Source organism: Macrotis lagotis, chromosome X, assembly GCF_037893015.1.
Source record: "Macrotis lagotis isolate mMagLag1 chromosome X, bilby.v1.9.chrom.fasta, whole genome shotgun sequence".
Taxonomy (NCBI): Eukaryota; Metazoa; Chordata; class Mammalia; order Peramelemorphia; family Peramelidae; genus Macrotis; species Macrotis lagotis.
The window spans coordinates 89609020-89681108 of record NC_133666.1 but is presented as its reverse complement, the minus strand read 5'-3'; the positions used below and the strand labels follow the sequence as shown (position 1 = coordinate 89681108).

Genomic DNA, 72089 nt, shown 5'->3' with positions numbered 1-72089 from the left:
GAGGGTAGATTCAAACTCCTGTTCTTCTGACTCCAAGGCCAGTACTCAATCCACTGTGCCTTGCACCCAGGGCCATCTCCTCTTGTCCTGATCTATATCTAGTCACTGGACCCAGAGGGCTCCATAAGAGAAAGTGATGCTGGTGACTTAGCACAGCACACCCTCACTCACATACAATTCATGAGCTTGTCACGGTATCATCTCTCATGGTCTTCTTAGCCATTTGATGCAAATGTTTAAATTGATTATCGATATTAGTATTGAAATTACTTTGTCTGGGGTAACTTTTAGGAGAATATAGTTTTGTGCCCCCATCCCCTTTTATTTCCTTATAGGGAAAGATAAATTTCTGTACATCACTAAATGTATAGGTTATTCTCTCTTTGACCCGAATTTAATGAGAATAAGTTTCAAGCAAGGTTCATCTACTTCCCTTCTTTCCCTCCACTGTCAAAGGTCTTTGGAATCTTTCAGTGTAATATAATTTATTCCATTTTTCCTCTCTCTTCCTTCTTCTCCCAGTGCAATTCTCCTTCTCAGTCCTTAATTTTTTATATCATTACCTCAACGTCAATTTTTACCCATACCCTCTGTGTATAGTCTTTCAAATTGCCCAAACAGAGATACATTTCTAATGAGTTACAAGGAAAACAGTTTAATCTTAGTGCACTTTTACTTTCTGGTTTACCTTTAACTGCTTCTCTTCTATTTTAAATTTGAAAATTGAATTTTCTGTTTAGCTATGGTCTTTTCAACAGCAACGTTTCAGTGTCCCTCACTTTTTTTTACTAAAAGATCATTCTTGCTTATATTTCAAATTCCTTTACCTCCCAGAATATCATACTCCAAGCCTTCTGATCCTTTAATGTAGAAGTTATCAAATTCTTATAATCCTGGCTGTGCCTCATTGATATCTGAACTTGTTCTTTCTTGATGAAAAAAAAATTATTTTCTCCTTGACCTGAGAGATCTGGAATTTGACTATAATATTGCTAAGAAATTTGATTTGGGTATTTCTTGGTATGTGATCAGAAGATTCTTTCACTATCTATTTTACTATCTGGTTTCTAAGGTATCAGTATAGTGTTTCTTGGTAATTTCTGGAAAGATGCTCTTCAGGCTCTTTTAATCATGTAGTCCAATAATTCTGAAATTATCTCCCCTGCTTCTATTTTACAGGTCAGTTGGGTTTTCCAGTGAAGCATTTTATTTACATATTGCATTTTTTCATTGTTTTGATTTTGCTTGATTAGTTTTTGTTGTCTCAGTGTGATTAAATTAGCTTTTCACATGCTCAATTCTAATTTTTAAGGAATTATTTTCTTAGTTTGCTTTTGTATTTTTACCATTTAACCAATTCTACTTTTTATGGAATTGCTTCCTTCAGGTGATTTTTATACTTCTTTTCATCTTTTTTTCTGCTTCCTTTACCAAGCTGGTGACTATCTCGAATATGATTTGTAATTTTTTTTATCTCTTCTAGGAGCTTTTTTTTAGGGTTTAAGGTATTTCTCTTTGAGGTTTTTGCATATAGTTCTGAGTTTGTGTTTTCATGTTTTCTGTTGCCACAGTAACTTCTCTAATATCAGGGCTTTCCTTTTTGCAGATTTTTCAGCCCATTTCGTGACTTTTAAAGTTGAACCCTGCTCTTGGAGTACAGAGAGCACTCTCCCAAGTTTCTTGCATAAAAGCTCAGGAGTCTGACCCTTGGCTTGTTGCTCTAGGGTCTCAGAGAAGTGGTCACTTGCCTGTTGTACCCAAACCTCCAGGCCTCCCAAGCACTGTTCCTACTTGTAACATGAGGTATCTCATAAAATCATTCCACACCTACAACCACCCCATAAAAACCCAAGATGTAAGGTGAAGCACACCAGAGTTGATCAATGTTGGTTGAATGTGTGTGTGTGTGTGTGTGTGTGTGTGTGTGTGTGTGTGCATCAAGGTTAGAGAAGATAGAAGATAAAACCTCTAGTTTAATAGGATCCTATGAAGGAATCTTACTGTCTCATTGGCTGAGTTGTAGTTCTGTGTCCATTGCTTAGAGTCAAGAAGACCTGAGCTTAAATCCTGCCTTTGATATAATTGGCATGACCCTGGGCAACTCCCTTAACCTCTCTGCACCTTTTTGGTTCGAGACTGGGCTAATGAAACTCAATTCTAAGAGGATTTTCCTGAGATTCTCCTGTCTCCATTTCAGAGGGAATAAATCTAAAAAGATGGAACCATCCAAGTGATGGCATTCACTATTATATACCATAATGGGAAGGTTTTTAATTTCAAGGAAAGAAGGAGACCATGTCAGTGTGGAATATATATGTTGATTTCTTAGGGTTACTGGGGCTAATTGTATGGTAGAAGGGAATTTACTCATGAATCAACAGGACAGGGTGAAAGATTCCCATACCTCTACTCCCTGAGGTCAGTTATTATTCAGAAAGAGAACAAAGAAGGTCAAAAGTGAGAGACTGAGCAGCAGTAAAGTGCAAGTTTTCCAATGGGATAGTTCAAATTTCTCTTTCTGTTTACATGAAAATTAATTTACATTCTCTATGGGATTATGGGCTCTGCTCCCAGACCTTTGCACTCACCATCCACAAAGATATTTGATGAGTTTTTTCCTCTGGTAGAACAACTAGAGATTTTCCTTGGAGTGCATGGTGAATTTATAAGTGCTGAGTGCTTGGAGAACTTCAGTGCACCGAGAATGAGCTCTTTTCCTACTCTTGCCTATCCTCAAGGCAGCTTCCTGAACAGTGTTTTGCCACAGTCTTCTGGGATCTCTGAATTTCTCCATCTAGGCGGCTCAGTAGTTTAGAGCCTGGGGCCTACAGTTAGGAAGATCTGAGTTCAAATCCAGCCTCAGGAATTTAACTACCTATGGACCTTGGGCCAGGTAAGACAGAGTATTTCTAGTCAAGCACTCTTTCACCATTCTGCCTCTTCAGTAAGACTAATAATCCATTACAATGTCTCTGTGATCTTTCATAGCTGTCTGGGGCACTAAGAGGCTAGGTGACTTGACTGTGGGCCTGCTGCTGGTGTGGTCCAAAACATGACTTTAACTCTGAGCCCTCCTGACTCTGAAGCTGGCCCTCTGTCCTTACATCTCAGACAACCCTTCTCTTCCAACTAGACAGTCCAAGCATCCCCTGTCCCATGAGCCTCTCCTGATCTCTACTACCAGTAGCCTCACTCCCATTCTGCCTTGTACTTTGCCTTTATTTGCATTTACACGTTCATGTACATTTTCACTCTTCTGTCTCATTAGAGCATAAGCTTCTAGTGGTAAGGAACTGTGTCCCTAATATTGTTTCCATCTGCAGAAACTTGCATAGGGCCTGTTTTGCAGGAGTTACTTAAGAAATGCTTTTAGATTGCTTCATTTAGCCACATGTGTCCTTCTATGTGCATACCATACAGGATGAAACTAATCAATAACTATTGATGAACAAATTAATGAGTTATATGACTATGCTAGAGTGATTATTAATTATTATTGTTATATCTCCTATTTATATCTCTATTGACCATTGTCATCAGCTATCACTTCATTATTTTATTTATCATATCTAATTTACATATCCATTTATACTTTAATTTGATATGTAGTATGAGGTGTTGCTCTCATATTCTATTTCTGTCAAACTACTTTCCAATGATGCCAATTGTTTTTTCAACTGTAGTTTGTGTTTTGCACAAGTGTACCAGTGAGCAAACCTCTAAGGAGAGTAATTTCAACCATAATTTGAGATTGCCCCTGGACATGTCTTCAAAGGAGGAAGGGAGGCAGGAATTGAATCATATATGCCTGTGAAGGGAGTGGGGCAAGGATGGTTCAAGGACACACTGGGGCCATGGATCAAGAAGAAAGGGACGGAGGAAAATTAGCTGGGTGTTGGGGTCTGCCACATGGTGGCCTGATCAGAGCTAAGAAGAAGATCATGTTGGGGATAGATATAGGCAAACCAAGGAAAGATATATGGTGTCCAAGCATGAATGGATCGACAAAAGACATGCAGATGTAGAAAGAATAGCCTAGGCAGAATAGCTTAAAGTGTCTCTCAGAACTAGAGGTCTCAACTCAAGTCCTGATCCTGAACCTGCAGACAAGGAAGGATTCAAAACTTCTTTCTCTCCTATTTCCCACCTCCATCAATACCCTTTAGATTCTTAACTAAATGTAAAACAGTTTGATGGATATTTCTTATTTCTTACATCATGGTATCCCATGTATCCCTCCCTCATCACCTTCTCCTCCCTGAGAGCCATGCCATGTGACAAATTGTAGTTTTTATTTTTTTAGGAAGGAGAAAAAGTCAACTCGACTACATAGTACACAGAGGAAAAGATATTTATGGTGGGAGATAGTCTTTTAGGTAACATTCTGGTTACTACCAGCTTACTCTCTGTGGGAGCACATATACTCTCTGAAAACTTAGAGGAAAAGACATTGTGGTAGAAGACACTCTCTGAGAATATTCCAGTGTAACAAAGAACCTAAGAAGCCTTCTGGGGAAAGAATTCCACCTTTGAGAGATAAGAAGGGGAGGCCTCCAGTCTGTCCAGTGCATTCTGAGACCACACCTTTGCTTCTCTCAATAAAGGTTGGTTTCTTGTCTAGAAAGGCTTCTCAGGTTCTTTCCAACACCACCTACCATAGGTTTGCTCCATGTGAAAACACATCTAGCCTCCCAACCCTCAGCAGACAAGATGTTTGTGGCTGGTACCACATGCTCAAAGAACATTCCAATTACTACAGTCTTACTCTCTACAGAAAGACATCTAGGGGGAAAAAAGGATATTCCATGAAATTGAGGCCTTTGAAGCATTCCTGATAAAAAGACAAGAGTAGAAAATATGACTTTCAAATACAAGATCAAAAAGAAGCATTAAAAGGTAACTATGAAAGAGAAATCCTAAGAAATTCAGTAAGATTGAACTGTATACTTTTCTATAAGGGAAGATGCTACACATATTTTTCAAGGATTTTTTCATTATTATTGCAGGTCAAAGGATTTTACATAGAAAGTGGATTTGCAATGAGCCAATTAGATTGGGATTACATAAAATAATTGCATAGGCAAAAAATATGGACTCCCTCAAAGGCAGCATAAGGGAGAAAAAATGGGGAGATGATCTCATGTAAAATAGAAATGCAAGTAAAAATTTGTATAGTGGAGCAGAAAATGGGGGGGAACAATGTTTGAACCTCATTCATACTTAAATTGGTTCATAAAGGGAATATATATGTATATGTATACACACACACAAATATATATATATATACATATATATACATATATGCTCAATTAGTCATAAATGTCTATCTTACCCTATAGGTAGGAGACATAGATAAGAGAAACTAAAAGTATTATAAAAGGGTACTGATAAAAGAAGCAGTGATCATATGTAAAACAACCATTAGTAGAGGGATAGCATAAAATGAGAGATACAAAAACAGAGAGAAAGAGAAGACGATAGGATGGAGGGAAAAGAATATTTACTAATCCTAACTGTGTTAATGTGATGAACTCATTCATAAAATGGAAGTACGTAGCAAATTGGATTAGAAACCAGACAGAATTCAACATAGTTTAGTTTAGTTTTTATTTTATGTTTAATAGAAATTCATCAAAGACAAAGAGAGAAACAGTTAAAGTAAGAGACTGGAGCAAAAGATGTTATACATCAGCTGAAATGAAAAAAAATGCAAGAGAAGCAATTAAGATCTCAGAAAAACAAATGCCCAAATAGCCCTGATTAAAAGGGTCAAATAGGGAAACTGTGTTTTGTTCAAAGGAACCATAAACAATGATTTAATTCCAACAGGTATGTTGGAAATGACCTAGAATTCAGAAATGTTAAATGAATTACATGAAGAAATAAACTGTAAAACAGTAGTAATGATGGACCTGAACTTTTCCCTTTGAGAGCTAGATAAATTGTACCCTCTAAGACATTCTCAGAGACTGGGTTCTCAGAGACGATGTGCTTTTCTCAAGAAAAGGACAGACTCACAATCTCTCACCTAGTGGTGAGAGTTCAAGAGCTGAACCCAAAGTACAATCAAGCAAGAATGTATAGAGAGTTCTCCCCCTTCTTGCCTTTAATCTATTGACTGGACTTTTGGGGCTAAATCTATTCACTGAAATTTATCACAGCAACAGACGAAAAAGATGAAATATTTTCATAATATTTTCCCCACCAGATGGTGAGGTAATTTAGGACTTTCATAATTATCTCAACTAAAATGAAGTAATGTCTATGGTCAGAATGTCCTCTGGGTTGATAAAAACATTTCTTTACCTTGAAAAAACTTCACCAGGGACTTTCCTACACATAACCATAAAATAAATAAGAAAGAATTCAGGAAAAAGTCTAAGAATAATTAGAAACTTTAGACATGAGAAACCTCTGAAGAAAACTGAATGGGAATAGAAAGGAAATCAGGGGGGCAGCTAGGTGGCATAGTGAATAGAGCACCAGTCCTGGAATCAGGAGGATATGAGTTCAAATTAAACCTCAGACACTTAATAATTACCTAGCTGTGTGGCCTTGGGCAAGTCACTTAACCCCATTGTCTTAAATAAATAAATTTTTTTTTAAAAAAGGAAATCAGACAGATCTTGTTCTCTGCAAAGTTACATTATGCAAATTGAAGTTTATATAAGCAATTCTGCAAGAAATCTGCATTCCAAAAAACACCATGTAACCTTAGCCATACAATACTAGGATCTCTTTTTTGCTCCTGCCTCTCAGACTTGATACTGAAGACACCTACCACCCAGTCACCAAGCCCATCCCAGCACCAGCAGAAACCTTTAAAAAATCCTCCAAGTAAAAGCAAATAAATAGACCTGCAGAGAGACACCTACCCCAACTGATGGATCAGGATTCTGCCAGAGATCTCCAGTGTTGAGAGAGACCATCTTGATTTGAGTCTGTCCACACACTGGAGAGTTATACCCCTGCATTCTCGTCTTGTGTGTCCCCCTTTGTGGTAAGATGTGTCTTTCTTGGGTCCCCTATATGTCACTTGTTCTCTGCTGAATGTTCTATGTCCAGCCACCAGCTTTGTGCATGCAGGAATGTTCTTTCTGTTCCAGTCAGACTGGATTGTCCCAGCAGGCATGTGTTTCTCCTCATGTTCTTGCTTCTCTGTGTCCAGCTCACATATGTCCTTGAACAATGTGCTGGCCTCCCCTCATGGGGACAAAGTTCCTTTCCTTCTCCCTCCTGTTCTTTCCCACATTCATGGACAAATTCACATTATGTAAAAAAATGTTATAACAGGTCAAATAGGAAGTCCAAAAGAACCTCACAGACAAAGATCTCTTAAGAGTATTTTGCTGTGGGGCAGCTAGGTGGTGCAGTGGATAGAGTACTGGCCCTTGAGTCAGGAGTACCTGAGTTCAAATCTGTCCTCAGACACTTAATAATTATCTATCTGTGTGGCCTTGGGCAAGCCACTTAACCCCATTGCTTTAAAAAAATATTTAAAAAAGAGTATTTTACTGTGCTTTGCTCCCACCAATGCCATCATTATTATCATTTTCTTAATTTTAAACAAAAAATATCCTTTTAAATAAGAGTCTGCAGAATGGTCCCCCTATGTAAAGTGGGAACTACTTGTATAACTTTTCTCAGTTGTATGTTTCAGCTGATTCACAATAACTGACCAAGAAGACTGTGCATACTAGATATACTTTAAATATGTATTCCAAAGATAACAAAGAAGAGAGAAAAGAACGTATTTGTACAAAAATATGCATGAATGCCTTTTTGTGGTGACAAATGTTTGGAAAATAAGTGATGTTTATCAATTGAAGAATGGCCAAAAAGTTGGCGTGTATGATGGGATGAAATAGGATAGAATAGGATAGAATAGGATAGAACAGGACAGAATAGGATAGAATAGGATAGAATAGAATAGAATAGAATAGAATAGAATAGAATAGAATAGAATAGAATAGAATAGAATAGAATAGAATAGAATAGAATAAGAATAGAATAGAATTTATATCATATCATATCATATCATATCATATCATATTATATTATATTTATTATATTATATTTATTATGTTATATTATATTATAATATAATATTATATTATATTACATTACATTGTGTCATATCATATCATATCATATCATGATATATGATATATGATATGATATAATATGGTATGATATGTTATAATATGATATAATAATATAATATAATAAACTGGATAGTTTCCCTAAAACCCTCAGAAGATTTATATTAATTCATGCAAAATCAAATGAACAGAACCAGGAGAACATTGTACACTGCAGCAGTAATATCTCAAGAAAAGACTTAGTTACTATGAGGCGAGACAGAGTGACCAAAGATAGTTCCAAAGCACCCATGGTGAAAAAGGTTATTCATATCCTGAGAGACAACTGATGAACTCTGATTGTATATTAAAGGATCAAAACTAAGAAGTAGATCAAATTAAAGTGTCACAAATTCTGTCTCAAATAGCAAAACTTGACTGGTCATATAAAAGGGTAAGATATAATTAGTTCAAGTTCATATAGTATTCATTAACATAAGCTTTTCATCTATTCATTAGAATTATTAGAGCTAAAATTCACCATATGTACATATGTCCTAAAATATATCTAAACAAATATGTGATAGGTTTTGAAACTCCCCTCCTTTGTCTGCTCTGGAGACAGGATAAAGAAGGGGAAGTACATCTGCCCACTTTATGTGGGATTCAGAATACAGCCTGCCCATAGGAGTTTTAAGTTCTGAAAAAAAAAATTTTAATCCATCTAGTCAAAGACAGCAACCACCTCAAGAATAATGCAGATGGAAGCTGGATGAAGGTTGGATAAGTTAAAAAGCAGAACAAATGCTACATTCTGGAGTTTTACATGAATAGTGTAAATATTAGTTTTCACCTAGTATATAGTTGGTTCAAAAACATATCTTTACTACCTACTAAATATTAACCAATAACAATTTAATGATTTTCTAAGTAATTTCGGATGAAACTTCATAAATGTCCTACTTTGGCTGGGATAATTTTCCGTTTCTTTAACTGCAGTACTTCAGAGTCTGACATTATGTTGTCAACAGGGCTGGCAAGGTTCTATAACAGGTCAAATAGGATGTCCGAAAGATCCTCACAGACTAAGATCTCTTAAGAGTATTTTGCTATGCTTTGCTCCCAACAATATCATCAATATTATTATTTTCTTAATTTAAAATAAAAATATCCCTTTAAATATCAACAGTTTTCAAATTTAACTATTCTATAATAAATACAATTTTGGCTTAACAGAGTTCAGATCAAAATGGGAACGAATCTATAAGGGGAATTTTACTGGAGAGGGGAGTATGCAAAGGGAAGATCCAGCTTGTGGAAGACTAATGATTGTATACAAGAATTCAGGGGGAAGCACTGAAGGTTTATGTAAGGGAGTAGGGGAGGGGCAGGGTCAGATCTGATTTAGGAATGATCAGTTTGGGATCTAAGTGGAAGATAGATGAGTCTGGAGAGAATTGAGATTGGGAGATCAATTAGGAGGCAAGCAAGTAGGAGTCAATCAATTAGGAGATCAATTACCATACCATGTATAAGACTTTTCTATGTATAAGACACACCTTAATTTGGGGGCCTGAACTTTGAAAAACAAATGTATTCCATAAAGTTATTGAACTCAAGTTTTATTCATCACGAAATTCAAGGACCTTCTGCTCCTAGCTTTCAGGCATCTTTTGGGCAAGTCTGGTGCATGGATGCATGCTTAGTCCATTCCATTTCATGAACCTGAAGCATCAATTGTGTCCTTGGAAATCAGTCCCTTCTTTTTCATCAGCAATTCTTCTTGCCTCCTGCTGAACCATCTTTGTTGATACAGGAATTCCAATGGCCCTTTGTTCTTCAATCCATCACTCCAATTCCATCTCTAACTCAGGCCATTTGGCTACTTTGTCTCTCATGGCCTTCTTCTGCCCTGGCTTCTTCAGTAGGATTTCTTCTTCCCTTAGCCAGTCCCTTAATGTTTCCTCAGGTGGAGGAGGACCAGACTGACATTCAGCAGCAGGATTTCCATTCATTTTTGCAAACTGGACCACTTTGAACTTGAATTTGGCACTGGACAGAATTTTTTTCTGAGCCATTTCTGGGCAGAATGTGGCAAAATGTCACCTAATATACTGGTAACAAATGAGAAACAATGAGTGCAAAGACAAGTGCAAAAAAGAGAGAAATACAAGTAAAAAATTCTACAACCATTGGATAAGACTATCCCAGTTTTTAGACCCCCAAATTTTTTGAAAAAAGGTGTGTCTTATACATGGGGAAATACAGTGTATTCTGGAGGTTTGGAGATTAATCATTAGAAAGCATTAATTTTCACTTAATAGAAGCTTAACATATGCTGAAATATTTTAGTGAGTTTTGGGGCACCACTATGTAGGATGTGTTTTAAGGAAATATAAGAATTAAATTCAACATTGCATCTATCCATCAGGTATTCCTGGGTCACAAACTTGGCTTATCCCAGGATTCCCTGAAGAGGCAAACACCTGGGGCAGTCTCATTAATGTCTTCTTTTGTGGCAGAGCCCTTTGGAGGTCTCAGGCTAGGGCAACCCCTGGACCATTCATATCCTCAATGCTAACCTCATAATAGGGTAAGGGACAGTTGTCCGTGATGAACTAATGGGTCAGGTCACAAATCAGATATATCAAGAACACCATTAAGAGAAAGAGCAGGAGGAAGATATTATTAATCAGTCAATTGAATTGATCACTTAACAAATGGATAATTAATTCATCTCCTTCTCTTCCACCCCAATTCTTTATCTGACTCTGATACTCAGGATCCAGTGTTATCCTGCCCCACTGATTCGATCATCTTCTTTCTTTCTTGCAATAGTTACTGTATATTATCTGACCAGAGACACTATATTCTCAGGAATCTAGATCTCACATACTGCATCTTTCCACCTTGTTGGTCCATTCACCTCTGAGGATAGATGAACTAAGACAGAGTGATTTCCTAACTAGTTCCTTGCTCCTTGTGGATTCACCTGGTTGCAGGTCTGGAACTTGCAGATAAATTAATGATTCTGGGTGAAAAAATACTATAGACAATATCCCCATATGAATGATTTTAATATAGTTACTGTGAGGGTTAAGGCATCTTAGTTGCTGTTGGTGCTCCTGTATTTGGGGAACGTACCATAAAGTATGTGAGAACTCCATTTCCCCATGTTCTAGTGGACATAAAGAGAGGTATAAGTGGGTAAGGATTTACAAACTGGAACCCCTGTGCTACTTAATCCAATCCCCAAAATCCTAGCAATAGCAATAAGACAAATGAAAGGCCAAAAGAAGAGATAAATATAAACAAAGAAACAAAATTATCCTTCTTTGTAGATGATGAGATAATTTACTTAGAAAATCCTTAAGGAGCAGCTAGGTGGCATAGTGGATTAAGCACCGGCCTTGGAGTCAGGAGTACCTGGGTTCAAATCCGGTCTCAGACACTTAATAATTACCTAGCTGTGTGGCCTTGGGCAAGCCACTTAACCCCATTTGCCTTGCAAAAAACCTAAAAAAAATCCTTGAGAGGGCAAGACCATTTGCCCTGCAAAAACCTAAAATAATCCTGAAGATCAATCAATCAATCAATAAATGCTGCTAAGTTAGAGAATATAAAATAAATTCCCATAAGCTTGCAATATTCCAGTATGTAAAACAAACAAGAAGAGTTAGAATAATAAATTCCATTCAAAATGGGTATAGAAGTTGTACAGAATTGGAAACGTGTCTACCAAAATAATGTGGGAACCAAATGAATCCAACTATGAAATATGTTTGCAGAAATATAAAACTAAACATTTGTAGAAATATTAAGTTCTCAGGAATAAGTTGGTATAAGAAAAATAAATATTACGTATATTAATCAATTCATTAAATGTCATCCCAAATTACCAAAGTAATATTTGTGGAACAAGAAAAATGTAATTTGAAATTCATATGAAGGAAATTATGTTCAAGTACCTGAAGGCTAATAATGAAAAATAATAACAAAGAATATTCGACAAGGAAAGGAAGGTCTATCAGTAAGAGATCCCATAGTGTACTACAAAGTCGGGATCATTCATTTGGTACTGGCAAAAAATAGAGAGGTCTAGAAGTGGAACAGATTAGGTACACAACACCTAGAAGCAAATAAACACAGTAACATAGTTTTCAAAACAATAAAAAGACTAGATATATAAGGAAAAGGCTATTCGATTAAAAGAAAAAAATTTGGAGAAATTGTAATGCAGTTTTGTCAGATATCGGATATGGAATAACAATTTGGAAGAGTAAGAAAGAAATGACCTTTCAAGTCTAAGGGTAGGTATAGAATTCATGATAGAGTAATACAATGATTATTCCAAAAGACAAAATGGGCAATTTCGATCACATAAAATTGAAAAGTTTTTGTACAGAGTAACCTAATGCAGTTAAAGTGAGAAGGAAAACAGGTAAGTGGTTAAAAAAATCTTTGTGGGGGCAGCTAGGTGGTGCAGTGCAGAGCACCTGCCCTGGAGTCAGGAGGACCTGAGTTCAAATCTAGGATTACGTAGAAAGGTGACTTTGGGCAAGTCACTTAACCCCATTGCTCTGCCAAAAAAAAAAAAAACCTAGAAAAAAAACTTTGGGCTAATTTTATCTGATCTCATATCCATATTATAAAAGGAATTGATTTCTCATCTCTAGGGAAAAACGTAGAAATTCTATTCCACCAGATGCCAGAGTCCTGTCTTTGAGCTAAGGAGAGAAACTGACATTCTATCAAGGACAACATCTTTCTTCCTAGGGAAGGGAAAGACTGTTCCATCAAGTCACCAGCCTGGTCTCCTGACTTTGAAGAAGAATAACCCCTTTCCTTCACTCTCAGAACTTGTCCCAGAACCTGAAATATTTAAAGTCCTGAGGAAATTGTACCCTGATAAACACCTCTAGGGGCAAGGAAAACTTATCTAAAATCATTCTTCAATGATTAACACACTTTGATCTCTGGTCATACCCTTCCCATTCCCCTGATTTTGCTCTGTGTTCCTGCCCCTTTCAATATTCCAATTCATTTCTGCATCATGCCTTTCCCTATAACATCCATCCCTCTACTGGATGTTCAAGGTCCCATTCTAAAAGTACCCACCCCTTCCACTGTGCCTTCTGGAATGCCAGCTCCATAAGTTACAAACTTGCTTTCACCTTAAACCTTTCCCTTTTGCACTCTTAGATCTACATCCCTTTCACTTGATGATACAGTCTCTTTGGACTCCTTTTCAAGCACTGTCTACACCTTCACTTATTCAACAATCTCACTAAGCTTGGAGAATGAGAATAGGTTTTGATTTCCTTTGTCACTTCCAGTCTCTCCTCCATCATCACTCAATAGCTTCTCATCTTAACAACCATTCAATCCATATCTACTACTCAATCAAAAATCTGGCAACTATTGTGTACAAGCCTCCAGGAGACTTGTCTTATTTCCTTAATGGGTTCAGACTCTGGCTCACAGTCTTTCTCTTCTCCCCAACTCCTGTCCTCAAAGAGGGCACTTCAACATACATGTTGATAGACTCTTTAACACCCTAACCTCAATGATTTTCTCAGTTTATTCATTTCATATAACCTGCTACTTTATCTCAGCCACACACAAAGAAGGTCATGCCCTTGATCTTGCCAGAACAATGAAAGGTCCTCATCTAATCAGAATGTGTCATCATTCTACCTCTCCCTCTGCCTTTCAACCCCAAATCCATTCAATCGCCAATCCCCCAACCACTGGATCTTTCTCAGACCATCACCCAAGCACTACCTACACTCTCCTCCCATTTGTTGAGAACTCCTTTTTCCCTCTATATCTAACATCACCTACATGCCTTCTGCCACTATCTTCTGCATCACTCCACTCTCAAATAATAAGTTGTCCTTTCTCCTCACCAAGGTAAATCCCTCTGTATGAACAAGAGATCCCATCTCATCTTATCATCCAGCAGACTCCCCCTTTTTTATTCATATATTCTCTAATCTTCAATGTCTCCTTGGTTACTGGCTGCTTCCCTATGAACTTACAGGCATGTCAATAGGTCCCCCATCCTCAAAGAACCTCATTTCATACTCCATCCCTTGGCTATCCTGTCTTTTGCAGTTAGACTCCCAGAGAAAGTCATCTGCAATATGTGCCTCCACTTTTCATCTCTCTCTGTCTCTCTTAACTCTTTACATTCTGGTTTCCTATTTCATCATGACACTGAAAGAGCTCCCCATAAAGTTACTAACCATTTTTAATTGTCAAATTTATTGGTTTTTTTCTCACTCCTCATGATTCTTGCTCTGTAGCCTTGCACACTGTTGATGGTCTTCATATCCAGGTAATTCCCTACTCTTCATGTTTATGAGATACTCTGGTTTGGTAGAGAAAGTGCTTCAGAACCTCACCCCCTTCTTACTTTTATCTTCTTATACCTTTTACCCCATTCCCCACATGTTTTGCAATCCAGTCAAATGGACCTCCATGCTGTTTCCTGATCAAGTCACTCCATTTCTAGATTCCAGACATGCTCACTAGCTGTCACCCATACTTACAATGTTCTCCTTCCCCATCTTCACCTTCTGGCACTCTTGGCTTCCTTCAAGACCTAGGCAAAATCCTGCCTTCTATATGAAAACTTTCTCAATCTACCTTAATTTTCTTTCACTCTCTCTGTTAATTATTTGCTTTTCACCCTGTATATAGCACAGGCACATAGTAGGTATTTCATAAATATTTATTTGCTGACTGATTCCAATTAATTACAATAGTCATTTCCCTATAAATGAATTGACAAATGATATGAAAACGCAATTTTCTTTTCATCAATTTATGCAAGTCTTTCCAGGCTTTTCTGAATTTCCATCCCTCATGGTCTCTTCAGGAACAAGAATGTTCCATCAGATCCATAAATCACAATTTGTTCAGGCATTCCCCAATTGATAGCCATCCCCCCAATTTCAAATTCATTGCCATGACAAAAAGAGCTGCTATATATATATATATATTTTTTTTTTCACTTGTGGGGTTTTTTAATTTATTTTTATTGAAGATATTATTTGAGTTTTACAATTTTCCCCAATCTTACTTCCCAACACCCCCACTGCAAGCAATCTGTCAGTCTTTACTTTGTTTCCACATTGTACATTGATCCAAATTGAGTGTGATGAGAGAGAAATCATATCCTTAAGGAAGAGACAAAAAGACAATAAGATTTCTGTTTTTTTCTAAATTAAAGGGAATAGTCCTTGAACTTTGTTCAAACTCCACGGCTCTTTATCTGGATACAGATGGCACTCTCCGTTGCAGACAGCCCAAAATTGTTCCCAATTGTTGCACTGATGGAATGAGAAAGTCCTTCAAGGTTGAACATCACCCCCATGTTACTGTTAAGGTATACAGTGTTTTTCTGGTTCTGCTCATCTCACTCAGCATCAGTTCATGCAAATCCCTCCAGGCTTCCCTGAAATCCCATCCCTCCTGGTTTCTAATAGAACAACAGTGTTCCATGATATATACCACAGTTTGCTAAGCCATTCCCCATTTGAAGGACATTTACTTGATTTCCAATTCTTTGCCACCACAAACAGGGCTGCTATAAATTTTTGTAAAAGTGATGTTTTTACCCTTTTCATCTCTTCAGCGTATAGACCCAGTAGTGGTATTGCTGGGTCAAAGGGTATGCTCATTTTTGTTGCCCTTTGGGCGTAGTTCCAATTTCTCTCCAGAAAGGTTGAATGAGTTCACAGCTCCACCAGCAGTGTAATAGTGTCCCAGATTTCCCACAACCCTTCCAACAATGATCATTATACTTTCTGGTCATATTGGCCAGTCTGAGAGATGTGAGGTGGTATCTCAGAGAAGCTTTAATTTGCATTTCTCTAATAATTAATGATTTAGAGCAATTTTTCATATGTCTATGGATTGCTTTGATCTCCTCATCTGTAAATTGCCTTTGCATATCCTTTGACCATTTGTCAATTGGGGAATGGCTTTTTCTTTTAAAAATATGACTCAGTTCTCTATATATTTTAGAAATGAGTCCTTTGTCAGAATCATTAGTTTTAAAGATTGTTTCCCAATTTACTACATTTCTTTTGATCTTGATTACACTGGTTTTATCTATGCAAAAACTTTTTAATTTAATGTAATTGAAATCATCTAATTGGTTTTTCGTGATGTTCTCCAACTCTTCCTTAGTCATAAACTGCTCCCCTTTCCATATATCTGCCATGTAAACTAGTCCTTGATCTTCTAATTTGCTTATGGTTTTGTTTTTGTCTAATCTAACTTCCAATTTTCCCAGCAGGTTTTATCAAAAAGAGAGTTTTTATTGCAATAGCTGGACTCTGGGTTTATCAAACAGGAGATTACTATAATTGTCTCCTGCTTTTGCATCTAGTCTATTGCACTGGTCCACCACTCTATATCTTAGCCAATACCAAACAGTTTTGATGACTGATGCTTTATAATATAATTTTAGATCAGGTAGGGCTAAGCCCCCTTGTTTTGCACTTTTTTCCAGTAAGTTTCTGGAAATTATTGACTTATTTTCTCCATATGAGTTTACTCACAATTTTTTTTAACTCATTGAAGTAATTTTTTTGGAATTTTGATTGGTAGGGCACTAAACAGATAGTTTAGTTTTGGTAGAATTGTCATTTTTATTATATTAGCTCTACCTATTCATGAGCAGTTGATATTTGCCCAGTTATTTGAATCTGATATAATTTGTGTGAGAAGTGTTTTATAATTGTTTTCAAAAAGTTTCTGAGTCTGTCTTGGCAAATAGACTCTCAGGTATTTATATTGTCTAAGGTTACTATGAACGGGATTTCTCTTTCTAGCTCTTCCTGCAATATCTTGCTAGGTATATATAGATCTTGCTAGACATATATAGTCTTGCTAGACATATATAGAATTCATTCATATAAGAATTTCCTAGTTATCCCTCCCAAAACCTTCCTCAACTGAACAAAAAGGAAAATTCTAAAGGAAAATATCCATTCTTCCAAAATAAATTCTCACATTAGCCACATCAATAAATAGGTCCTTTTCCATCCTTTACTTGTCTCTGTGAATGTTTCGTCTTCTGGACTCCAGGTTTATCAGATTTGGGGTTTGTATTAAAAACTAATTTCTAGTCTTTCAAGTGTGGAGGTACAAACTCAGAATAGCTTTACTTTGCATTTCTCTAAATACTAGGGATTTGGAAAATTTTTTCATATGGTTGTTGAACACTTAGATTTCTTCCCTAAAAACTGCTTGCTTCTATCCTTCAATCTTTGATCTCTTGAAAGAATGTCTCTTAGTCTTACAAAAATTTGGAAGTTTATATATATGTATATATATATATATATATATATATGTATGTGTGTATACATATATATGTATAATTATAATTACATATATGTGTGCATGTGCATGTGTGCGTGTGTCTGTCTGTGTCTGTGTGTATGCATATATGTGAAATATAATTCCAGTTATATATTGGAAATGAGACATCACAGAAGCTTGCTGCAAAGAATTTTTTTTCAGTTTCCCCTTTCCCTTCTAATTTTAACTGCATTAACTGTGCAAAACTTTGAAATTTTATGTAATCAAAATTGTCCATTTTATCTTCTACTATCCTCTCCTTTTTTATTTTAGTTTTTTGCAAGGGAGTTGGGTCAGGTGACTTGCCCAAGGTCACACAACTAGATAATTACTATGTGTCTGATCACATTTGAACTCAGATCCTCCTTACACCAGGGTCAGTGCTCTCTCCCCTGCACCACCTAGCTATCCCCTGACCTTTTTTAAATCACCACCATTTCCTCTTTCTATAGATCTGAAAAGTAATTTCTTTCTTGCTTCACTGATTTGCTTATGATGTAACTCTATGGTTAAGTCCTATATACTATATCTGGAATTCTTACTGGTATGCAATGAGAGATCTTGGTTTCTACCTAATTTCTGCTAAACTTCTTTCCAGTTTTCCTAGATATTTTTGTCAAATAATTCCTTAGACCAATAACTCAAGTCTCTGAGTTTATCAAGCAATATGCTATTGTGTTCAATGGCTTCTCTGTGTTATATTAGTAATTTATTCCACTCATCATTGCCTCTTATTTTTTGACCTTTACCAAATTGTCCTAATGATTACTTCTTTGCAATACAGCTTGAGAATTGGTACTTCTAGATCTTGACCCACTGTTTTCTATATTATTCTTGTGATTCTTGACCTTTGGCTCTTACTCATTAACCTTGCTTTTTATCATATTTATCTCTGTATAATAATACATTGGTGATTTTGACTGGTATGAAAATAAGTAATTTAAATTAGGTTGTATAATCATTTGTATTATATTGATATGGCCTAACCACAAGCAATTCCAATTCTTCCCATTATTTCATTGTCTTTTCTTCTGTTAAGTATTTTGTAGTTATAGTCATATTGTTTCGGGATATGTTTTGCATTTATTTCTAGAGGTTTGTTTTTTTAAAAAGAAATAGTGATTGGAATTTTCAAAAGCCTTTTCTCTATTTATTCTTATTATGTATATTATTAACATGATTTACTATGTTTATTATTTTCTTTATTGAACAAATTCTGCATAACTGGCATTAGGGCAACATCTGATGACAGCCCTCTGTTAGCTCAGGTTCAATATAGGCCTCAAATGAGACACTAATAAGTCATTGAAATATCTCAGGAACTTAACTGAACCTATAGACATAGCCCTCATCTCCAGATGGAAATGCATTTGATTAACAGAGCCAGATATGGTGACTTGAATAGTCTTCAGAAAGATGGCTCAAGTCAGAGAGATCTCAAGGGAAGGACTTTTTTTACAAATAAGTTTTTAGTGACATTTTTTGTTTCTCACATCACCAGAGTTATCCCATGTATCTCTCTGCCACACAAAGAACTCTCTCATAGGACATAAGACTTTTTTAAAGAGTGAAAAAAAAAGTCAGCACAATTGATCCATACATTGAGAAAGTCCAAAAATATATGCAATATGTAACACCTGTGGTCATCCCATCTCCACCAAAGGTAAGTTAACCTATCTTCCTCATTCTAGTGCCAATTGAGCCTTATTATTTTATTATAATTACTTTTGATTTTTTGGTGCCATATTGTCCTTTGATATTGTTTAGTTATCACTGTAAGCACAGTAAAATCAAAGAGAGAACTCTGTATGCCCCTGGGTGACCAGGAAAGTATCAAAGGACATAGGAGCTAATCAACTTTGTCAGTTTTTTAAAGAAAACTAACCACTCTTGAGGGGAAAAGGAGTGAAAAACAATGGTAGACACTGACCTCATCACACTGAGTATAAATGATACAAATCCAACATGGTCACCATGTATAATTTTTATATGTTGCTGGTTGCTATTTGCTAATAGTTTATTTAAATTTTTGTCTATTTTAATTTGGGCTATTGGCCAATAATTTTCCTTCAGGGTTTGGCTTTCTCTGGCTTTAAGTAAACCATTAGTACATATTTATGTCATGGAAGGAGAAAGTAGTAGCATGCCTTCTTTTCCCACCATGTTTATGTAATATTGGAATTAACTGTTCTTTGAATGTTTGGTACATTTTGCTTACAAACATATCTGGTCCTGGAGTTATGGATTTTTTTCTTTATGAATTCATTTATTACTTGTTAAATTTCTTTTTTCTGATAACAGATTATTTCATTTAAGTAGTCTAATTCTTCTTTTGTTAATTTGGGTATTTTATCTGTTTTGTAAATTTTCATCTATTTTCCCAAGTTATCAGTTATAATAGTATAAAATTGGACAAGATAGATTTTTTCATTTCTTTTTTCTATTCAATTATTGTGAATGTTTCTTTTTCATTTCTGATATGAGCAATTTGATATTTCTCTTCACAAAAAAAACAGATAACCTAACTATTTTTCTAGTTTATCATTTTTCCATTTCAATTCTTTTCATTTTTTGAGTAAGAAGTATTTTAAAATACTTGTATTTTCATGTATAGCCTATATTAATTTGCTTTCTGATAGGGGAGGGGGGAGAGAAAGGAGAGAAGGAGGAAACTCAGAACCTTGCAAAAAAGTTATTGCTGAAAATTGAAAACTATCGTTGCATGTAGTTGGAAAAATAAAGGAAAAAGAAAGAAAAGAATATATACTTGTATTTTAAATTTAAAGTGTTTTAAATTCATTTGTTATCTTCACTCCCCACCCCCATCCCCAAATGAATAAATTTTAAAAATGAAAAATATATCCTTCACTATATAGTCTGAAAAAACAAATTTCCACATTAGCCATGTATAAACAGAGTATGCTCCTTTTTTACACTCAGTTCATCACCTCTCTTTCTGGAGGTGAGTAGTAGATTTCATTTTCATTATTAATTGATTTATCATTACATTGATTAGTGTTCGAATAACTTTCAAAGTTATTTTTCTATAATATTATCATTGTAAATTCTTCTCCTAGTTTGGCTCACTTCAGTTCATAAAGGTGTTCCTACTTTCCTCTGAAATTGTCCATTTAATCATTTCTTAAAGCATAAGAATATTCCGTTAAATTTTGTTACACAATTTATTTAGCCATTACCCAGTACGAGGACACCCCTTTAGTCTCAAAATATGTGGCTATTCTGAAAAGAGCTGTTATAAATATCTTTATATATATATATATATATATATATATATATATATATATATATATACTTGTTTTTCTTTCTTTGATATCTTTAGTGTGCAACCCTAATGATGATATATCTGGATCAAAGGGTATGCACAGTTTAATAACTTTGAGGGCAGGGTTCCAAATCTCTTTTCTGAATTGGCTTGTATCTATTCACATCTCCATCAGTAATGCACTTGTGTTCCTGTTTTCCCACTGCATCACTCACATTTGTCATTTTTGCCAACCTGATAAGCGTGAGGCAGAACATCAAAGTTGTTTCAATGTGTGTTTCTCTAATTATTAGTGATTTAAAGCATTTTTTCAAATAATTGTAGATAGCTTTGATTTCTTCCTTTGAAAACTGCCAATTCCTATCCTTTGGCCAATTTTCTCTTTAATGGAACTAAGTCTTCCAAATTTGAATTTGAATTCCTTTTATATTTCAGAAGAAACTTCTAATTTTAGCTTAATTAGATTTGTTCATGCACGAAAAAATTTTAGTTTCATATAATTAAAATTGCACATTTTGTCTTCTGTGAGCCTCTCTATCATTTTTTAAATTGTAAACTCTTCCCCTTTCTGTGGATTCCAAAAGATGGTGTAAATGTTGTCCTGTAACTAATTTTGTTAGATGACTTTCTAGTTTTTCTAGAAGTATTTGTCAACTAATGAGTACTTCCTCCTATAACTGAGGAGCTTTGGGTTTATAAAACACCATTATGCTACTGTGTTTATTTCTATAAGTTCTGTACTTAATCTTTTCTTCTGATAGACCTCTTTTTTGAAACCAATATCAAATTATTTTAAAGATTATTAATTTGAAATACAATTTGAGATCCAGTATACATAAGCCACCTCACTTTCCACTTTTTCATTATTATCCTTGAGGTTCTTGACATTTTTATTTCTCCAAATGAATTGTATTATATTATTTTTGTAGCTCTAAAGTCTATTCTTTGGGGAGTTTTATTAGTACAGCATTGAATAGTTAACTTAAGTTAGTTATATTAACTCTACTTATCTATGAATATTAAATATTGTTACCAAATGATACTGAACAATTCACTTTGATACACAGATGCTCTTAAGCATCATTAATGCCTAGATGTTTCCTGGCTTATCTCTTTTTGTCTTATCTACATTTATTGTTTGAAATCATGATTATTATCCCTGCTTTTTCTTTCAATTCAGCTAAAACATAACAGATGTTACTTCAGTCCTTCATTCTAACTCCATGCAAATTTTAGCTTCCAAGTATGTTTATTGTAAACAACATTGTTAGAATTTGTTTTCTTATCCATTCTACTAACCTCTTCTGTTTCATGGAGAAATTAAATCCATTATTTTTTTTTGCTTCTGATCATTAATTTCTTTCTATCCTACATGTTTGTACTTTTCCCTCTCTTCTCTCTTACCTCCACTTTATAAATAAAAAGAAAGTAGTAAAAGAGAGAACATTTGCCTGACCATTGTGATCTAGAAATGAAACTTCTGTGTTTGCCCTATTTCCAGTCTTTTCTGCTTGTCTCATCCATTATCCAAGTTTTTACTCTTCTTTTGAATTCCCCCTCCACATTCCTCGCTCCATATTTGACTTTATTTTGCTTATGACTATTCTCTTACCTATTCTGCCCTTCCTCTCAAAATTGCTCTCTGGTCTTCCCTTGTACCTGTCCCTGACTATGTAATTTTTGATTTAATGTATTTCTATACTGAGGGTTGTGTGCCTGTGTGTTTGTGTGTGTGTGTGTGTGTGTGTGTGTGTGTTTTGAAAGGGGTGGATTATAATTGTGTTCAATTCCTTTTATCCACCTCAGATGAAAGTGAAGTTCCTGTTAGGCCCATTTCCCCTACTTCTTTCTCCATAATTAAATCTTTTTCATCCTATTCCTCTGTTGAATACTTGATAGTGATTTCCTTCTGTCTTTCCCAGTACAGTCCTAATTTCTCCTATTTTTGCCACTTGAGACCATCAAAACAGAAGAAAACCACTCATAGGCCCTCTGTCCTATCTTATTTTCTTTTCCCCATAACCATTAAAGATATTAAAGTTCTGTCAAACATCACAATTATCCTAATGGGAGAATATAGCTAACTTCTAAATGAGATCACAATGTAATTTTTTTAGGATAGACTAGATCAAATCAAATCTAGATTTACAATTCCAAATAGTATCATTCAAAATCTCAGTTTTTCCAACGGCTATTATCTGGCAGCTCCTCAAATTTTTGAGACCAATGTTTTCAGTTAACTTAGTCCTAACGATTTACAGGGTTAGTCTCATATTTTCATTTCCTTCTTTTGGGGCCTTTGAGGCTCTCCAGAATTATGGAACTTGTAATTATAATGATATTGTGACTGTATATTTCTCACATAAAGATCAGGACTTTTTTGGCAAGGCAATGGGCTTAAGTGATTTGCCCAAGATCACACAGCTAAGTAAGTATTAAGTGTCTGAGTTAGGATTTGAACTCAGGTTCTTCTGACTCCGGGACCAGTGCTCTATCCATTGTGTCACCTAGTTGCACCCAGAATATATCTTTCTAATGGTCCTTCAAGGACCAAATATATTGCTCTAGTTACTATTGGTCAATTTTGTAACTTAACAGAATATTGTCTATCTTAATTACTACTAGGAATTTCTCCAACTGTTGTCCATAAAATTACAGATACAGAAAGTTTCTCCTATTTTTTTATGTCAATGATATTAAAAATCCTCCTTAAATCTTTCTCTCCATAACTCTAAACCTTTTGCTTTCAAAAAATCTATAGATTTTGTTGGTCTTCTTAACTTTCCATCCATTATTCGCTTATCTCTACTTATTTAAACCCCTTCCATTTTATCTTAAAATGGACTTCAAGTCCTACACATTTGAAAACTGCACCTATAAGACCTTAATTTGACCCTTCAACTTACCTTAAGTACTTTTTTACTGTCTCAATTTTATTTCTCACTGATTCCACTGAATCTCTCCTAAACAAATTTTCATATACTGTAGCAATTCACTTCAAAACTTTTACATTTCAAATTTCATAGCCTATTTTTTCTTCATAAGCCTAAATTTCTTTTAGGTGATTTTAATTCTAATTTACCTAAATCAGTGAATTCTGTTGAATCATTCACTGAAGAAAATACAGTGATAAAGTAAATTATTCTTCTAAGATTAAAGAGCAAATAAATAAGAGATAAGTTCCAAAGGTTCCAAACTGCAAACTATATATTTCTTTGCTTTAAGATTTTCTTAGACATTCTCTAGGCAGTGAAATTACTTACTTCTAAAACATTGAATCTATTATCCTTGTGATGGGAATTTTTTATTTTTTAATTCCTTTTATTCCACCTGCAACTTTTGGTTAATTGAAAGTCTGTCTTCTGCTAACATTTACCTCAGCTGACCAAAACCAGAATTTTGGAATAAAAACATTAAGGGAAGTTACTAAACTGGCTAAAACCTATCCCATGGGTGTATTAAAATTTACTTCAGGCCTTCAGCAGAGGAAGATTCTCCACTGTCCTTGACTCCTTTGTGACATGTAAATTCTCCTCCTCAATCATCCTATTTGAGAATCTTTTAATTGTAGTTTAGTCCATAACCTGATATAGTTTACCTATATTCCTTATTTTCTGAGGAAATGTATGAGATTATGACTGTTTAGGTAAGTTTGTTCAACTTTTCTTTTGGATTTTGCAAGGCAATGGGGTTAAGTGTCTTGTTCAAGGTCACACAGCTAGGTAAGTGTCTTGAGGCTGGATTTGAATTTAGGTCCTCCTGATTCCAGGGTTGGTGCTCTATCTACTGCACCAACAAGCTGCCCCTTGTTCAACTTTTCTGACATTAAAGGAGGTATTCTATTATGAATCTGCCTTCTCTTTAACTTTTAAGACCTAAGAGGAAATATCCTAGATTGCAATATGTAAAAGAATTGTTTTTCTGTCACTCAGACACAATTTTGCCAATAAAAGTAGTTCTTAGAATCCTAATAATTGTTCAGGTTTATTATTTTCTCAGAGGCCTGAACCTATTCTTGATATAATAATTAAACCTAGAATTGTACCTTCATAATTTCTACATAGTGGCAAATATATATTTGGCAGCAATTCTCTATCACATGCACTCAGAGAAAAGATATTTCTCCCACACCAAATTTGGCAACCATGTAGAAAAAGGGAGGAGCTTGGAAAGACTGAGGTTTCTATTTTCAAAATTCTCTGCTACATACAAAGATATATTCACCTGGAGAATTTTGGAAGGGAAAACTCAACCAGACCATAAAGACTGTTGTCCAAAAAGAAAAAAAAAATCACTGAGAAGGAGGTAAGTCTGTCTTCTGTGTATGTCCTGCAGACTTCTATGTATTTTTTAAATTTTTTCTATGGATTCTGTATTTTGTATCTCTTGTATTTGCATAATAAGTAGTTGAAACTTTTGGGGTGCTTAGAAAGGTAGCAGCCCAGACATTCTGATGAAGACAACAATGTGAAAATCAGGTGTCTAAAGCAAAGACTAGATTGAGAAATTCTGAGTTTTACTAGGCAGGACTAGACATTTCTCATCCCCAAGCCTTGGGTCTAGTATTCCTCAATACTATGAGTCTTTAAAAATCACTTCATTTTATGTAAGGAAGTAAACAAGAGTTTCATTTGTTTGTTGTGGCCATTTTCTCGGGGTTGACCCATTTAGGGTTCAGTTACATGGCTCTGGCTGCTGGGTAAGTGACGTAGATAAGAATGCTAATGTGGTAGAAATCTCAGTATTATATTGAGGACAACCCACCAATAATAGAAGTTCATTCTTCCTTTTTATTCTCTTAATTATCTATTTCACAGTATCATTGCTACCATTAGCAACAAAACTTGGACTGATATATGAAAATATATCTTGGGGAGTGCAGTGAATTGGTTTCAATAAATTAGTTTCTGATTTAAATGAAAAAATTGGTTCCCAAATGATTCTTCTTTTAGTTTTCTTAGTGTCTGGTTCAAATATTCCTGGTAAAAAAAAATTTATGCTAAACTATGGGATCTAGTCAGTCTATTCTTTATAAAGATACCTCGATAGGTTGTCTCTTGGCTAACTCGGAAAAAAATCCTTTGAAGAAATCCCAATTATCTCAGACTCCCTCAGTTTAAAAATCTTCGTGAAAATATTTGAGCAGAATTAGCTTCCTTGAGAAGGATCCTTTGTTTTTAACATCCTGTGTGTTCTTAAATTGGCTATAGAAAATCAATGCCATTACCAGATGGTTTATAGGCACATTTGGGCAGACCCTGAGAATCAAAAACTTTTCCCTAAATTTGAAAAACAGACTACCCAACAATTAACTTTATCACCTGTTCCTACAGATATGTGTCTATGGGTTTTGATCATCAGAAAATTCTATTTTCTCATGCAAAGTGCTAGGGTCCTGACTCCAACTCCTTGTCACAATACACCCCCTTAATTCCCCCAAAGAAAAGCAGAGGGAAAATAATAAAAATTGAAGCAAGTTTAGGGAGATTGAAATAGTAGTGAAATTTATGTTGATATCATTCATTTGTAATTTGCCTGGTCTAAACTGCCCATATCATAGGAGATGGTCATTTTTATTTTTATTTTTTTGGTTTTCATTTCTTTTTTTTAATTATAAACTCATAAGAAAGGGAAAAAAAAACATTGCCAAGTACACAGCAGAACATTAGAGAGGATTCAAAATACAAAGTAATAAATTTTCATTTCAAGAAATCCTATATAATAAATACCAGATACTATGTTCAGAATTGTCCATCTTTGCTTTCTGTGCTGGGCACTTTTTACTTTTTACTTTATTTTTCCCCTTCCCTCCCCCGAAGAAATTTACAATTAACCATGGATATATATATATAATGTATGTATATAAAATATATGCATATATACACACACACATATATATAGTATGTATATATGTATATGCATATATGTAGATATACCTACACATATATAGATATCTATAAACATGCACATATACATTCAGACACATTCATGTAAGACAACCTAGATGGCCTAGTGGATAGAGCATTAACCTTGGAGTCAGGATGATGTCAGTTCAAATCCAGTCTCAGACACTTTTAACTATGCGACCTTGGGCAAATCACTTAACTCTGTCTGCCATCCATCCAGGGACATATCCAGTTGTCCTGATTCATATCTGTCTACTGGCTCCAGAGGAGAAGGTGACTTAGGACAGAACCCCACGATTCAATTCTAATTCTTGTGTGTGTCATGACATTACCTAAGACTGTTCTATACTTATTTCCACTTAGTCTCTGGTTCTCTGAAGGTGGATAGTATTTTCTTCTCTAAGTCCAAGTCTTTCCATAATTTTCTAAATCTACCAGCTCATCATTTCCTCTACCACAGCAATATTTCTACCTTATACCATCTAATTATTTTAAAGCAATATGGATTAATATTGCTGACATATTATGTAATTTTCCTATTTTTCCTCTTTTGATTAAATTATTTTAGCTTTAACTGAATCTGAGATCAGGATTACTCCCCTTGGTTTTTTTAAGGTTATTGCAAGGCAAATGGGGTTAAGTGGCTTGCTCAAGTCTACACAGCTAGGTAATTATTAAGTGTCTGAGGCCAGATTTGAACTCAGGTACTCCTGACCCCAGCCAGGGCTGGTGCTTTATCCACTGCACCACCTAGCCACCCTTGCTGTTTTTTTTCACACAAATTCTATTCCTGATCTTTATTTTACGTTTGTGCGTATCTCTCATTTTTATAACATTTCTTGAAAGCAACAATCTCCTCTTCACTCCTCTGCTTTGCTTTACCTGAGATTAATTTTCAAAATGAAAATCTTGCATGAGATAAAGTTAATAAATTTTTGTACCTGTAACAACTTGTCTTGATCTCTGTAATATACTACAGTTCTGATGCTTGGTTCTCCTTCCCAATAAGCAGAAACTTACTTCCACAGACCGTCTGATCAGACTTTCAGAATAAACATGGAAAATTGAAAGATAATCTCTTCTTGCTCTCAGTGAGGTGCAAAGATGAGGATAAACAAGAAAGATGTTTGAATTTATGGTACTGTAAACTAGAGACTAAAATTAAAACTGAAATATAATATCTTTACTGTAATTTTCTAAATTAGGGTTTCAATGTCTTTGTAAATGCTTTGTGGATTTATATTTAATTTGTTTTAGTGGAGGGTAATGGCAGCTTCCTAAAACTATTATTACATGTAATAACACTTAAGACCTTTTTTTAAAAAATCATTCTTCCTTGGAAGGTGATAAGATTAATTGTTGCATTAGAAGGTCATTTCATTGCCTAGAAAATGCTAAAAGCAAAGAAAAAATCAATTTGTAGTAGGCATCCTGTAGGCCTTATCAAACAATACTTTACCTCTGCATTTTCTTCTGTGGCTTATTTAACAAAACTTAATTGTTTAGGAAAATAAGAGACAAAGTCACCTAAAATTTGAAATAAAATATGCAACTCCAAAAAAAAAAGGTAAGAAAATTCATAAATAACAGATTCAATGGAGCATGAGGCTTGGATATGATTGGAACCTAAAGATGAGATGGAAATATAGAAAAGTAATGGAAGTAGGTATAGAACTGTGAAACAAGGAAAGTGCAATTTTGAAATTTGCAGGGCTTTAACTAAAGACCACTGTAAAATAAAACATCAGATTCAGCAAATACAGATGATAATGATGGTTCTTCATTCTTGAAGAAGACCATGACATGAGGAAGTGATGCCATGATAAACACAAGAAGTAGATATGACTGAAGTGATGCTGAGCTGTCACCAGTCTCACTTTGTCCTCACTTTATCTGGACCTTCTTGGTCCAGATATGAATCAGGACAATTGTAGATGACTCTGGATCCCTGGGTACAAGGCAATCAGGGTTAAGTGATTTTCCCAGGCACACAGCTAGTAAGAGTCAAGCTTATCTGAGGCTGGATTTGAACTAGTTGCCCTGCAAACAGAGATAAAAGGAATGTGGGTGCATGGTTAAAGAAATTTGGAGTCTATTGACAATGACAGTGTGAATGAAGGGTTTGAAAGTTTGGAGTTATGTAAAAAATTGCATTTTGGGGGTATTTTTTTTTGGTTTTGTTTGTTAATAACATTGAGATTAGACTGTAAAATTGTGAATACCAAAGGCAGCTAGATGGTGTAGTAGAATGGAACACTGCCCTAGAGTCAGGAAAATCTGAGTTCAAATTAATTCTCAGACACTTTGCACTTCCTAGCTGTGTGACCTTAGGCAAGTCATTTAACCCTAATTGCCTCCAAAAAAAATCTCTGGAGACCAGAAATGCCTATTTTGGGAATATTGTATCAACTTACATTTAACAAATAGAAACTATATCAAAAAATTTGCAACATGGATTTATTTGAATTATATACTAAATTCTGTCCTTGAAGATAATGAGAAAGGTAGTGTGGGTTCTCACAGGATGGATAGTTTCAAAGATATGATTTAATAAAGACATAAAAATTTCACTTTCCAATTTTATGAGAAAGTTTTAAATTTTAATGGAGTAGCAATTTTTATGTGAGGGATATGTAGTCATATCATTATAGTAACAATTTCCATATCGTAGGAGAGCCTCATGGGTTCCAAAATAGGAGAAAGAGAATATAAGACTGCCCCCCCTAAATCTTGAAAGTAGTGAACCCTTTGATTTGAAGTACTAGTAACTAATAGCCTTTGGGAAAATTGAGATTTGAATGATAATATTTGTAATTGTAAATCCAGAGTTGGTTTAGTTTGTCCTAAAACTAAATTATAATGTGGTCTCATTTAAAGTAAAATGTAGCAGCATCTAGGTGGCACAGTGTAAAGGGCACAGGCCCTGAGTTCAAATATGACTTCCCATTACCTTGAAAAGACAAATAAAAAAAAAAAAACTTTTTTAAATAAAGTGATATCTATACAGTGCACAGCAGAGAATAGAAGAAAGGACAATTCTGCACATAATGTTTAATATTTATTATATAGACTTTCTTGCAATTGAAATTTTTTGTTTTATATTATTAAACCTCTCATATTTTGCTGAACAAATAATATTCTTTTTATTTTGTAAAATAAAAGAGATTTAAAAAACAATATGAAAACTACCAGAACCATGTGTCTAAGCATCAATGATTAAATGTTTTCTACAGATTTAAAAATAATAAAGTGAAATATATTCTCTAATAGTAATGTTTGATCCTCTATAGATTGATCACACCTCAATGCAAAATACACTTGCTATTTGGCATTAAAGTGATATGCTTAGAAAAATTATAAAAATTAAAGTACAATCACTTCATAATTATTCAGAATATAATCTACACAAATATCATAGGTGATAAATTCATAAATGAATGAAGTGATTGTTTAATTTAAGATTATTCAGAAATGCATGCAATTGAATTGACATTTGACTGACTTTTAGTGATATTTAACTTTTGTTTTAGGTTTTTAAAATCCAAAGTATTATTTAGGCTATTATTTATGTTTCAGTTACCTTTGTATTCTGATTTTGGGGAAATTGTTGTAAAAGAAATTTGAATGTGATGAGTGATGTAATTGTTCAGCTTCTCTTTTAATTGGTTGCTGTTAGACTGAATTAGTCTATTAAAGAAGGTGGTCAAGAGAAAAGAATTTACTTGTATAAAAATATTTGTAGCAACTCTTTTTTTGTGGTGACAAAGAATTGAACTTTTAGGGGAAGCCCATCAATAAGGGAATGACAACATGTGAATGGAATGTATTGTGCTATAAGAAATGATGAGCAGGCAAATTTCAGAAAAATCAGGATGCAAATAAAAAAGAATTTGATGTTTTTTATTTTCCTATTCTGAATTTGTGGTCAATAATTGTTTCCATTTCCAGTCTAAGCAATTAGGTAAAGAGAGCTTGACAAACAATCCCTAGTTAATGATTAAGCATTTATGTGTGGGATCAGGTCTGCACAGTATCACCTGTTTTCTGGATTATGTGATGAGATATATGTGTGTATGTGTGTGTATTCTCACAGGAGGGATAATTTCAAAGATATGATTTAATAAAAACATAAAAAGTTTAACAAAATGTGTTAAAGTTTTACATTTTAATGGAGTAGCAAACTTTACTTTGAGAAAAAATATGATATTGTATTCTCTAAGAACAGGAGATATCTTTATCTATATATCTATAGGTTTATATAGCTATACAGATATATACACACATATATATGCATATTTATGACTGACTTTCAAATATTTCTAATAACAGTGACAAAACACCAGTAAACATATGCTCCTGGATTATATATTTTTATGATATACATACATGATTTAAAATTTTTCTTTTGGACTTACAGTAATTAAAAATGACTCAAAAAATAAAATAAAATATTGAACTTCCTTCAGGTTCAATTGAATGAGGCAGTTAGGTGGTACAGTGGATAGAGCACTGGCCTTGGAGTCAGGAGGATAAGAGTTTGAATCTGGATTCAGACACTTGACTCTTACTAACTGTGTGACTTTGGGCAAACCACTTAGCCCTGATAGTCTGGCATTCAGGGCCATCTCCAGTCATCCTGATCTATATCTGGCCAATGGACCCAGATGACACTGGAGGAGAATGTGGGGCTGGTGACATAACTCAGCACACCCTGCCTCAAATCAGTTCATGTGCTTGTCATGACATCACCTCTCTGATGTCAGGGTCTTCAAAAATGAAGGACAAACATCAATTGAATACATTCATGAATTTTTAAAAATAAATTATTCTCTTTTTCTGAAATTTACAGGCTTTGTATTTATTTTAGTAATGAGGTCTCAAAAGTGAGTTAAAGATTGTAAATGGGGGGGGGGGCGGAGCCAAGATGGCAACAAGAGTGGAGGGTGTCCTAGGAGCTCTCTCATAAATCTTTGAAACTAAGGACTTTAACTAAATTTTCAAGAGACAGAACCCACAGAGGGACCCAGTGAGGCAGTTCTCCTACTCAAGGTAACCTGGAAAAGAGCAGAAAGGCTCTGCTCCCGGGGTCGGAGCAGCGGCCTGCCAGAGGGGTGGCCCGCCAGAAGGAAAGAACTTCAGCCTCCCAGAGGCAGCCCCAGGGTGCTGGGAGCCGCTGCTCCCAGCAGCGCAGGAGTTTCCTGACCTGCGCACCGGGGAGCATGGGGCACAAAGTGGGGGACCAGCAGGGGACCTCTGCCAGAGTGAGCACATGGAGCCCAGCCCTCAGGGCACACAGCAAGCTGCCTGGCCACTGCATTCCAGATCCAGGAAACAGAAGCAGACCAAGCTGGTAAGCAGGAGCCCCCAGGACATGAGTCCATTGAACTGAGGGAGGGGTGTGAAAAGAGAGAGAGAGACTGCCGAGCTCTGTCCTCTGCCCCTGGAACAGGACTCTGGGGCTCTGACCACATTCAGATCCTGATCGCAGTCTAGGCCCCCCCCAGAAGAGCAAGCCCCCCCCACCTCAGCCCCGTGGCAGAAGGGGGAGCATATGGTCATTCACAGACCAGGAGGAAGGACAGAGCCTCACACAACTGAGACCCTTGTGGGAGTGTCCCAAAAGCTAAGGAAGCACCCCCAAAACAGGTGCAGGCTGGGAAAAATGAGCAAGCAGAGAAAAAAAGAGGAACACAATTGAGAAATATTTTGTAAATGAGCCCAAGAAGGATCAAAATACTCAGTCTGAAGATGAGGAAGCACAAGCTCCTACATCTAAAGACTCCAAGACAAACAGAAATTGGGCTCAGGCTATGACAGAGATTAAAAAAGACTTTGAAAATCAAATGAGGGAGTTAGAAGAAAAACTGGGAAAAGAAATGAGAGAGATGCAGGAAAAACATGAAAATGAAGTCAGCAGCCTAGTCAAGGAAATCCAAAAAAATGCTGAAGAAAATAGCATGCTAAAAACAGCTTAGGTCAAATGGATAAAACAGTTCAAAAAGTTATGGAGGAGAAGAATGCTTTAAAAATCAGAATGGGCCAGATGGAAAGAGAGATAAGAAAACTCTCTGAGGAGAACAAATACTTCAGACAAAGAATAGAATTCAGGGAGATTGATGAATTTGCCAGAAATCAGGAATCAATACTTCAAAACCAAAAAAAAATGAAAAATTAGAAGAAAATGTGAAATATCTCATTGAAAAAACAACTGATATGGAAAACAGACTTAGGAAAGATAATTTAAAAATTATTGGAATACCTGAAAGTCATGATCAGGAAAAGAGCCTTGACATCATTTTCAAAGAATTACTAGAGGAAAATTGCCCTGATATCCTAGAAGCAGAGGGCAAAATAGAAATGGAGAGAATCCACCGATCCCCCTGAGAAAGAGATCCCAAAAAACCAACCCCTAGGAATATCATAGCCAATTTCCAGAACTCCCAAGTCAAAGAGAAAATATTACAAGCAGCCAGAAGGACACACAGTTCAAATATCGTGGAGCTGCAGTCAGGATCACACAGGACTTAGCAGCAGCTACATTGGAAGTTTGTAGGGCTTGGAATACAATATACCGGAAGGCAAAAAAGCTTAGAATGCAACCGAGAATCAACTACCCAGCAAGGCTGAATGTCCTCTTCCAAGGAAAAAGATGGACTTTCAATGAACCAGGGGAATTTCAAATGTTCCTGTTGGAATGGCCAGTGCTGAACATAAGGTTTGATCTTCAGATACAGGACTAGGGTGAAGCATAGAGATTGGAGGAGAAGGGGAAAATATGAGGGACTTAATAATGATGAACTGCATGTATTCCTGTATAGAAAAGTGACACTGACAATACTCATATGAACCTTCTCAGTTAATAGAGCAGGTAGAGGGAGCTTTTATAGTTGAAGCACAGGAGAAAGCTGAATTCAAAGATAAAATATGGTGTAAAATGGAGTCAATAGAAAAAAAAAAGGGAAATGTAATGGGAGAAAGAAAAAGGAGAGGGGGAATAGGCCAAGATATTTCATATAATAAGATTTTTCTTTATTATAATAAGCATTGTAATTATATGGAAGGGTGGAAGGCAAGGGGGAACAAGGGAATCTTTGCCCTTATCAGAGGTGGCTAGGAGAGGAAACAGCATATATACTCAGTGGGGTATAGGCTTTTGGAGTAAGAAGGACAGAAGGGGATGGGGGAGGGGGGATGTGAGTGATGGAGGAGAGGATGGACCATGGGGGAAGAGTGGTCAGATATAACACATTTTCTTTTTTACTTATTGCAAGGGGCTGGGATTAGATGGCCTGTCCAGGACCACAGGGCCAGGTGGATTCTGGGCCTAAGGGGTGGTATGGGGGCTCAGGGCCTCTTGGCCCCAGGGCCAGGGATCTGTCTGCTGCACCACTCAGCTACCCTACAGCAGAGTCAGAGTGAAAGGAGAGAGAAAATATAGTACATGGTAGGGGAGATATACGAAAGCAATGAGTTGCGATCAGCAATGGCAACGCTGGAAAAATATGAAAGTAACTTTTGTGATGGCCTTATTATAAAGAATGTGATCCACCCACAACAGAGTTGTTTGTGTTGGAACAAAGACTTAAGCACATCTTTTATTATTATTTTTTTGGGGGGGTGCAGGGCAAATGGGGCTAGCTGGCCTGCCTGGGGCCACATAGTAGAGTGATCCTTGGGTGTCTGAGGCCGGATTTCGACCCAGGTGCTCCTGGCTCAAGGGCCAATGCTCTGTCCACCACCCAGCCACCCCTACTATTATTACTATTTTATTTTATTTTGGGTCTTTTTTTATCTTTTTCTTTTTTGGTTTTTGCAGGGCAGTGGGGTTCGGGTGGCTTGCATATCACACAGTTGGGTGATTGTTGGGTGTATGGGGCCAGATGTGGGCTCGGGTGCTCGTGGCTCCAGGGCTGGTGCTCCGTCCATAGCTCCACCTGGCCATACCTACAATTATTACTATTATTTTTATTTAATGTTAATTTTTTTCTCTCCCCTTTACTTTATCACTGAAGCAAGTCTATATTTATGGGGGGAGGGGGTATCTCGTTCACTCTTAAACAAGAATATTTTACTAATGTAAAAATAACATTAATTGTACAAAATGAGAATAAATCTTAAATTAAAAAATAAAAAAAATAACTATTGGAACAGAAAAAAATAAAATAAAATCAGTGAGAAAAATGATTGAAATATAAAATTGCTCTAATAATTGTAAAGAATTTTAAAATCAAATTTCTTTTCCTCTTCTGTAGTTTCTCTCTGAAAATATTAAAAGAAGGAAGGGTTCATTTTACCTGTCAGGACCTCATGGATCCTTTTTTTTTAGGTTTTTGCAAGGCAAATGGGGTTAAGTGGCTTGAATTATTAAGTGTCTGAGACTGGATTTGAACCCAGGTACTCCTGACTCCAAGGCCAGTGCTTTATTCACTACACCACCTAGCTACCCCACTCATGGATCCTTTTTAAAAGTTCTTCTACATGTAAATGACCTCTTCTGTATCAGGTAAAGGGTTCAGATAAATATAAAGTGGTATGTAAAAACTGAAAATCTGTTTTCATGTGAATTATGTACTCCTAATGCCATATTCTTTTTATACATTTGTCATTTAAAGGATTAGTTCTATAATTTCTGAAGAGGTTTTCAGCACATGAACTTTTTTTCTTTCTTTTTGTTTTAAATTTTTATTTTTGAATTTTACAATTTTTCGCCTAATCTTGCTTCCCTTCCCCCACCTCCACAGAAGGCAGTATGTTAGTCTTTACATTGGTTCCATGGTATACATTGATCTAAGTTGAACATGTTGAGAGAGATATCATATCCTTAAGGAAAATAAAACAAAATGTAAGGGATAGCAAAATTACATAATAAGATAATGGATTTTTTTAAATTAAAGGTAATAGTCTTTGGCCTTTGTTCAAACTCCACAATTCTTTCTCTGTATATAGATGGTGTTCTCCATCACAGTTACCCCCAAATTGTCCCTGATCGTTGCACTGACGGAATGAGCAAGTCCATTAAGTTTGCTCATTAACTTTATGTTTCAGCACATGAACTTTAACTAGTTCTTTAACCGGAAACCTTTACAAGCAACTTGAAGCCAGGAAAGTAGATTTACTAGGAGGAATACCTTTCCCAGAATCAATCTGGGGATGAGGCCTATGCAAGGATCCAAGAATTCAGAATCCAAGGAAAAATGTTTCAAAGAACCAAACAAGTTACATAGGACAGATAAGGCCCAAGATAATTTAAGGGACATTTGGAATAGGTTATCAGGAACAGGCTAAATCAATTTTACTTTACTCAGTTTTGATCATCATACTTTAAGTTACTCATGTTTTACTTTTTTCCAATATTCATGTCTTTCTACATAAATGTACATATAAGTGCAGTTGAAAACATACCCAGGCAGAGATAGATAGAATTTAAAACTGAGTGATCCAAAAAGAGGTATTGCAGACCTATCTATGAGCAAATTGGAGGGAAATGTGAGAATTTTTTATTTCCTTTTGTTCCTCCTGCATATTTTGATTAATATTAACTTTATCTTCCCTAAACCTGTACCAGGGAATATAACAATGTTCTTAAGGACTTTAAGCATTCATTAGATAAGAAACCACAGGCAGAATCTCTATTGTCTCTGACTTCTTGGTAACAGGTAAATCCTCCTTGATCAGTGTAGTTGGGAATCCTTTAAATGTAGTTTGATCTAAAATCTTAGTTTACCTATAGAGTTTGTTTTGTGAAGTTTGTTTCCTTAGGGATGTATTCTCATCCATGATGACTCCATTTAACTAAATTAATTCAACTTTTCTGACATTGCAGGAAGTATGCCATATCATGAATCTGCCTTCCCTTTAATTTTTATGGCCCAAGAGGAATGCATAAAATTATATCTCCAATCCAAGTGTTCATATGGACTATTTGTTCCTGACCTGTGTTAGAACCTTCCCAGTTAGAGCTCATACTGGTCTGATTGGTAACAGTCAGACACAATGTACCTTGGCCCTGAGTGATGCCATTTTGGTCCTCTTTGAGCACGAAGGAAAATGGCCAACCAACCAATAAGATTGCAATATGTACGTGAATCACAGTTGTGTCAGTCTAGCATACTTTTTCCTATTAAAAACTTTATCAGAATCTTCATGAACATTCAGTTTTTCTATGAGGCCTGAACCTCTACTTGAACACATGCTCTATGCTCTACTTGAGCATAATCATAAAACCCTGGGATTTACCCCATAATTTCTACATTGTGGTAAATACATATTTGGCAAAAGTCAGCCACTATGTGAATTGAGAGACGAGCTGTTTCTCCCAAAACACTACTGTGGTGCCACACAGGGGACATCTATTATGGTATTGCTTGAGCATGAAAGACCAGGAAGGCAGTGATTTAGCTGTGTGCTCTGGATGGGACCATATAGAACCCACCGAAAAGCTGCAGCTTAAAGTGTCCTTGATGACCCTGAAAAGCACAACAAGGAAATACCTACATACAAGGCCAGCAAGGCCCTCCATAAGGGCACAGGGTTGGCTTCTGACACAAAGTCCCAATCCAGGAAGTCTGGCTAGAAGAATGAGGAAAGGAAAAAGAAAGAAAAACTGAGAGGATTATGATGACAGAAATACCAAAGACAATAAACACAGAAGAGAAGAATAATCCCAAATGCCTACAAACAAAGTTTTGGTCACAAGTTGGAGCATAGCTCAGATACAAGATGGATTAAAAATTTTAGAAGAAATAAAAAGTTTAAAATATTTAAATATGATGGTTTTACACACATGTATATATAGACATGTATATGGATATCTGTGTTAAATGTTGACCTTATGTAGAGGCGAGGAAGACAATTCAAAATTTAAAAGTTAATACATGAATTAACTTAAAATTTAAAAATATTAAAAATTATGATTATACAAGTTTTACAACTAGTATTTCTGACAAAGGACTCATTTTGAAAATATATAGAGAAGTGAGTCAAATTTTAAAAAGCAAGTCATTCCCCAATTGACAAATGGTCAAAAGATATGCAAACCCAATTTACAGATGAGGAGATCAAAGTGATCCAAGATCATATGAAAAATTGCTCTAAATCATTACTGATTAGAGAAATGCAAATTAAAGCATCTTTGAGGTGCCACCACACACCTCTCAGACTGGCCAATATGACCAGAAAGGACAATGATCAATGTTGAAAAGGATATGGGAAATTTGGGACACTAATACATTGTTGGTGGAGCTGTGAACTCATCCAACCTTTCTGGAGAGTAGTTTGGAATCACACCCAAAATGCAAGGAAAATGTGTATACTCTTTGATCCAGCAATACCACTACTGGGTCTGTACCCTGAAGAGATGATGAAAAAGGGTGAAAACATCACTGGTACAAAAAGATTTTGTAGCAGTCCTGTTTGTAGTGGCAAAGAATTGGAAATTAAGTAAATGTCCTTTAATTAGGGAATGGTTTAGCAAACTGGTATATTATGTTATGGAACATTATTGCTTTATTAGAAAACAGGAAGGATGGGAATTTAGGGAAGCCTGGATGGATTTGCATGAACTGATACTGAGTGAGATGAGTAGAACCAGAAAAAACACTGTACACCCTAACAGCAACGTGGGGGTGATGATCAACCTTAATGGACCTGCTCATACCAACAGGGCAACAATCAGGGACAATCTGGGGCTCTCTGCAATGGAGAATGCTATCTGTATCCAGAGAAAGAACTGTGGAATTTAAATAAAGACCAAAGACTATTACTTTTAATTTAAAAAAAATTATCTTATTATCTAATTTTGCTATCTCTTATATTTTATGTTTCTTCTTTAAGGATATGATTTCTCTCTCACATTCAACTTAGATCAATGTATACCATGGAAACAATGCCTTCTGTTGGGGGGGGGGAAGTGAGGTTAGAAGGGAAATTTTAAAATTGAAATAAATTAATTAAATTTCAAAATGTATTATGGTTTTACAATATGTTGTTTAGCTGTGTTAAATGGTAGCCTTCCCTAAGTGTGGGTTGGCAAAGGAGACTGCTTGAAAACTAAAATGTAAGAAAAAAATTTTAAATATTAAAAATTAAATGAGAGGGGTGGCTAGGTGCCACAGTGGATAGAGCACTGACCCTGGAGTGAGGAGTTCCTGAGTTCAAATTCGGCTTCATCCATTTAATAATTACCTAGTTGTGTGCCCTTGGGCAAGCCACTTAAACCCATTGCCTTGCAAAAAAAATATTAAATGAGAATGATAAAGAAAAGAATTGAGGAAAATTAAAGTTTTGAAGGAAAGACTCAGAAAGAGAATTAGATGCTTGGTAGAGGACATGCTTACCACAGAAACAGACTCTAAAAATTAGAACGATCAAAACAGAACTTAATGACTCCATGTGAAAAAGAAGAAATAGTAAAAGAAAGTCAAAAGATTAAAATAATAGAAGATGTAAGAAATCTCTTGTAAAAAATGATTGATTTGAAACAAAAATGAAGGGGTTTTTAGTTAGGAGAGGGTGTATTTTTTCCTAGAGACAAGGGGGAGCTTAAGGAACATATTGATCAGAGGAGGGATCTGTTCAGATCTGCCCTTTGGCAGTTTTGTGGAGAACAGATTGGATAGGAAATTAAGATTTGGGCCAGGGGACCAATTGAATCTATAGGAAAGGTGATGTTGTTGGTGTTTATGCAACATCATCACTATCTGTTGACAAGGGTACAATGACGTTTACTGTGGCCATCAATCCAATATAAGCTTGGAAGGATGTCTTATGGACCATAGGTCAGACACCAGCATGGCTCAGCTTTCCCTTATGCTATTCTGTGATTGTACTATGCTGAGGCCTCCTGGACCAGAAACTTCCAAGTCTTAAATTTAATTCCAAAGTTCTTCAGAGAGACCTTGAATATCTTTGCACCACTTCTTCTGACTTTCCTGTGAGTCATTGTCTTGTGTGAGCTTTGAGCTGCAAAGGAGATAAGGACCTGAAGAGAGTAGCAGAATTTGATCAGAGACAAGCGGGTGGATGTGAGAGACTAAGTAGAAATGAGGATTCCAAAGGGAACATGAAGCTGTGAAGCTGGGTGATGAGAAGAATGGGAGTGCCAACTACAGAAACAGAAACTAAGAGCAACTGGGGTAGAACTTACAGAATTTGGCTCTTAGAAGAGATTTCAGCTGTCCAAGCCACATGTTGCATACAACTTGCCCCACCTCATGGAATGAATGGGTAACCCCTATAAATATAAATGGTTGCCTAGTCTCTGAAGACCTCTAAGAAGAGAGAAGCCACCGTTTTTTTATGGGATTGCTTGAATTGTTAGTTTCTTATGACTCTGAGCCACAAATATTTTATTTGTGCTGTTGTTTCTGTTTCGTGCAGGCCGAATGAACAAATCTCCCCTCCCCCCACACACTGGCACTTCATTTAGCCCTTAAAGACAGGTGTCCTGTCTTCTGCTAGTCTTTTCCTCCAAATCAAAGATAACTAGACCCCTCTACTGATCCTGATCTGTCAAGGACTCAGGGGCCTTCCATGCCCTGGGACTCCAAGGCTGGACATTTAACCCTCTTCTCAATGACCATTTGAAACCATGGCAGCTGCAACTGAACCCAGATATCCATCAGTATGCTCCTCTGGGATGGGGGCAGTGGAATTGCCACCTCCCTCTGCATCCTGGAAGTGATGCCCCCCGGTGCAGCCCACGTCCCCACTGGCACCTCAGTGGTGTCTGCCATTCAGGCGGCAACCCTGGAAAATCCCCAGCTTTTGCAGAGCAGCGGCCTCCTCTGCAGGGCCCTCCGTGTTGCTAGTTGTAAACTGCACTTTCCCCCAAGGACACAGCACGCTGGGTCTCCTTTTCGGGTCTCAGGCTCAGCCGGGTGCTGAGCATCTGTGGCCATCTTTTGCAGTTGGCTTCTGTGGTCCGACGTGTTGGCTCTCTCTGCCAGCTTGGTGTGGAGTGATGACCTTGCTGGCCGGCCGAGCCTTTCTCCAAGTCACAGATAAGACCGACAGGAGTCTGCCCTTTGTTCTGAAAGAAGGCCATGGCGTCGGGGAGGTGAAGCCAAGGCAGACACGTGGATCGGACTGAAGGGAGAGGGGCTGTGCGGAGGCACCGGGCTCGCTTTCTCCTCTGGGTCCAGGGCCCGGCTAGGCCCCGGGACCAGTGGAGATGGGCCCGGCAGTCAGGGCAAAGTGACTTGCCCAAGGTCACACAGCTGGACAGCGTCTGAGGCCGGATCCCACCAGCGGATCCACGGGCCGCGATGGCTGCGCTCCCCTGTGGCCCTGCTCCCCTCCCCTTCCCCAGCCTGGGCGGCCATGGCTGCCTCTGTGCGGGCCGCGGGGACTCTTCTCCATCCAGGGTGCCATGACACTCCTGAACTCTAGGGGGCGGTGGTGGGGAGGGGTGGGGAGCGAGACTCCGCCCTGCCCCAGGGTGCTGAGGCCCTAAGACAATAATTGCCTAGCTGTGTAAAGTGGTGCAAGTCTCTTAACCTCATTGTCTTCAAAAAAGTTTGCGGCGACTAGGTGGCACAGTGGATAGAGTACCCAGCCCTGGAGTGAGGTGTACCTGAGTTCAAATCCAGCCTCAGACACTTAATAATGACCTAGCTGTGTGGCCTTGGGCAAGTCTCTTCATTTCATTGCTTTGAATTAATTTTGGGGCGGCTAGGTAGGCAGTGCATACAACTCCAATACTCAAGTCAGGAGCACCTGAGTTCAAATCCAGGCTCAGTCACTTAATAATTTCCTAGCTGTATGAACTTGGACAAGTCTCAACCTCATTGCCATGGATAAATTTTGGGGTGGTTAGTTGGCCCAGTGGATAGAGTGCCAGTCCTAGAGTCAGGGGAACCTGAGTTCAAATCCTGGCCCAGACACTTAATAAATGCCCAGCTCTTGTGGCCTTGGGCAAGCCACTTAAGCCCAGTGTGTTGCAAAAAAAAAAAAGAGAAAGTTTTCAAGATATCTCCCCCTCTCCTCCATGCTTAAAGTATGGTGCTTGGACTCCTGTTAAGAGGGAGCCACAGGATCTCTTATATATTTTTTTCTCCTTAAGGATATGATTTCTCCCTCCACACATTTAATTTCTCTCATTGTATATACCATGGAAACTATGTAAAGTCTCTTAGGATGCCTTCTGTGCTGGGTGGGGGAAGGGAAGCGAGATTAGGGGAAAAATTGAAAAATTCAAAATAATTAGAATCTTCAAATAAAAGGAGCTTCACATATACTGCTTAGGGTTAAAAAATTTTGGTTACTGGGATCTGTGACGATTATGTGTGATCATTAAAAGCATATATAATTATAATTATGTAATCAATTGATTACCTCCCTCTGTGAAAGCTCCCAAAGGCTTCTTTGCAGAGGAATTCAAATTTGACCTCAGACACTTAACACTTACTAGCTGTGTGCCCTTGGGCAAGACACTGAATCCTGCTTACCATGAATCCAGAGTCATCTCTGGTCATCCTGATTGCTATCTGGCCACTGGACCCAGATGACTCTGCAGGACAAAGGGAGACTGGTGACTTACCACAGCACCCCCTCACTCAAATCCAATTTACATGCTTATCATGGCATCATTTCCCTGCTACTATCATGTCCTCTTTCAAGATGTAGGACAAATAAATCTGAACTTTATTTGATTTGAATTTATTAGCCATGTTACCTCTACCCTCACCCCAGCAAGTAACCTTGCTATCTCTTTACCTCAGTTTACTGACGGGTAAGGGGAGTTGTGAGGATCACAGTGGCTGGTGTCAAGGAAGTGCCAGATGAACATTTATTGTTTTCAATATTTCTTTTATTGGATGTCATTGCTTCACACTTGATATGAGTTTTCAGATGTCATCAGTGTGCACTTCCACTGGTGATGACATTTTCTGTGTAAGATAATAATTTGGAAATCTATTCATCTGAATTGAGGCCACCTGAGGTGGTAATAATTTCAATTGGTAATGGATTTTGTTTCTAGTATATGAAATTGTTTTTGGAGTTGTTGTGTTACTAAATTGTCTCATATTAGGAGATTTGGAAATTTTGGGAAACTTTGCATCAGTAATATTGTTAAGATTAAAGAACTAGACTGTTAAAAGAAGGTTCAAAAGATTGAGAAAGGGCAGCTAGGTGATATAGTGGATAGAGCACTGAACCTGGAGGCAGGAGGACCCGAGTTCAAATTTGACCTCAGACACTCAGTAATTATCTAACTTTGTGACCCGAGACAAGTCCCTTGCCTTGCCCCCCCCATAAGAAAAAGCTGTTAGATAACTTTATTAGTCCTATTGACCATGTCCTATAACATTCTAAAGTAACTGTAATTTAAGAACTCACAACTTTGACTTTATAAAGAGGAAGATTCACTTAAAATTATTAGGCTACCACTTACGAAAATTTATGAGATTATTAAATTATTAGGAGGTTTTGTTACAATAGTAACACGTATCAAGTATTCATAAAGATATATTTAAATAAGGAAAATAGCTAATTATATTTAATATATGGGGAAGAGGTACAGTGGAAAGACTAAAACCTCTATTGCAATTTTATAAGGTTCCTTGAAACCATCTAGTCATAAATTCTTATCAATACTATGCAATGACAACAAAAGGAAAAGAATGTGGAGATTTATAGTAATTGGCCAGTGCTGTTTCTGTAGAGAATGAAGTGAATTCTAGAATATTGCCTATCTATGTGGAATTCCAGAATGTAATTATTTTCTTGATTTCTGATGACATATTTTACAACCAGGTTGAATTTATAAGTCTAGGATAAAACAAAGGAAGAAAGGGGTATTGGGCACATTTTTAAAGGCCTGGTAAACTTTGTTATGATAAAGATATTTTAGTTGGGTATTTGGGGGGACATTGTTTCACTTAGAAAAATCTCCTGCCCATTGACTGGTGGGGGTGTTGGCTTAGGAATTTCTTATGATTAAAATTTATTTTGTTTTTAATTTACTTGTGATTTGTTACTTTCTGATACTTAAAGATGGCTTATGATTTAAATTACTTTTTTATGATAAAAACAACTTATACCAGCATAGTTTTGAGAAATTCCAATTTAAAGATTTATCTTTGCTTTATGTTTCAATAAGAGAATGGTATGTGTCAGTTAAGAGGTTTCCAATTAATTTACTTCATGAAAGTTTAGTGATTAGCATCCTTAGCAACAGCATGAGTTGTTCTTCAGAAAGAGAAGTACTTTTAGAAAAAAAAATCTTTTGCGTACATATTTATGTCAAGTTCTTTTCTGATTTTTAGAAGACCTGGTAAATTTTTATTCAGAAGTTAATTTATTGTAATCATTGATTGGTATGGATATCAGTTGTGTTCAGACCTACTGTAATTAGTGAGACTTAGTTTTTTTAGTTGCAAAATCATTTTTGGGACCCTGAGTATTCTTTTTGAAACTTCATTGTGTCCTTGAACTGACCTCAAATGGGTGCTTTAAGAAAAATCATCTACAATCAACAGGTCAATGAAAGAGACATCTGAGATCTAAAAGTAGTGAAAATCTGTCCCAGAGAATAAGGTAGGGATGTTATCTTGGGAAAACTAAGATTAGGCTCTTCTGGAGTTTCTTTTTGATATTTGTTATCAGGATTTTATTTTATTTTATTGTTTTTCTGAATTTTACAACTTTTCCCCCATTCTCACTTCCCTCCCCCCAACCCTCCACAGAAGCAGTCTCTGACAGTCTTTACATTATTTCCATGCTATACATGGAACAAAATTGAAGGTTTTGAGAGAGAAATCAAATCTTTAAGGAAAAAATAAAATATAAAAGATAGCAAAATTACATAAGATACCTTTTTGAATATTAAAGATAATAGGGGTGGCTAGGTGGCACACTGAACAGAGCATGGGACCTGGAGTCAAGAGAGCCTGAGTTCAAATGTGACCTCAGACACTTAATAATTGCCTAGCTGTGTGGCCTTGGGGAACCCACTTAACCCCATTGCCTTGCAAACAAACCCTAAAAAAAACCCAAATTGATAATCTATGGTCTTTGTTTAAACTCCACAATTCTTTCTTTGAATACAGATGGTATTCTCCATTGCAGATACCCTAAAATTGTCCCTGATTGTTGCACTGATGAAATAAGTCCATTAAGATTGATCATCACCTCCATGATGCTGTTAGGGTGTTCAATGTTCTTCTGCTTCTGCTCATCTCACTCAGGATCAGTTCATGCAGATAATTCCAGGCTTCTCTGAATTCCCATCCCTCCTGGTATCTAATAGAACAATAGTGTTCCATGACATATATATACCACAGGTAGTTCTGCCATTCCCCAGTTGATGGACATTCACTCAATTTCCAATTCTTTGCGACATCAAACAGAGTTGCTAGGAATATTTTTGTACAGGAGATGTTTTTACCCTTCTCATGATCTCTTCAGGGTATAGACTGAGCAATGGTATTGCTAGATCAAAGGGCATGCACATTTTTATTGCCCTTTGGATGTAATTCCAAATTTCTCTCCAGAAAGGTTGGATGAGTTCACAGCACCACCAACAATGTATTAGTGTCCTAGATTTCCCACATCCCTTCCAACATTGATCATCGTCCTTTCTGGTCATATTGGCCAGTCTGAGAAGTGTGAGGTGGTACCTCAGAGATGCTTTAATTTGCATTTCTCTAATCATTAATGATTTAGAGCAATTTTTCATATGACCATGGATCACTTTGATTTCCTCTTCTGTAAATTGCCTCTGCATATCCCTTGACCATATATCAATTGGGGAATTGCTTGTTTTTTAGACTCAGTTCTCTCTATATTTTAGATATGAGTCCTTTGTTAGTAATTCTAGTTGTTAAAATTGTTTCCCAATTTACTACAGATTAGGCTCTTCTTAAGTAATTTTCCTATACAAGAAATATGTCCACCAGGTTTCATAGTCTAGGCTACTTATACTGGTGTGGGACGCAGGGATCAGTTTGGATGTGATTATAAACCATGTCCCCGTTTCTTCTGTCATATAAAAGTTCTCTTATCAGGATAGGCAAATTGTGGAAGTTATTATTGCGCTAATGTATCTATTAGTTATTAGATGACTATTAAAGTATCTGAACTACAGTAATAAGAGAGTTACATTTGCAAAGATGCTGTTTTTTGTACTGAATTTGTACTAATTTCATGGCCTGAGCAAGAGTTAATTTAGTGCTTAACTTGACACAATGCCTGAAATAACTTATTTTTTCATAATGATATGAGAATAAGAAAAAAGGTGATGATTATGATGATGATGATGTTTGTCCTTCATTCTTGAAGAAGATAATGATATCAGAGAGGTGATGCCATGACAAGTACATGAATGGATCTGAGTGAGGGAGTACTGTGCTAAGTCACCAGTCTCACTTTCTCCTTTAGGACCCTCTGAATCCAGTGGTCAGATATGGAACAGGACCACTGGAAATGGCCCTGGATAAAGGCAATCAAGGTTAGGTGACTTGCCCAAGGTTGCATAATTCAAACTCTTGTCCTCTTAACTTCAAGGTCAGTAGTCTATTCACTGTGCTACCCAGCTGCTCTTCAGGAAAAAAGAAAACACTGAATCAGATTTATAATTGCTAATGTTAACATTTTAATTTCCAAAGCTTAGCTGCCCAATTAGACAAAGGTAGAGAAGCCAAGATGTGAATCTATTAATATGTGAGGCTAAAGTCAGGAACCTGTTTTGTTTATTTTTTAAGGAACAGAATTTGCGTGTAATCAGTTTTGTTAGAGGAGAGTAATAACTTTTAAGCTATTTTGTAGGAGATGGAGTCCATTATTAAAAACAAACTGGATAATTTTGATTACATTAAATTAAAAAAGCTTTTTCACAAACAAAACCACTGTAACCAAGATAAAATATGTAGTAAATTGGGAAACAATTTTTACAACTTGTGTTTCTGAAAAGGGACTTATTTTCAAAATATATAGAAAACAGTCAAATTTATAAAAAAAAAAAAAACCCAAGCCATTCCCCAATTGATATATGGTCAAAGGATATGCAAAGGTAATTTGCAGATGAGAAAATCAAAGCTATCCATAGCCATATGGAAAATTGCTCTAAATCATTAATTATTAGGGAAATGCAAATTAAACCTTCTCTGAGGTACCACCTCACACCTCTCAGACTGGCCAATATGACCAGAAAGGACAATGATCATTGTTGGAAGGGTTGTGGGAAATCTGGGACACTATTACACCCTTGGTGGAGCTGTGAATGCATCCAACCCTTCTGGAGAGCAATTTGGAACTATGCCCAAAGGGCAACAAAAATGTGCATACCCTTTGATCCAGCAATACCACTATTAGGTCTGTACCCTGAAGAGATTATGAAAAGGGAAAAAACATCATTTGTCCAAAAATATTCATAGCATCTCTGTTTGTGGTGGCAAAGAATTGGAAATCAAGATGTCCATCAGTTGGGACTGAACAAATTGTAGTATATGTACCATATGGAATACTATTGTATTAGAAACCAGGAGGGATAGGAATACAGAAAAGCCTTGAAAGACCTGCATGAACTGATGCTGAGTGAGATGAGCAAAACCAGAAAAACACTGTACACCCTAACAGCAATATGGGGACAATGATCAACCTTAATGGACTCACTCATTCCATCAGTGCAACAATCAGGGACAATTTGGGGCTGTCTGCAATGGAGAATATCATCTGTAACCAGAGAAAGAACTGTGGAATTTAAACAAAGACCAAAGATTATTGCCTTTAATTAAAAAAAAAAAACTTGTCTTATATACTACATAATTTTGCTATTAAATATTTTATTTCTTCCTCAAGGATATGATTTTTTTCTCTCAACACTTTCAATTTTGATCACTACATAACATGGAAGCAATTCAAAGATTATCAGATTGCCCCGGGGGGAGGAGGGGTGGGAAAGGAGGGTTGGGGAGAATAGTGTAAAATTTAAACCTTACCAAAAAATGATAGGTAGAAACTATTATTGCATATAATTAGAAAACAAGTAAAATATTTATATAATAAAAAGAGCCACCTTAAAGATCCTTGTTCAAAAGAATTCTGAAAACAGTAGTTTCTATGAATATCCATTTGTACACGTTAATAACTCAGCATGTTGCTTTTTATATAAACTGATCTCTGCATGCAATTTGGGATCATTATACTTTCATATTAGATCCCAAGTTGTTTGTTGATTGTTATTAAGCATCTTAAAGGAAAATAATCCTTTGTGTAGTGTTGAAACTTGGGGGTGAAAAAGCATCAATTAGCCAGGAGTACTACTCCATTCAGATTACGTGTGACTTTTTCAAGGTGAATTTCTTAATGTTAACTATGTGAGATTACAGTCAATGCTTGTTATCCCGGAAATGTGATCCTTGAAACTTGAATCCACCCAAAGCTCTCATGATTGTAACTTGCTATGTAAACCTTATTGGACTGTAACTGATGTGATTCTGAGTCTGACATCAGGTATGATCATCAGGGCACGCTGTTAAGCCTATGATTCATGCTAACAAGGCTATATAGGGTTGACAGCATTATACTGCAGGTAGATTTCTCATGTTAATAGTAGGGAGGAAATTCTTGGCATGGATTTGACCTGCCTCAGTTTCTCCAGTATGACATGTCCTCTTAAATGGAAAATACCCCACCTGGAAGTCATTAAGGCTACCTCAATGAAACAGACTGTCTGTGTAGCTTTTGCCTGGAATTGACATGAATTTAGGGAAGCATTATTCCCTTTCTATGTAATTCCATTTCAACAGTCTTATAATTATGCTAGGTGAACAGTATAAATGCAACTAAGTAGATTTTTTTAAAATTCTTGAAACATATTTGAGTTAGTATACTGAGATAATAGCCGTAGAATTTGCTTAGAGTTTTACTCTTTTCTACATTTGAAAGAACCAGGTACTAAAATATTTAAACTTGTCACAGTCTGTTATTCATTACATATCCCTGTGTAAGATAAGGTCTCTTGATTTCTCATAGTGGCATGGTTATAACGAGACAAATGATGCAAAGACTTTGGAAACCAGGATATAATTCTGTTTTTTAGTGAGGTCAGTATCATAATTGCATCTCGGTTCTGTGTTAAAGAAAAGACTAACAACACACTCAGTTATCTCAAGAGACAAATGTCTTATAGTCCATAAATGTTATAAAGAGAAATCACTTGTACTAGAGGTTACTTATTTGAACATAGCTAGGAGCTGAAAATGTGTTATCAATACCTTGCTGTTTTGAAATTGATTATTCAGTGTATTTACATACCCCACCCTAGAGCCTTTTGTTATCATTGATGTTAATCTAAATATTGAAGTTAATTTAAACGAATTCATTTTTGTATTAGAGTCCATCTACTTATAAAAATGTTCTGTTGTTAATACCTTGTCAGAAATGGGGAAATGAAGAGTGCCAATTATGAAAATCAGATTCTGATTTTCTGTTTGCTTTTGAGTTTCTTATCTATAGCCACATCATAGCTGACTTACCTAAAAATGTAAATTCTCTGGTCTCAGAAGTTCTAAATTTGAGTTTCTGATAGTAGAGCTAATAGACTGAGCTAACTTTCATTATTTCACCTGGCTGTTGGCAAAGTAAATTAAAATTGTGTTGACCAATTTTGTAGGAAATACTGTTAGCAAGAGAAGAGGTTCTGTGCAAGTGACCAGAGCCAGAGAAGCCTGAATTAATTGGAAACTGCTCTGATGATCACACCTAGAATCACAGGGCTGCATGGGATGATGTCCCAAGAACCAGCTTTAGGATATGAGACTTGGGAGCTTTAAATGGACAGCTTTATTTCATTATTGGTTTTTTTTCCTGCCTGCTTTTTATATGCAAGGTCTACTTAGCAGAAGGGACTGGCACGGCCCCAATTCCAGGGACCTCTTTTCCTTTTCTCTTCTCATTGTTTCCTTTTATACGTCCCATAGTTAGACACCCCTGATGACTTGTTTTGTCATATCGGTTAGTGATTCATGGAGACTTTTGTCTCCCAATAGAACCAGATGGGTGGAGGTTGTGAGAGAAATGCTGATTTCTCTCTTGGGTCAATAACTAGGGGTTGTATTGAGAAAAAAGCTTTTCCCCCTTTTCTATTTCCCTCCTCCAGAAATCAACCAGTGTAGGAAATCTGAGCCAAAGACTTACCCAGGCCAAGATCTAATCGGAAAATAAGAGAAAGTCAAAATTTTAGTAAAAGGATTCCTGTTCTTTTTGTTTACTCATGTCTAGGAAAGTATAGGCTCTCCTTTTGTCAGACAAGAGATATGGAAATTGCTAAGTTCTTTGACCTAGACATGAGTGATCCAATGCACATATCCCCAACACCCATATTTTAATGTTGCCCACATCCCATTATAATATTCCCCCTTATTACTTGCTGACCAACTAGAGTTGATTGCCACCCTCAGGAAGACCTAGTCTTCCAAGGGCCTATATACTGTGAGTTCACTGCCATGTGGGACCTGTGGCAATTGAGAGTGTCACTGATCTCTTTTAATAGACATGTTCCCTGAAATGATTATATTACCCATAAACTCTGTCCCTCCAAATTTTTAAAAGCCATAGTTTCCATCAAACCATGCTGGAAATTTCTCTGTCTCTCTGTCTCTCTGTCTCTCTGTCTCTCTCTCTCTTCCTTCCTTTCTTTCCTTCTTTCTGTTTTATTTTCCCAAATACATGTTATACAGATTTTTCCAGCATCGATCAATATGCATATGTTTATTTTTATGTTATAAAATTTCCTTTCACCCTCACTTCCCATCCCCCTCCCCTCAGCAGTGAACAATCAGGTTAACATTGTACATATTTTTGATAAATATGTTTACAGATCAGTCATTTTTGCAATGAGGAATTAAGAGTAAGGGAAAGAGATTTATAAGAGATATTTTTATAAAGTGTTCATTAGATTCCAAAGGGGTTTTTTGTTTTTGTTTTGTTTTTCTTCCTCTGGAAGGGAATAGCATTGTCCATAGCAGGTCTCCTAGGTCTCTCAACTGCTGAGAGGAGCTACATCCATCAAGGTTGATCATCTCACAATGATGTTAATGTGTACATTGTACTCTTGGTTCTGCCCCCTTCTCTCAGCAATAGATCCTTTAACTCATTCCATGCTTCTCTAGAGTTCTACCATTTATGGTTTCTCATAGAGCAATAGTATTCCATTAGTATTTGTGTATTTTAACTTGTTTAGCCATTTCCCAGTTTATGGGGGTCCCTTCAATTTCCAATAATTTGCCACTACAAAAAGAACTGCTATGAATATTTTGGAACATGTAGGACCTTTCAAATTTTTTTATTATTTCTTCTGGATATAGACCTAGAATTGGAATTGCTGGGTCAAAGAGTATGAACAATTTTATTGTTCTTTGAGCATAGTTCGATATTGCTCTCCAGAAACACAACTCCACCATCAATGCATCAATGTTCCAATCCTCCCATAACCTCTCTAACATTGATCATTTCCCCTTTCTGTCATTTTAAGCAATCTGATACGTGTGAGGTGATACCCCTAGTTGTTTTAATCTGTGTTTCTCTAATCAGTAATGATTTGGAGCATTTTTTCCATATGGTTCTACAGAGCTTTAATTTCTTGATTTGAAAACTGTCCATATCCTTTTACCATTTATCAATTGAGGAAAGACTTGAAACCTTATAAATTTGATGCAATTCTCTATATATTTTAGAAATGAGACCTTTATCAAAAATTTTGGTTGTGAAGATTGTTTCCCAGCTTTCTGCTTTCCTTCTAATTTTGACAGCATTTATTAGTCCAAGAATGTTTAAATTTATTATAGTCAAAATCATTCATTTTGTAGTTTATGATGTCCCCTTTCTTGTTTGGGCATAAATTGATCCCTTTTCCATAGATATGATACATAGAGTATTTCTTGGTCTGTTAATTTATCTATGGTGTCACCCTTTATGTCTAAATCATTTATTCATTTTGCCCTTATTTTGTTATAGAGTGTGAGATGTGAGTCTATGACTAGTTTTGCCTTACTATTTTCCAGTTTTCCCAACAATTTTTGTCAGATAGTGAGTTCTCTCACTAGAAGTTGATGTCTTTGGGTTTGTCAAACAGTAGATTACTGTAGCCATTAACTGTAGTTTCTTTTGAACCTATCCTAATCCACTGATCCATTACTTTATTTCTTAACCAGTATCAGGCAGTTTTGATGACAGCTACTTTATGGTATAGTTTTAGATTTGGTAGAGCTAGGCTACCTTCCTTTACATTTTTTTTTTTATCAGTTCCCTTGCTATTCTTTACTTTTTGTTGTTCCAGATGAATTTTATTACTTTTTTCCTAGCTCAGTAAAATAGTTATTTGGTAGTTTGATTGGTATGGCACTGAATAAGTAATTTAAATTGGTTAGAATTGTCATTTTTATTAGATTAACTTGACCTAGCCGTGAGCAATTGACATTTTTCCAACTATGTAGATCTGACTTTATTTGGGTGAGTAATGCTTTATAATTGTCTTCATACAGTTTCTGAGTCATGCAGGAAGTTTAGAGGAAAACAGACAAGTCTGGCTAAGAGGTCTAAGAGGACACAAGACAATATTTGCGAATTGCTTAGTTCAGTGTGGACACATTGTATGCTCATAATGAAGGCTTATTCCCTTCCCCGTGCTGTCCAGGCCTTCTGATCTCAGAGACTGACGTTGTTCATTGTCCCCAGTGGTGGGGTGACAGAGGAGTGTCCGGTCAGACTGACCTTGGCCATCTTCCCATGGCCATTTCCAGGTGAGCATTCAGGTCTGAGACCCTCCAGCATCACCCTCCTTCCAACTGTCTCCCTGAGGAAGCCTCATTTGATCGTCCATCTGTGAGTATCTTCCCTTTGCCTCCTATTCTGCACTGGGCCAGTCCCTGGGAGGCTCTTCCTCCCAGTGTGACCAAGACCATTCTCTGTAGACCTAAGATCTTCAGAGGTATTTCTTTCCACAATGAGGTAATGTTTCTAAAGTCCTTTGCCCAGCACCTGCTCATAGAAGACCCATAATAAATATCTTCTTCCTCATCTCTCCAGACCTGAGCTCCCAAGGGACATCTCCTCCCAGAGACTGAGGTTGACCATTTCAGGTTAAGCATTTCTAAAGTTTCAACAGGCTGATTATGCACATGCGGAAAAATAAAAGAAACCCCAAAATTCAGAACCATATATAGAAGTTGTTAAAGGTATCTTTACTGAGCCAGTCTCTAACTGCTGAAATAGAACAGTCCAGAGACAGAATGTCATGAATCAAGTAGGAGCTTAATTAATTACTTTCATTGAAAGGTACAAATTTGCAAATCAGAATTTCTCCATCTTGCTCCAGTGAAAGCAGAGATGATACATGTGATCATTAAGGGTGGAGAGGTGAAAGGAGATCATAGAACTATCATTTGTGGGACTTGAGTGATCTTCCCAGGGCAAACCCACCAGTGAAGGACAGGACAACGCATATGGCAGCTGTGAGCATCCAAGTAGGACAAGGCAGGTGTCCAAGTCCTGTAGCAATGGTAAAGTTGATTTTATAGTCTTAGGGGGTTACTTATTATTTTTCCTGGGTCCAGAATAGGTTACACATTTTTCTGATTCACTTTATTGAACACAGGCAGAAGAAGGCAGTCTTAATTCTGTTTCTGCAATTTTGGAAAGTGGTCTTTCTGGCATGGCTAGTTTTCCACTTCAAAATCTTTCAGGTAAATATAACATTGTGCATACAGGGAGAATTTCTGTCTATGCCTACTGACATCATCTTTGGGGACTCACCCAAATAAAGTCAGATCTAAATAATTGGAAAAAATGTCAGTGGCTCATGGCTATGTGGAGTTAATCTAATAAAAATGACAATTCTACCCAAATTAAATTACTTATTTAGCAGCATACCAATCAAACTACCAAATAACTGTTTTACTGAGCTAGGGGAAAAAGTAACAAGATTCATCTGGTGCAACAAAAGGTCAAGAATAGTAAGGGAACTGATGAAAAAATGTAAAGGAAGGTGGCCTAGCTCTACCAGATCTAAAACTATACCATAAAGCGGCAGTCATCAAAACTGCCTGGTACTGGTTACGAAATAGAGTAATGGATCAGTGGATTAGGATAGGTTCAAAAGAAACTACAGTAAATGGCTACAGCAATCTACTGTTTGACAAACCCAAAGACATCAGCTTCTAGCATAAGAACTCACTATCTGACAAAAATTGTTGAGAAAACTACAAAGTAGTAAGGCAAACCTAGGCATAGACCCACATAGACCAATCTTTCCAACCATATTCTTTGCAACCTTATTGTCTGTAACTTCATGTTTGCCCAATTTGCTTTGGGAAAAAATATCTCCTCTTTGAGTTTGTCTGGAAGTTTCTACTGCCTAAAATAAATTTGCCACAACACAGAAATAAATAATTACAGAGGACCAGATCAAGGTATTATTGTACTGGTGTACATGTTTGTAGGATAGAAAGCATAATTCTGAAAAAAATGAGATTTTTAAAGAGGCTCTTTAAAGACAAAATCATGGCATCATTCAATAGTGTACATTCTTTTAGGTTATAAGTTTTTTATTTTTAGTTTTTGCAAGGCAGTTGGGGTTAAATGGCTTGCCCAAGGACACACAGCTAGGTAATTATTAAGTGTCTGAAGCTGGATTTGAACTCAGGTACTCCTGACTCCAGGGCCAGTGCTCTATCCACTGCACCATCACCTAGTCACCCTAGGTTATAAATTTTTAACAAGAGATTCATAATCCCATGATCTTTCAATGGCAAAGATGTTGAATAAACTTAGTGAAACAGAATCATAATCTCAACCTTTCCCTAAGGTAAAAACAATCCCATTTAAATAGACTGTTTAGGTAAACTAAGTCAATTCAGAGATTAAACACTAAGTTTTGCCAAAGCATACAATTATAAAGCTACATGGCTCCATTATTTAAGGGAAAGGGATTTGTGGGTCATAAAGACAGTATCAGGGTGATTCTTCCTCCAACAAAGTATTTTGGGGAGGTTTTTAAGACATTGCATTCTCTTTTTCCTCTTAGTTGGTTTTTTAGGTATTTTCCTCTCAAAAGTCTTCTACTAACACATAGGATTATGTGAGTCAGGATTTATTCAAATGAAGTTTAGTTTTATATAATTGACCAAAAGTTGTAAGAGGAAGGGCCCTGAGCCTTGAATAATAAAAGTTAATAAAAAAATGTTAAAAACAAACATTTCTACCACAGGATCCTAGAAAGAGCTGGAGAGGATCCTTTCTTTTCCTATTTATACAGTTATTTGCTTTCAAGTAAATGATTCTTTGAATGTTGGTAGAATTCATTTGTAAATCAATCTTGTCTTGTGCTTTTGTCCTTATTATGTTAGTGAAATTTTCTATTTCTCTTTCTTTTTGGCAGCAGTGTGGCCACAGACCACAACTGTCAGATCCTTAGTCACATCTGTAAAATGAGGAAAGCCACAATGCTGCCCCCTACTTCCTGAGCTTGTGGTGGGGAAAGGGTGTCACACATCATAGAATCTTCCAGAAAGGGGAGTTAATTGCTTAACTGGAAGTGGAGCAGTGCATCTTGAATCCAGGAGCCCTGAGTTCCCTTCTGGCCTGTGACCTAACTATCCAGGTTCTGTGTCCTTGCACTGATCCCTTAACCTATCTGTGTTTCAGGTAACCCTCCAAGCCTCTCTTGGGCACAGGACAGGGGCTGACCCTCTGCCTGGGCGGCAAGCATTTTCCAAATACATTTTGCTACCTTGATGAATGAAACCATCAGGTGAGTATAAAATCCCAGCAACCCCTCTTGGATGGAGGAGGAGATGGGAGAGATTTTTCTTTTAGAACTGGGAATTCCTGGAGACACAGAGGCTGTCCAGCTGAGCAAGCTTGGGCAATGCCTTCCTACCTCGGAGCCTCAGTTTCCCCAGGTATGAGTTGGGTTCAGGGTCCTTCTTTGAGATTTGAGTTTTCTCTCCCTCCTCCTTCCACATTCAGAAAATCTGACGCTGCCTCTCCAGTGAGGGTCCGTGAAGGCTAGAGTTGTAGGAGAGAGAGGCATCTTTGCAGCCCTCCCAGGCTACTGCCCCAGCCTGGTTGTTGCTACAACCTGCCCAGCATCCCTCCCTGTGACAGGCAGTCCTTAGCCCCTTGCTGGCTTCTGGGCCCCACTGGTCGTTCATTGAAGAGTGAGTCCCAGGTTTGCTTGGCAATGGCTGGAGGAGGAGGAGAGGAACTAAGGAGCTAGAGGACAGACAGACACCCTGAGCTCAGTCAGCCTTCCCAGGCCTCCCTGTCTCTGAGTTGCCCATATTGGTCTGCTAGCCAGGCCCCAGAGCTGTTTTCTGGAGCACCTCCTGACTGTTTTGATCTTAGCCACCCAGAAGTCATCTCAGCAAATTCAGGCTTCTTTTCCCCTGGGCCCATCAAGTCTCTAGGAGTTTCAGTAGTTTTCAAGGGAACATTGGGTTTCCTTGCATGGAATGGAAGAGGGTGTAGGAGGGAGTGTTTTAGGGTATGGCTCTCTCCACACTTGCATCTGCATGAAGACTGCACTCAAGGGACCTGGTGAGGCCACTGGGATACAATGTGGAGAGAGCCAAGAGCTGGGGACACGGACAGGAGGGTGATGAGACTGATGAGCCAACAAAGGAGGTTGAGAAGGATGAGTAGGAAGAGAACCAAAAGAGCCCAGGGTCAGAGTAAAGCCAGAGAGGGGAGTGGCAAGGAGCAGAGTGAGGTCAGGAGAGTCCACTGCTGTACAGAATTCATAAGGCCTTATGAGCTGGTGGTAAGGACACCTGCAGTTGGCAACTGGGGAGGGGCCATTTTCTGAGGACAAAGGCCAGAAGTCAACCGGGGGGGGGGGCAGTGAGAGACAAAACAGGAAGTGGAGGCAGTGGTTCTGGCCAAGCATGGGGGGAATTTGGGTAAAGACTGGCTGGGTCAGGTAATGCGTAGACTGAGTCTACATGAACCTATCTGGCATGAGAGGTGGCCTATGAGGAGGAAGCCCTTGGATGAGAACCCTTTAGCAGCTTTGGGAGGGCTCACGCTGCTGGGAGCTTCCACTTGTCTACACCACTCTAAAGGAAACAACCTTGTTTTCAATACATGCTTTCCACCCTGAGATGTAAACTGTGGCCCTGTTTGTGAACCCAGGGGAAAAGAAATGCCGGCTCTGACCCAAATCACTCCTGGCCTTTACTACTCAAGAAATGACCACTATCTTGAAGGCACAGTCCAGGAACTTCCTTTCTTTTGGGGGCGAATTGGACAGAAGAGGAAGAAGCCAGTTGCTTGGCATATATAGGCAGTCCACACATAGTGAATCCCTGCTCTGCCCCCGGCACTTCACTAAATGAAGGGGTGTCCAAAAGACCAAGACAGTTCCTGCCGTCAAGGAGCTAGAGGCTCCGTGGAGGCTGGACTTGCAAAGTACCTGTGCAGCTGTGAATTCAGCAGGGTGGAGGTGGGCCGGTAGGTAGGAAGAAAGCACTGGAATCCTGAGGGTCCTGAAAAAAGTGAGATATCCTCAGGGATTGGAGTGGAGAGGGGAAGGGCCTCCTGCCAGGCAGGCAAGGAGGAAAGCTTCCCCCAGTGGCAGGGTCTGTTGAGGCATGTAGCTGATAAGCTGTGTATAGGAGAGGCAATGGTTGGATAGGTAAAGGGGATGCTGTAGTCATCAAATATCTGCAGCTGAGGGAGTGTGGGGGCCTAAAGGTTTTAGGGTAGAATCCAGTCTGTGGCAGAGGGAGACCACATGAACAGGTGAGTGGGAAATGGCCTGGAGGAGACAGAGACATCTGGCAGGTAGATCCCACCCCACACCCCCTCTCTGAGGCCTAGAGTATAGGTGAGGGGAACCAACATGGGGGAGCGGTGTCTGAGGAAGGAAGGTGGCATCTCCAAGTGAAAATCCACCATGCTGGGCCACAAAATGGATTTAGGAAGTGAGTGTGGAGGTGAGCGGGATGGCAGCTAGTATTTGAGCTGGGGTGATTGGGAAGATGGTAGGAGTACCATGATGAAATGGATACCTGCAGAGCGAAGTGAGTACTAATTATACCACAACATTAAAGGGAAAAAAAAATTGAGAGCTATTGAAATTCTAATGATTGTGGTGAAAAATCCTGAGATCAGAGGATTGTAGATGAATGATGCCAGTCACCCATGGTTCTTGAGACAGAGAATATAGCTTAAAATCAAAAAGAGATGTACATCTGGACTCAGTCAACAGGGTAATTTATCTTTCTGGACCCTGAATAGTTATTGGGAGGGTTCACTTATTTTTTTGTTTATAGATATTTAAATTGAATTTTCCTACAATTTAAAAAAATCCGTCTGCTCCAGCTTTCCTCATTGTTTCCAAATCCTTGAAGGAAACTGCCATTTGTCTCTTTTCAGGGATCTAAGATGGTGGGTTGTTCAAACCTAGCCCCTCAAAGACACAGTCTTTCATCATCCAGTTCTCTGAGACCAGACAGCAAGGAAATAGCTAGAGTTCCTAAAAAGGGATAGTTTTTGCCAAGTTGACAGACTTCAGGTCTGATCAGGGCAGGAACCAATTGATTACATAGAGTCCACCTTGTGACACAAAGGTGAGGAAGTCAAGATGTAGAATAAGAATTTGAGTCTGCCAGCCTGTGGAAACAGTGCTTTTGCTTTTCTTCTGGGGATGTAGGGAGTGGGAGGGCCAGGGAAGATAGGCGTGGGTGAGGAGATAATTAGAAGGAGAAGAGGGTGACTGAGACTGGTGGTTCTCCAGCTCCTGAAGGGAACAAAACCAGGCCGGCCCAGCTGTGAAAGCTACAGGCTGAGCTTCTTCCAGACTGATGCAAATACAAGCTACAGATCTGCAGGTGCAGGGGCACCCAAAGCCCCAGCCTCTTTTTCCATCCGTTTGACCCAGTGCAAGGAGAAGCCCCGGGGATCCGGCATCCTCAGAGTGCAAAATAAAAACATCAAGCCACACAGGTCAGTGAAAAGTCAGGAAACTGGGGAAGGGGACAGGGAAGTTGCCCTCTCCAGTTAGGTCCCCAAGGATTACAGGGGCCAAAAGAAGCAGAAGGTTCTACCTTTTGGACTCAGCCCTGGCCACCAGCCACTGTTGGTGGGGAGGGGGACCCCACAAGGTGTGTCGGCTGGCCCCCACCTCAGCCAGACCCAGGCCTAGTCAGGGAGGCCGACCCAGGGAGTGGGTGAGGGCCTGGGAATAGAAGGCGATGTGCGGATCTGGAAGGGATGAGGCCCTCCTACAGTGGCTAGGCACCGCCTGCTCCTCAGAAGGGATCAGGCCTTGGGCGGGAGCCCTTCACGGCCCCTTCCTGAGGTTACATCCGGACACGGGGTCAAGCTCAGCCAATGGAGCACAAGCAGGAACCGTGGAGAGGGCGGGGCTAGCCCCTTAAGCAAGAAAAAGGACTCCGCCACTTCAGTCAAGGAGTGCGGGTCCCCTAGGGATCGCTGGCAGGGCCAGGGAGGACGAGCCACTGTGTCCCTCAGCCTCAGGGTACGGCCCCAGGTCGGTCAGCCAACCAGGGGAGGGGCCCCAGCTTGCCTCCACCTGGAGGCGCAACTGGTGGGGAGGGGTGGAAGATAGGCCCAGTGACACCACAAGTCCCAGAAACCAACGTGACTGACCCCAGCAGATGCATTGTGGGAAGGGGGCAGAACTCCGCCTTTTGAATTCAGATCCGGGGCTTGGCTCTGGAGGAGAGGTGGGCGGGGCCAAGTCCCTATTCCTCCCCTCACGACTAGAATGATGTCACCCGGAGGCGGGTCCAGGATAGGAACCAGGCTGGAGCAGGATCTCCCCAGAGGGAGGGGGGAGCGATCCTGAAATCCCTAAAACTTTACTTGTCGTAGGCAGAGTATTCTTGTCTTTCTAAACCTATTCGGCAGGAAAAGCTAGGAAGAGAAGAGCCAGAATAAACGGGGTATGTGAGGTCCTGGATAAGAAGCCACTCGGAAAGATTAGAAACTCTGATAATCACAACAGACTTCAGATGGAAATGGTGAAACTGGGAGATTTAAAAAAAAAAAAACAGCAACTGGGAAAATAGTCCAGTCGTTAGCTGATTAATTTTTGTTTAAAAGGAAATCAAAAGCCAGAATCACAAATGAAAGAGTATAAAATGATGAGAAATAATTTTGGCCAACTTCATGGCAAGAAATGGTTTAATATTTGCAAAAACGTAAACCACCATGTGAAAACAAAAACATAGAGGATTAAACTAGCCCGATCACAGTAAAAGAAATGGAATCAGTGGTAAATGAACTTCCAGATGTAGGGGGATTAAAAAAAAGCTACCTCAAGAACTAACTGGTGGATTGAGAAAGGAATACTGTCATTTAAATAGCACCTATCTTCAGTTTTACACAGATTGTGAAAATAGAACAAACACCATCTGTGAGTCAAATAGGATGCTAACTACTGAAGCCAGAGACAGTGAATTCAAGGAAAACTCAGGATGTCAGAGCTGATAGGGACCAGAAAACATAGACTCTCACCCACACTATCAGAGCTGACAGTAATCTGAGAACACAGAGCACCCATTTGGAGGATCCCTAGAAAATAAGGATGGGAGTGCTGAGTCATAGAATGTCACATGTGGTTGTGACCTTGGTTCCTAGAATATCACACTTGGATGGAGCTTTCAATACCGAATGTCAGAGCTGGGAGGAGCCTGAGAAGACAGAAGGTTAGAGGTCGGCAGAATACTGGAACATAGCAAATCATAGATTTGGGGGGCATAGAGGAACTTTGGATAACGAATGCCTGCACACCTGATGTATCCTGCCCCCATCTACGTGTGTGTTCTGAAATGAAGAACAAAGTGTTCTAACATGGTTTTGGAGGGACCTCAGGACCTCCAGAACACCTTCAGGAGGCTGAATGTCAGAACTAAGTGCACTGAGAACACAGACTCACACCTAGGAGAATGCTAAGTAGATAGAATGTCACAGATGAATGGGATCTTAGATCACTGAACTTCAGAGCTGGAGAGGACCTGAAAACACCAAGTGTCTAAGCTAGAAAGACACCTTACAAATGAAACAGAACAGGCTACCTGCCAAGATGACTGCCTGAAGGGAGGCACATGGCCCAGGTTCACAGGAATTCTTGAACAAAACCCAGAGGTCTGCACAGGAAAGCCCCCAAATAAACAGGGAATCCAATGACAAACAACAGTAGGTGACTTTGTTCATACCCAAACTGCACACAAAAAAGTCAAGAGACCCCACCCCACCACTTGTTCTTCCTTTGTTCTCACCAACTTTCCTGTTTTCACAGGTATTGTGCCATTTATAAAAACATTTAAAACTCTTTTGCAAAACTCTTGCTTCATGTCTTCAAGAAATCCTAGTTGAATTTGTGCCTAAGCAGAGTTTTTCTTTGATGCTGTCACAGAGCAGTTTTAAAGTCACTCTCTTTTTCTAGGTTTCTGTTTTGAGTGTTCCTGTCCCTGTAACAGCTGTTGAGGATGGTTAGATCATTTTTGTTTTCCTCCTCCTTTCAGGCTTCTACCTGATTCAGGATTTGCTGATGGGGCCAGGCTCTTACCCTCCTGGAGGCAAGTCATGCTACTATGCTTTCTTGGGGGCAGTGAGTTGTGTTTTTCTGGGATCTCAGGCACATCTCCTCAGAAGGAGGATTTGCAAGCTTTCAGGGCTCCCAAGTGAGCTGATCAAAGATAAAATCTGGTTTCTGACCTATTCTGAGCTCTCCAACCTACTGACCTGGGTTTAGGTCTGGGCAACACTCCCAGGGGCTCTCCTCATGTGGATTTCCAGGAGACTGGACACAGACACAGTCTGGTTGCTGGTTCGGTGACAGGAATGTAAACTCCCCTTTGAACTGAGATTCCTGCCAGGCTTATTCCTCAGCAGATTTCACATGGGCTAGAGTCTGGAACAGAGCCCCCCCCCACACACACACACACCACTCCTGAGGTCTCAGCTGCTCCCTGGTACTCAACTAGCTTCTTGCTCCGTGCACAGCAGAGGGTCAGTGACCCTTAATCACGCCGGACCAACCCCTCTTGGTCCAGGTTCAAGCTCAGGATGCCCTACATCTGGGCCTTGGAACTGTGTATGTAGCAACAAGCCTGCCAGTTGGTATCTGTTCCTCTGTCCTTCCAAATGTTCAGCCCTTTTCTGCTGTATCTGGTATACAACTTCTTGAGTTGAAAAGCTCACACTGGCTGGTCCTGGCCTTGCCCTGATCCCAGTGTCCAGAGACATCTCCGTCTCTCTCTGTGACAACCTGAGAAAATGATGCATGCAAGACTTTCTTCTTGAATTTCCTAATCAGGATTCATTCTGGTTACTTTTCTAGATCTGAGAATGAAATATGGCTTTCTTCTACCCCATCATCTTGATACTGTCTCTTTGTGTGTGAGTGTGCGAGTGTATGTGTGTGTGTGTGTGGGGGGTCTATTTAAAGTAAGTGGTAAGACTTGGAGAGTTTTGTGTCAGATCCTCTGGAAATGTTTTTTGTGTATGTGCTTATGCTCCACATGAAAAAAAGTCAATCAAAAGAAACATACTGTTTATTTCTCCCTGTATAAGACATACCCTTTTCCCAAAAATTTGGGGTCTAACTACTGAGAGTGTCTTTTACACTGGTTGTAGATATTTTTACTTTCATTTCCTGCTTTTTCTGCACTTGTATTTTGCTCATTGTTGTAGTTTCTTTTACTTTCATTTCCCACTTTTTCGTACTTGTTGTCTTTGCACTAATTGTTTTGCATTTTTTACTGGTATATTAGGTGCTGCTTTGCCACATTCTGCTCAGAAATGGCTCAGAAAATATTTTCATCCAGTGCTGAAATCAAGTTCAAAGGATCCAGTTTGCAAAAGTGAATGGATGTCATACTGCTGATCATCAGTCTGGTCCTTCTCCAACTGAGAAAACAATACAGGACTGGTCATGGCTAGAAGAAACCCTACTGAAAATGCCATGACAGAAGAAGACCAGGGGAGAAAAGGCAGCCAAATGAATTAGAGAGGAAACTGAAGAGAGGCAATGAAGAGCAAAGCCCCATCGGGATTCCTGTGACAACAAAGATAGTTCAGCAGGAGGCAAGAAGAATTGCTGGTGAGAAAGAAAGGACTTATTTCAAAGGAGAACACCATTGGTGCTTGAGGTTTATGAAATGGAATGGACTATGCATGTGTCCATGCACCAGACATGCCCAGGGAGTGCTTGTGATCAACCCCAGGTCAGAGTACAGGCAGGAGAGAGGGCAGAGCCTCTCCTAAGACAGTGATTCATCATCAAGCACAGATGAGGACAAGCTCATGGATGGGACTTTTGACAGTGAAGAGGAGTTGTATGAATTTGATGATGAATAAAACTTGCGTTCAACAACTTATGTAATATATTTTTTTCTAATTTTGGCCCACAAATTAAGATGTCTTATACATGGGGAAATATGGTATTAAAGTCTTTTTAGCACTTTTTTAGCCTAACCTTTCACTGGATGCTGTGGGGATTAAAATTGCCCAACCTATAGTAGAAAAAAAAAAGATTGGGAAAGAGCTTTGAGCCCATTGCACTTTATTAAAGGATTCATGGTTTTCTCTAATAAACTAGACCACAGATCTTCCTCAAGATATGAGATGCCCCCTTTTTATAGAGCCCTATCTATGGAGGGTTTGATATTATTTATTATCTGGACATTCTAAAGTGATTATACAAATGCAACATCCCTTTGGAAGACATTTGACACATAATCTAAAATAGGCAATAATGATATGTCAGCAGAATGATATTCTGATGAGTTGGATGAGACATGAATGTTACATGTTCACTGACTAAGATGAAAATGACCATCCACATCCAGAGAAAGAACTGTGCAGTTTGAATGCAAACCAAAGCATAAGTGTTTTCCTTTTAAACCTTGAGTGTATGCAATATGATTGGTTTTTTGTTTTGTTTTGTTTTGCTGTCCTCTCATGGCTTTACCTTACCTATTTTTCTGATTCTTCTTCCACAACATGATTAATATGGAAATAATGTTTAACACAGTTACACATGTATAACTTATATCAGATTACTCACTGTCAAGGGGAGGGGGAGGAAAAGGGAAAATGTGGAATTCAAAATCTTTATAAGAAAATGAATGTCGAGAACTATCTTTAATGGAGTTGAAATAATAAAATAAATTGGAACAAAAAAAGATTGACATGACCTGATGCAATGTAAAGAAGAGTCAAAAAAATATGGAAAACAGTAATAGCAATATTATAGAATGATCAGCTAGGCATGACTTACCTTTTAGCAAGTAAAGACAGTTTTAAAGGACTTGTGAGGGCAAATGCTAATCACATGCAGAGAAAGAACTGATGGAGTCTGAATACAGATAGAAACATACTATTTTCATTTTATAAGGTGTGTGTCTTTTTTCCTTGTTATCTGTTTCTTCTTTAACAACATGACTAATATGGAAATATATTTTGCATAATTGTACACATATAACTTTTATCAAGTTGCTTACTATCTTAGGGAAAGTTTAAAGGAGGCAGAGAGGGAGAAAATTTGGAAGTCAATTTTTTTTAGGTCTTTTGCAAGGCAAATGGGGTTAAGTGGCTTGCGGAAGGCCACACAGCTAGGTAATCATTAAGTTTCTGAGGCTGGATTTGAACTCAGGTACTCCTGACTCCAGGGCCCATGGTCTATGCACTGGACCAACCTAGCTTCTCCAGGAAGTCAATATTTTTTAACATATTAAAATGTCTTTACATGTAATTGGTATAAATCAAATATTATTTAAAAATACTATTGTATCCAAAAGAATAACAAAGCGGGCAGAGTCAAAGAAACCTGAGACTGATGCTGTGTGAAGGGAGTTGAAGCAGAGAACAATTTATGCAAATAAGTGGAACATTATAATGACAAACAATGTTGAGACACTTATGAACTCTGATCAGTGTAATGCCTAAATAAGATTCCAGAGGATTCCTGAGGATGCAAATTATACACTTCCAGACAAACTGGTGATAGGATTGACTCAGTGTGCATAATGAGACATATTTTGAATTTGGTCAATAGGGAAATTTGCATGACTTGACTACATAGTCATATGTTTTTATTACACTTCTACTTTTTCTTTTTGACATTGCATAAAGGAGAAAAGAGAATTATGTATGAGGGAATATGAACTTGTTTATCAAAAAAAAGTAAAAGGAAAACTTGCATTTTTAAAAGAAATATATTCCCTCAAAAGAGAAAAGGAAGGGATTTTGAGGAAAAACATCATGCTACCTAGTAGTTGGCCTTGCTGGAAACCTGTTTAGTAAATCATGGTCTTACAGTGGGGCTAGGTTTGGCTGGTAATTTCTTTAAATTGAGTCTAAAACTTTGAGGATGGAATGAATGAAAATACAGAATTCAACAGTTGATCTTGATGGGAAGCTAATCCCCTTAGTCACTGACCCTGGGGCCCACCCCCTGGTGCAAAGGAAGCTAGCTGTGATGTCTGATCCCAAAATCTTTCTTTAATAAAGAGCTCCAGACAAGTTATTAAAGAAGTCTGGGAAAATAACTTGTGACTGTGACTAAAAACTTTACCTCATATCTTTTTGCTTCAGTCTCTGAATCTTAAAATTGGGCCTTTTGTCCTCCATTATCTGTAACATCCCTTACAGCTCTGCCATTCTCTATTCCAAGGTTCCATTTTGGTCTAAAATTCCACAACTTCTATACTTACTGACTCTCCAGTTGTGACTTTGTTTGCAAAGTTCTTAAATCTCTAAAACTGTAAGTTTAGATGCTTCTCTCAGCTTGACCATTCTCTGCTAAAGGCCCTTTTCTACTTGGATATTCTATGTTCTGTGGTGAAAAAAAAAGAAGCCACAGTCTAGAAATCTCTTTTTCTCCAAAGCAACCTGTATTGTTAGAGTTCTGAGAAACTCCTTCACCACAATACACTGGGAATGCTAAAGTTACCATTGTGCCATTTGAATAGAGGACAGGCTTCTGACAGGGTAAAAAGGTTCTAGTATATGCCTGCTATTGTGGTTGGAGTACTGGATTTAAATTCAAAATGACTTGAGAGCTGTGTGGCCCTAAGGAATTCACACCCTCTCTGTGCCTCAGATTCCTTATCAGCAAAATGAGAGGTATGCTGGATTCATGGTCTCCAAGGTCCCTTCCACCTCTACAATCTATAATCCTTTCATCCTCTAATTGTGTAATTTCACCCTTCCATCACCACCCTCAACAACCACACAGAAGTGGATGGTGGATTACATTATTTTTGTTTGGAAGGATTCTAGTGTGACAAAAATGTCATCATTGTGGCCAAAAAGATCCCAATCCAAATAAAGGTTGATTCTGGAGTTCCTGTCTGTCTGGGACATGAGCAATTAGTATTTGCAAGTTGTTTTAGATATGCTTAAGTTTGTACTAGGAAAGATTGTTTGAAGGAGCCTGCTTAGCAAACCTGCCCACAGAGCTTCCCTTTGTGAAAGAGGGGAAGGCAAAGACCATAAAGGTTTAATTGAAAGTCTCTGAGAATTGAAATTGCCTCTGATGAATGAGAGTAGCAGCAGGGAGCAGCCTTGATTGAAAGAGGTGAAATCTGCAGAGGAGGAGGAGCTAGGCAACTTAATCCCTATGAATGCAACCCCAGGGTTGGTGGTCCAGTTGGGGAAGGGAAGGGAGAAGGACTGGAAGGGCAAGGAGAAGCTTCAGCTGGCCGGGCTGCAGTTCAGGAATACTGGAATCTTCTAATCACAGACCCATAGCATTTCAGGGGACTGCAGATGCCTCTATCCTATCCATGTCTGAGCACTAATCCCCTGTACAACATTCAGGACCCTAGGGCAACCAGGCAGTGTTTGAGAACCAAGTCCTTTTCCTCCTGAGGCAGCCTCTTCTACTTTGGGCAGCTGCCTCATGGAAGGAGTAAGTTCAGCCTGATCCCTCCTTCCTCCCAATTAGAGTGAGTACCTCACAACTTCCCAATATTTCCTCCTCTCTCCCCACCACAGAGGGCTAGAAGTGTCATCTCTGGATATCAGAGCAGTCTGTTCAAAGGGACCATACGAGAACCTAGTACTGAAAAGGATGTCTGAGATGCATCTGGAACCAGGAGAGGTCCAAAGGCTTGTCATAGTCACTCAGGTTACTAGAATGTTAGAAAGTTAGAGCCAGGATTCAGAAGCAGGCCTTCTTCTCCACCCTCAGAGTCTGGTCATTAGTTGGGAGATTTCTGTCAATTTGAGGAGTGGAGGAAGATATCAATGGGCTTAATAACGTTCAGATATAGAGGATCTATCTACATGGGAAATCTTAGCCAGGAACTGCACTTGGGAAAGGAGTGGAGATGCTGGAGGAAGGCCTTCCTCTCCATGAGATCAGAGCTACCCATGGTTCCTGCTTGACCCAAGCCTCAGTGGTCAATCTGACCAGGCAAGAAGTTTGCAGGCAGAGCCATTCCTGTTGGACTTAGTGGAGCTGGTTCTAAGTAGCCTGTCAGCTCAACACTGGCTTAGGGAAAGAGGCAGAGCTCCCTTTAGGGAGAGCAGGGAAGGAGAATTGGAAGTTCAAAGACTGAAAGTGGAGCAGGCATTTGGAAATCATGTCGGTCCTATAGTGAAAGAGGAAAGTGTCAAGAATATTTAGCAAATAATGATCTCATCCCATTAGTGAAGTTACAAACCTGTTGGTGTACCCTTCCAGAAATGTTGTTATAATGAGGATATCAGTAGAATTTCTTGTATTTGATACTGAAATGGAAGAAGAGGCATATGAGGGCTTACTGAAAAGTCAGGGGTTATAGGTCTAAAACAGTATGGAACCCCTGTTCTGAACCAATCATCTGAACCACTGCACAGAATATTGGAGATCTGGAATCCAGTTCTGACTCTAAAAACTTTCTGCTGCTCTCAGTCCAGGCTGGATTTCCGGGTCCTTTTCTGCTTCCTTTTGCCAAACACGAGCTGGTAAGTTCCCCCTCTTTACCTATCTATTTTCCTAGAACACATCATCAAGTTGTGTCTCTAGCAGGACCCAAGCAAGGGAAGCCACACAAATTCTCCTGAATGTAAAACTGAAAGATTTGGAATCCTCAGAAAGCTCAAAAACTATTGGAGGGAATTTAGTCCAGGTATTTCTTTAACTCTTTGTATCTTCTTTTTTAATGCATTATTTTTTTTTAAAAATGAGGTTATTATTTTTTATTAAGATTCTGTTTTTTAAAAAATTTGTGTTTCAGGGTAGGCTAGGTGGCATAGTAGGGCAGCTAGGTGGCATAGTGGATAAAGCACTGGCCTTGGAGTCAGGAGTACCTGGGTTCAAATCCGTTCTCAGACACTTAATAATTACCTAGCTGTGTGGCCTTGGGCAAGCCACTTAATCCCATTTGCCTTGCAAAAAAAAAAAAAGTTGTGTTTCAAATTCTCTCCCTCCTTTTTTTCCTTTCTTCATCCATTGTGATGCAAGTACTATATCAATTAGAAAATTGAAATCATGGAAAGCCTATTTATGTGTTAACTAAGCAAGAAAAATAAAGTAAAAAATTATACTTCACTTTCCTCAGTTCTCTCTCTGGAGCAAGAGAACATTTTTTCATTATGAGTACTTTGGAATTGTGCTGATCATTGTATTGCTCTGAGAAGTAAAATCTTTTACAATTGATCATCACCATTACAGTATCATTCACTTTGCATAATTTCATATGTCTTCCCAGGATTTTTTGAAAATATTCCACCTGGCCATTTTTATAGAACGATAGTCCTCCACCATAATCATATGGACAATTTGTTCAGCTGTTTCCCAAGTGAGAAGCATCTCCTCAATGCCCAATTCATGGCCACCACAAAAAAAAGAGCTAGTATAAATTATCTGTAAATTTATGTCATTTTCTTTTTTAGCTCTTGGGATAGATATCTGCCCTTGCTTAGTTAGAGTGCACACTGTTTTATATCCCTTTGACCATAGTTCCAAGATTGATCCCCAGAATGGAGGAACCAGAAGACACCTCAATCAACAATTCATTAGTGTACTTATTTTGATTTATCCTCTCCTGTATTTGTCCTTTCTGATAGATTTGAATTGGTACCTCAGAGTTGTTTCCATTTGCATTTCTCTAAAATTCTTTGAAACAACCACAGATAATTTTGATTTCTTCTTCTGAAAGCTTCCTGTTCATATTGGCAAATGGCTTTTATTTTTATAAATTGACTCAATTTCTGATATACTTGACATAGTATTATTTATCAGGGAAATGATCTAAAAAATTGGCTATTATTTCATCATTTGTGGTGCCTTTTAGTCAAATTATATTATCCCTGATCCTCTCTTTTAAGTGGGTCTCTTCTTTTGCTTTGTCTGATATTAAGCAATTTTCTTACTACCCTTTTTACTTCAGCTGAAGCATAATAAATTTTGCTCCAGGCCTTTATTTTAAATCTTTGTGTATGTGTGTGTTGTTCTGTCAACTGTGAATTATGTAAACAACATGTTGTTGGATCCTGGGTTCTAATCCATCCTGCTATTGCTTCCATTTTATGAGTGAATTTATCCCTTTCAAATATTCAATTATGATTCTTAGCTGTATTTCCCTTCATCCCATTTTCTTCAGTTTCTTCTTTTTGTTCTGTCTCTTCTTAATTGCCTATTTTTCTTCTAACCATGGCCTCCCTTAATCTGCTCTTCCTCTTTTTTATCTTCCCCTTTTCCCTTTTTATAGATTTCTGTGCTAAGCTGGATTTGTATGTTTTTCTCTTTATAACCAATTCTGATGAGAGTGAACTTCAGACATTGTCTACTACCTCTTCCACATTTCCCCCTTCCCTGTAAAAGTTCAGTCTCACATACTTCTTCTATGTGACAAAATTTTCTATCATTTCATCTCTCCCTTACCCCATCTCCCAGTGCCTCTTTCTTTCTCAATCCTTCTCAGTCCTTTTATCCTGAGATCATTTAAACATAATCAACTCACAACTGTGGTATTTATATAGACTACTTCCAAATTCCTTGATAATGATGATCCTATGCTTGAACTTTACATATGGGAATATAAAATAATTTAACCTTTTTGTGTTCCTTATGATTTCACTTTGCTGCTCATGTTTTTAAGTTTCTCTAAAGTCTTGGGTTTATAAATGCTTAAAATTCCTGTATTTCAACAAATGTCCATTCCCCCCTATTTATTTTATGCCAGGATCTCTGCTTCTTTAATATGGAATCCTCCAACTCTTATAGGATGCTGACTGTGCCTTCATGCTATTTAAGTTATTTCTTTTATGACTACTTGTAATATATTTCCCTTCACTTGGGAGTGCTGTAATTTGGTTAAAATATTCTCTGGAGTTTTCTGACACTAGCATCCCTTTCAGGAAGCAACTGGGGGATTTTTCAATTTCTGTAGTGCCCTCTGGATCTAAGATAACAGGGTAGTTTTCTTGCATAATTTTTATTGCAAGGCTATGGGATTAAGTGACTTGCCCAAGGTCACACAGCTAGGCAATTTATTGAGTGTTTGAGGTTGAATTTGAACTCATGTCCTCCTAACTCCAGGCCTGGTGCTCTTTCCACTATACCACCTAGCTGCTCCTCTTAGATAATTTCTTAAGTAATGTCTGGGATCTTTTGTTTTTATTGATTTCAATTAGTCCAATAACTCCTAGATTATCTCTCCCATCTGTAGTCAGGTCAACTGTTTTTCTGATGAGATTTTCACATTTTCTTCTATCTTTTCTTTCTTTTTAATTTATTTTATAGTGGGGAAAAAAGTCTCCCTCCACTGACATAGGCAGCAGATGGGAGGTCCAGTTGTGGGAAGCAACACCTGGCCATCACCTTCCAGAACCCTACCTACAACAGTAGTGGGAGTCACAGATACTATTGAGTAGAGGGGGTGGGGGTGGGGAGGAAGAAGGGAAGTAGGTCACAGAAAATAATAGTTCCTTTATATTAACTGTATGTGAGCTGGTGCTCAGCAGGTTGCTTTCTGCCAATGTTAATATTTGAATAAGTGTTAATAGGAGAAAAATTAGAATTAGCCTAGAAATGAAAGAAAATAACCATAGGATTAAACTTAGATTTCACAGAACCCTTTAATAAAGTTTTGATTACCATTGTTAGACAGCTGGAAGATGGGGGATGCATTTAAACTCGCACCATGTTCCTCTTTTAATAAGTTAATTTTCTTTTTCAGTGAGCTACATAGACTCATGGAAGACATCATTTAAGCCTACCGAAGGAGCTTTCTCAAAAAAAAAAATCCACAGAAGAACTTATGTTCTAAACCAATGAAATTTTTAATTGGCCAGTTTTTCCATACTACAAGATCTCCATTATTCCCCAAAATACCCATCAGCTGAATTTGCAAATCAACCTACTTCGTAAAATTTATGAATCAATCTCATGAATGCAGCTGCTTTATTACTGTTATAAAATAAACTCTTACAAAATTGGCATAACCACATGAAAAAACTGGACTCCCAAATTTGAAATCTTGCAATTAATAACTGAAGTAATTAAGCAAATCAAAGCAAGGAAAAGAAGTGTTGGATAAGGTCATAAGAAAGGTGGAGTTTTGAAGAGTTTTTGCAAAATGAAGAAGTGAAGAGAGGAAATTGGGTAAAGAATTTAAACAAAGTTAGAGTCTGTAATGACACCATATGAATATAGAGTTTAAAAGAAAAGGGGTTGAAATTTCAAAAAAGGAAATTTGACCAATGGTCTTGTTCTCTTAAGAAAGAAATATTTTAAAAGGAAGGATTTCATGAGTTTTTTTAAAATTTTTTTTTACTTTTTAAGAAATTTTAAAGAAAATTTAGAGAGGTGTTTTTTTTTTATTTTTTTTAAGAAAATGCCTTGCGATCCATGAAATTGATAGGGTACTCAGGTGTCTCGAACCTGGGACCAGGGCTGAGTTGAGAAAGCCCAAAAATATTACCAATCCATATAACACACCCTTTAACTCTGCCTCTCTATGTCTGATTTCTTCAATTACCACAGGGTGTGTTTGGCAGGGATAGTCTCTGAGGGAATTCCAATAGGTTGTCAAGAAACGACCCTAGACTATCCCAATGTGAGTATCCCACTTTGATTATTTAACTACTTAAATAATTAATGTGTATCTTCCAACTTCTTTCATCAAAATGGGACTAGAACCCAGATTTGGGGTAGACTTGAATATCCCATTGTGGGGATACTGGCCCACTGGTTGGGATAAAGTTAAAAAAAGGAATTGATTTCGTTCTTGTTTGATCCAAAGAAATGAAGAAGCAGTTAATGGGGGTCAGAAGAATCATCATGAATTATTATATTATGTAAGCCAATATAAATAATGGGCCCTTGAGAGAGCTGAACTGTAGAAATTGCCACTAGTAATAAAAAAGCAAGATTTGATAGCATTGAAAATTTTTATAAATATAGTAAATGAGAGAATTTGATCAGTATTTGTACAAAATACTAACAAATACAACAGTAACAGCAGCAACCTCAGGGTT

At 37.8% G+C, this 72089-nt stretch overlaps 1 long non-coding RNA gene across 2 annotated transcripts; it reads left to right on the top strand.

Annotated features, from left to right (window-relative positions):
* The first annotated feature begins 24947 nt into the window (after positions 1–24947).
* Positions 24948–63965, top strand: LOC141498411 (uncharacterized). 2 transcript variants are annotated; one of them, XR_012471628.1, is made up of 6 exons: positions 24948–25044; positions 52282–52387; positions 55290–55395; positions 58384–58592; positions 61139–61192; positions 62390–63965. It is a non-coding gene; the product is annotated as an uncharacterized LOC141498411 (long non-coding RNA). The 2 variants fall into 2 exon arrangements; XR_012471629.1 differs by lacking the exon at positions 58384–58592.
* The last annotated feature ends 8124 nt before the right edge of the window (positions 63966–72089 follow it).